Raw genomic sequence first — 71,421 nt, 5'->3', positions numbered from 1 at the left:
GTCTTGTCATCATTATTGCAGCACCATCTGATAAATGATCGTGATACTCTAATGCATGTGTGCGTTTCTATGCATATGGGATTTGGAATAGATCATACTAGAATAAGCTAAGTGATGCTGTTTGGCTCAACATATCCCATTCTTAATTTGAGAAACAAACCTGAATTTCTTTTGGAAGTTCTCCATAATGATTCAACTTGTTTCGCATGACACGCAATAAGTCTCGAACACTATCAAATTTGTACCGTCTATAATGGCCAATGTTCGTGATAAATGCAGGTTCCATCTTTTGATCCCATTTTGAGCCCAATGCTACTGACCCGATGCTTTCTAATGCTTTCAAGAATTCAGAATTAGTCTCCCTGTCTTCCAATTCGACCCGGTCACTAGTATCCCGAAGAAATGACAGTCTAGTCTCAGAACTCCAAAATAAAGGGTGGTGCAACACCTCTGATGCCCTAGGTCTGAGAGTAAATAAGCACTTTGTAAATGCAAATATTACTGGAAAAGAAGCATATAACATGGGAGTAGGAGAAAAGCTCATATGATGTGCTAATGATTGAATGATAAAATCAATCAATCATTGACTGTTTAATTCTGTCGTACACTGAACTCAAGACAATACTCTCTCTCAAGAAGCACCAAATCACTTTTTGGGGTTGGTAAATCCAATAATGAAGATAAATTATTAGAATTATTAGAATATCAGTATATTCGACATAAGTAATTAGTGGTTAGACCACCCTACAACCTGGTAAGAAAGTACAAAAAGCTATTGGAGGTCAAGACCAATCAAAATGTGTCGATCCTTCAACCCATAAAGTAAACTAGATATGGGTAGGTTAGTTACGCCTGGGAAACAAAATAAACTCTCTAATTTTAATGGAGCATCAAAATTCTACTTTACTCGATTCGTAGGTAGGTTTAGACAAATGTTTTTATTTGGAAATCAGTTAACATGCTAGAACTTTTTTTAAATTGATAAGCTAAACTAAAATAATTTAAAACGATTTGAGAAATAACATGCCGAACTTCCATAATCTGGTAGAGAATAGTATTGCATACTAAAAAACAAACATTTTCAACAGCATTAAGAGAAGTAATACTCACCTTAATTCAGGGTCAGGACTCAATAAATGAAAAATAAGATCCACACCTTCAGGGATATTCTCTACCAAAAAGAGGTCCATTTGGTTCTTCACAATGTTGATATCACGTTCAAGACGTTCACCAAATGGATGTCTACCTCCAGTTATGCAGAAAAAAAGGATACAGCCTAAACTAAACAGATCCACAGAACGTGTTTGCCGTCCATGCAGAAGTTGTTCCGGTGCTTGCCAACCAGAACTGCCAGAACCTATGGCATGTGATTACATAATTTGAATAATGAACAAGAAACGCATAACTAGCTAGCTAGGATAGAACAATTGAGAAAAATTGATCCAAGATTGCGAGTTCCACAACTTGAATTCTCATTACACCAGACAGAAAGGTAAACCAATCAAAATGGTCAAACCAAGCATACCTTTCAAAACTCATCACGCAATAGATAACATCAGCTATGCACGTACTAAATGATGTTGTATATAAATGGCAAAAACTACTGAAAAAAATAACTAGGTAAGAGTGCTTGCCAGTAACATGATGACTCAAGGAAGACATATCCCCAACAAGGCGCTTGCTAATGCCCATGTCAGAAAGTTTTGCACATAAAGATCTTTCCTTGATTATCAAGACATTTTGAGGCTTTAAGTCGCGATGAATTATTCCCAATTCATGCAAATGCACTAGCCCAGAAACCACATCCCTGTGTCAAATGCAAGATAGGGGGTTAAGAAGATGCTAACAAAAATCAAAATTATTTGATCCAAAAATGAAAACTGAACTTAAAAATCATACAGGAGCAGTTAGCCTACACTTGTGTTCATGTGGGGCTTGACAGGCACAAGGGTCACATTCAAAGCATTGAAATCAATATCAAATCAAATATGCATTTCACCAGCCTAATAACTAAACTTATGGATAGTACAGAAAACTTGGGGTATGAGCATGGCAATTCAAAACTTTTCAAGGTTGTATGATGATGTCTACCAAAGATGTATGTTTAAGTCCCACAAGTGTGGAGTTTTGCCTCATCTTTCTTATGCATTAATGACAACAATCCAACCTCTTGGATGGCTCTTTCATTATTGTACACCCCTGTTACAAATAACAGTAAATCATTGTGAAGATATTATATCCAAAATCCTCAAAACTGCTGGACACATAAATGAGGCTGAGTCATTTCAGATGCTATGCCAAATAAATGAATGAAATTCAAACACTAGACAACACAAGTGCAAACATACATGAGCCAAGCCTAATGAGTTATACTTAACCGTCAAGGGGCACTAATAACTGTTACCGGGTTTGCAACTAAGTGGGCAGACTTGCAAAACCACTAGAAAGATCTATAGTTGGTTATGCCAAATAGGAACAAAGAATAAGAAAACAAAGCTACACATAAATAGACGTTATGGCTATGATAATAGGAATTATCTGAGCTAAACATAAAGGCTACTTTCATCTTTCTTTCTTTCTTTCTCCTTTTGATAAACCAACAAATACTATCATGTGAAAATGATAAACAGACATACCAACCAACCTCATCATCTTTAACAATAGAGGTGACGGATGACCATTTGCTTTCCACAAATTGATGCCCGACATTCTATTCTTCATGGACTCTAGACGGGCTTTATAATCGATCATAGCTCTCGTAGCTTGTTTCTCATTGTATGCTGGGTATTGTGAATAATCTGAGTAAACCTGGATCAAATCATCCAAGCTGCAAGTACACAGCTCCAAAGAGAGATAGACAAAATCTTGATCATATTCCACTCCATACCATCGAACAATGTTTGGATGGTAGTCAGATGCTATAAGATTCTGAATTTCTTTAAAAGCCACATCATTATGAGCATGGACCAGACGTTTTACGGCAACTGGTCGACCCTCATATATTCCCTCGAGGATAATGGTACCATTACTTCCCTTAGCAATTTCAGTGTTTGATACAAATAGTTTACCTATCTTGCGTCCATTTGAGCCACCATCTAAAAGTTTATTGATGTGCAACAGTGTTTTGTTCTCACCATCAATGTGCGCATAATTATCCTTTTTCTCAACATCATCATTGTTTGCTGATTTGTTGTTTTTTTTCCTCTTCAAAGATGCAGCTTTTGAGCTAGAATTATAAGGCAGCTCATTCAACGAAACTTTTTCTTTAAGAAACAGAACACAACCTTTAACGACAAGGCCCACAACAAGAATGATCATGAACATGATGATGGAAAATGCTGATGACCACTCACGAAACATGATTAACATGTGACTAAGAGAAAATTTAGTGCCATGCACTTCAACAATCCCTGTATCATCAATCTCCCTAGGAGGCAATTGAAGCATTGTGTCACTATCATCTACAAGTCTATCAACCTTGGGTTTTATAGGAATTATCAAACCTGAAGGAGGCATTGGTAGCAGCATATCTCCAAGATGAGCCCCTGTGAGCGTTTCAATCTCAGAGGATTCTAGCAAAATATGACTACGATGGCAGAAAATAGGGCCTCTTGTGTGACATGACAGTGGCAAAGCAAAGTCAATTCCAATTTCTAAACCAAGCTTATCCAGAAAATTCAAAGAAGCCCCACTAGAAGGATCTAGACAAAGCAAAGAAGCCCCAATTTCAGCAATCGTCATATTCCACAAAGTTTTGTCCGAGTCTCGAGCAAATGACGTCAGTAGATAATCTGTCCTTGTGATGTGCAGTCGCAAATCAACAATATCTGGACTCTTAGATCCAGGCTTTACCAACTCCTTACTGGATATATCCTTATATAAAACACTCTGTTTTTCATCATCACTTCGCAATGTTGATTGAGAATTGAACCTGTAAGTGCGGATCAACTTTCCAGTCCTAAGATCAACCTCAAAAACAGTTGTTTTCTTAGATCCAAGCGTAACAGCCCCATCCTCAGATATGTAGGGTGTATTTTTGACAAATTCATCAATAGACATCGATAGTTTCTGCATTGGCAATAACAATCAGTAATAAGGCATATCACAACAAAGTGAAACAGTATTTATACACAACCAGAACTGGTATCATAATAGGTGAAGTCATAAGGGGACACTTTAGGTTGTGCAAGTAGCATTAAGTGATTAGAAGAAAAATAAAAACATGTGAATGTGATAGTCTCCAGTGATCATTGACATCAAGCAACTACAGAGGTTAAGCCACAATGGAGAGCCTAGAAATTCCTTCAATGCCAACAATCCATCGACAAATGCAACATCTTTTCTTTTTTTTTTTTATTGGCACCAGGTGTCCAGGAAGAGCATCCCAACTAATCCCAAGGGTGCACGGACCCTCGGCAAGGAATTTCCTACAAGTGCACCTCAGGTAATTTAAAGGAAAAATCTATTTGTCTGATGGCCCCTACAGATTATTTGCAGCCATTGGGATTCAAACCTTGGACCTTGGAGAGAGTATACCACCAAAACCAAGGTCTTTACCACTTAAGCCAACCCCTAGGGTTTAACAAATGCAACAGCTTAAAAATAGAACTCAGCTTCCTCATCATTTTTTTTTATTGACAAGGAACCCTGAAGACCGTGCAAACGCAACGTGTATTTTATATCCCTGCAGTGCCACCCCATTACATGGATTAGGTAAATCATTGGCTTTTCACTCATGGGACATGACTCTCAGAAATTATTTGCACCCAAGGGTTTAAACCATAGATCTGGACAAGCATATCCCCAAGAGCAATGTCCTTACAACTTGAGTCAATTCCCAAGGGGTTAGCTTCCTCACCAAATTTACTTTTACAAAATATATTTTTAATGATATGGAATCCCAACAAGGTAAGGCCCAACAAACCAACCTGAGGGTAGTAAACCCTGGGTTCCACACAATAAAAAAAAAAAAAAAATGTAAGAAACTAGTAACCAGTCAATAATCAACACTTTTCAATTTCAATTGAAGCTTTCGTTTTCTTTAGACAAGTGAGTGGGTCCAGAAGGAAGAAGAGAAAGGGGGGGGGGGGGGGGGGGGGGGGGGGGGGTTGGTGGTTGGTGTTCATAAAAGTGTTGATACAACATACCATTCTACCAAAGTGCTCAGTGTGCATATACAATTCCCAGTCATCTCCACAATCTATGAAAAATCTGCCACCCGCATTTTCTTTATCTTTATCTTGGCTGAATGGAGCCTGAAATGAAGTATAAATTGGTGCTCCTGATGCAAACGACCAGATAACTCTCTTAGAGTTACTCTCCACCAAATAGACTGTCCCGTCCAAGCCAGTAATTAGTGTCGTACTATGTTCACTGTTCCCAAGGAAAGGCAACATAACATAATTAGATACTCGTACCAAAAGAAAAGAATATAGATCTGTGCGTACAGTGCATGAGTATGTATAGTGTTACTCAAATGAAAGCTAATCTACAATTAACAGGTAACGATGCTTAACTTAGAGAGGGAGAGAGAATACGGTAAAGACTTTTTAATTAGTAACCAAAACTTTTATTGATGATATTGATAGGCATAGTCCAAGTACACGGGGCATATAAGTGACAAGAATACGGAAAAGAATTCAGAGGATTTAGTGGGGTACCTTGCCATCTCAAACTCCCTTACATGTCCCTCAAATGGAGGGGATTTTTTATGAACGAGATAGCGTTTTTATGAATTTCTCCATGCTTTAATCTTCAACCATAACAATTTCATAAAATTTGAACAACTTCTAACCACAATTTCGTCACTATTCTCAATCTACTCCAAATTTACATAAGATCTTATCATGTCCTCCGCTTTCAAGTTTCAACCATACCGCCAAATAAGTGGAGGGATTTCGAAGCTCACCACCCATTCATTTTAAACATCAAATTATAGGAAAGGCCGAAAAAAGTTTCACTGAACTATTCTTCCACTTCTTATCATCTCCTCTCCTCACCCCTCCCTCCAAACCTAGGGGTTAGAAATAAAACTATGCTTTGTCTGCGAGTCGGGCCCAACAACCATTAAAGACTCCATAAATTATCCAGCGTGAATGATACAGAGTTAGCACTTAGAATTGCTGAACATATTCGATTTCAAACTATGTTCCTTGAAAAATTTATTCAAGAAACTTGGAAAAACAAATAAATTCACAACAAGTGAGAAAAGAGACATAAGAACTCACGGTGAGATAGACAATAGAGACCGACTCGGGCTCCGAGATAACTCACCCCCATACGGACTCCGAAGCGATAACTCACCAAATGAGCTCGAAAACGCCGAGATTACGAATAACAAAAACAAGCATACGGTACAAATAAAATGGTGTTTCATCTCCGAAATGAGATAAATTGGAAGTTAATGTTGATAGGTTTGAGAAAAGAGAGGCTGTGAGTCGTGGGAATAAGGAGATGGTCAAGGGTTGGGAGAATAGCAACAGGCAGCATGGAAGATTCTAAGCTTCTTCCATCCCTGCAATTTTAGGATATCCGAACCCGTAACCTAGAGCACTCGCAATATCCTATCTATGAAGAAGTCGAAAATGCAGCGTCGTGCACAGCATCTCCCAAGGGTGACCGGTCCGGTTCCGTCCGTTTTAGAGAAAATTTAAGAACAAATCGGTAAGTATCGATTTTATATTTTTTAAAACTCATTACGTACCAGTTATTCTCTTAAATCGATATTTCGGTTTTATCAATTTTAATATATAATATTATATTTTATATAATATTTATATAATACTATAATAATAATATATTATAATATATTATAATTAAATTATAAACTATAATGATATATTATAATATTTAATATAATGATATATTATAATATATAGTGATATAGTATTAGTATAATTATTAATATGCACTATATAATATTAGTATAACTATTAATACAATAAACAAAATAATATAAGATTTTAAAATTTGATATTATATTAATTAGTAATTTATCATATAATACAAAACTATTTTATATATAATTATATATTATATATTATATATAAATATTATATACAATATAAAAAATTAAAATATATATAAATCGGTCCGGTCTAGTCCGGTTTTAGAAAAAGAAAAATTGGAACCGAACTGATTTTGATCGGTTTTAAAAAAAATAAAACCAGTACTGGACCGAACCAAACTCGGGACCAGACCGATCCCATCGGTTTGGTCCGGTCTGGTCCGATTTACCGGTTTATCGGTTTTTTTTACACCCCTAACATCTCCTACGTGGACTCGCAACGCACCGTTTGGATTAAATAAAACAGTGCATTTCTATGCTCCTTACAAGTTGAAGGGCATCCTCTCTATACGGTGCGTTTCGCATTTTTGTGTTCTTCTCCCAAAGGACCAAAGTGCTCTTTCCCACCCAGTTTGCCTCCTCCCATTTGACTTCTCCTTCGACTTCCCATTACAATACGAAACCCTAACTGAGGATTTCTTTGAAGAGGAGGTGTGTTTCTGCAAGAGGTTGAGGTAGCACTGGGATTTTCTGCAAGGCTTCGGTTCAATTTCGTTCTTGGTAACTCACTACTCCATCTCAGTCCATTTTTGCAAGGGTTTATTGTATCTGACGATTTTTTTCATGGATTTCCTTCTTCTATATTTTTCATTTTCCTTCCCTGTAAGGCATCGGTTCAATTTCATTCTTGGTAACCAAAGCTTTTTCAAAACTAACAGAGACGAAAGTGTAAAAGAAACAAAACCAAGAGAGAAATTATTATGATCATGTCGTAATGCGGCGTCGTTTGTTGGAGAATACCTTTGCCTGCAATGCAATGTTTCAACTTATGGCACGATGGAGCAGTGGAGCTAAGGGCGTCCTAATACGAAGTCATTTTATTGGCTGTGATGCTCTTTTCATTTGGAGTTGTATGTGATGTTTAGTTTAATTTCATAGAGGTCAGTTTAACAATCCTAGAAGTTGTTAGTTTGTTGTAGAGAGTGAATATAGTCGAAAGGAAGGAAGTGGAGATGGGAGAATCTGGAATCTGAAAAATTGTTTACGCTACACTTTTGTATGGAGGTTTGGAATCCCTCAAGGTATTCCATTATCGATACACTTGTGACTCTTTGAAGCCTTTTATCAAACACCTTCCCTATTTGCTCTATTTTCATTCTAATTCCTGAAGTATTTTATTACATCTCGTTGGGTTCCTTAATACACTACAGTAACTCATTCAACATTTTCTTGAAAATGTTGTTCGTAGTCAAGTTTGTGCACCCTTGCGCACGACAAATGACATGGAATTGATTAATGAAACGGTGCGGATCCCATTTGGTGGGGGACAAAATTGGAAATGAAATGGAAAATGTTAATGAAACAGTGCGGATTAGAGGGTGGGAGACGAAATTGAGAGAGACGTCAGTACTGGGTTATTCCCTTCTCCTTCTTCCCCATTCCCCCAGAACCTCCTCCTCCGTCAAAGACGCGAAGTTCCCCCTGTAGCTTCTGCAAGCTAGAGACTCAACCTAATGTGATTTTCTACAGCCTCACTCTGCAAGTCAGTTCAATTAACATTGGTATGTCTCTCTTACTGACTTTATTTTGATTGAAACCAATTGTTCTGGGGAGTTCATGCATTCGTTTTTCCATTTCTGGTTATTTGAGTCTTTAATGGGTAGGCTTCGGTTTGTTTAGGGCTTTTTAGGGCTTTAAGCTTTTGGAAGGTTTCTGGATTTGTTTTCTGTGATTAATTATTATGTATCTATGGAGGAGAAAGAGAGCTCTGGTGCAAATTGCATTAGGTTTTGTTGGGGTTGCTGTAAAACAAAGAAGTTTTCAACTTTTACTAGAATATTACAGTTCTTGCCTTTTTTGAGGAGCAGATAGCATAGGTGAGAAAATACTTTGCCTTTATGAACCATACTTCAAAGATTGGGTTATAATTCAACTGTAAATAATTAATATAATTTCTGGCCTAGTACTTATCAAAAGGAGAAATCAGTACTTTCTGAAATTAGCTTCTTGAAAGGGTTAATTCAAAGTACTAACTTGAGTTTAAACGTAAAACTGATTTGAAAGCCATAACTAATTGAAATGGAGACTACTATGTGTTTAATGACCACAAAATTAAGTGAACAATTTTAAACTTCTTATTAATCATGAGTTTAAATCTTGCACATGTTATCTGGACCAGATTTTTCTTACAAGCTATTATAATATCTTATTGGGTATTTCAACTGGGAACTAGAATTGATGGGACTCTAGGTAGAAAATCTTTGACAAATGATGGTCAATTTCAAAACCATTCTTATTTACCAAAATAAAAATATTCAAAATTTTTCTGTCATGAAGTATTAAAGTACCAATTATAGCCAGCTGAATGATTAGGAGAGAGAGAGGTAGGAAATATTAAATCTTTTTTATTTTATTTTTTCCTAGCTTATTTGTGGCTGGTCTTCTCATTTTCAATTTTTCATTGGATTAGTTTGTGAAACATTTCTCCAGGCTTCTTATATCTTATACTGTGTTTCGTTCATTAGTGTTTGAGCAAGCAATAGCAAAATTGCACAGAAGGTGCTTGACTAAAGGTTTCAACACCAGCAGCTTTTCATTGATTGTTTTCCATGCATAAATGATGCGTCTCTTACAGAACCTGCACCCGGACTCTAATGAATTCTTTTGATTTGGTTAATTCTTGAGAGATTTTGGGTGTTCTTTTCTTTTCCAGGAAGAATAGGTGGTTTGTCGTCTTTCCCAAAAGAGTATGGTGAAAAAACCGCAGCATATCACGCCAATATCCTCGCAGCTGCCATCTGATCTTGAGTCTCCATGTGAAACAAAGTCAAATGTAAATGAATTTGAAGACATTGAGTTACCAAACCTAAACATCAATATTGCAAATTCATCAAGCAGATGATTTGAGTTCTAACTTGCAGGCCTCTTCCTCTAAAGTCTTGGAATCTATACTTGTCATAAGGGGCCAAGTAAATGCTACTGATATTGTATCTTAATTTGTTCAGTTGGTTAATTTAGTTAAATTTTAAAATTGGGAAATTAACTTAATTCCCGTCTATTTATGTTATTAATTAATGGTCAAGCTTAATGTCAGATTATTGGGGAAATATTGTAACTCTCGAGTTCTGATGATCTTGTAGTAATGTTCGACTGATTAGAACCCTCCAGCATGGATGTCCATGCATATATATTACTCTACATGAATATTGTACATGGATGTATAATCTCTACACATTAATCCTTAATGTTGGGTTTCTCATATTGTTCATGAATGGGTTATCTCTCTAATTTGGACCCCAAAATGATAAAGCCATGGTTTTAGATGAAAATGGATCGATCAGTTAATTTCATGACTCTGGTTTTATAATTTTTTTAGAAAAAGATTAATATTGATCATATTATCTTTTTACAATTTAAAAAAAATGAAATATATAATTAGATGGAAAACTCGAACCTTGATTAAATGATATTAATATATTCCATATCATTATTCCATGACAAGATCTAGTTAACTCAAGATTTTAGAAATGCATATCATGGCATACATTAAAAGTACTCTAGAATACAAGATCAAATTTTTACTGATTTTAATTCATTTTTGAACATAAAAGGCAATACAACTCTATAATAATTTATAAAAAATAAAAAAATAGTTGGAGGGAGTGAACAACTCTATAGTGATTTAATTTTTCTTATTAACCATTTTTCTAATAAGTCACTAATTTCATTTTCACAAAATTATAATAGTTCATTATTCATTTTGATAGGCCTAGCCTTAGTTGTGATATTTTTTTAGTAAATTATTTATCATAAGGTAATTCAACTATTTGTTGTTTTCTACTCTAGAAAGTATTGAGCAAACTAGAGCATGCTTATTTTTCTATTATTGTTTTAAAATTATTAATTTTTGGCCTTTTAATTGTTCTTCAATCCTTTTGTATTTTAGCTCTTATTTTAGAAAATTTATTTAATTTCCTTTCATATTGATTTTATTTTTTATTAGAAAATTAATTTCTTTATATAATTAGTTGTCTTTTAAGGAATCTATTTCCTTTGAAAAATGAGGAAATAAAAATTTGAATTGAATTTCCTATTTTAATATATTTGTAGAGATTCCTTTATCTATTATAGAAAAATGATGTAATAAAGCAATGAATAGATTTTCTAATATTACTTTAGTATTAATATTTTTTACCAGAATAAAGATAGTTTTAAAACAAATTCCATTGTTACAGAGATGTACATTAGATAATTTATAATTTATAATTAGTTTTGTGCCATTGGCTTGAGATAAAATTTCTTTGATTTTTTCAAAAATATTTAGAATGTATTAATCGTTCTTGGATGCAGTTTAAATAAACTTCAGTATCTAATACTGCAATTATTGTAAAAGAAAATTATTAATTAATAGAAATTGTTACTTCAATAGACAATTTTTGAAAATTAATTTTATCTATTATCTTAAGGAACTTATCCATTTCATCTTGGAGAACCATTGATGATGAGGCTTCTCCTTTATCTTCGTTAGGGGTAGTGAGGTTTTTTTTTTTTTTTTTTTTTAATTATTATTATTATTATTTTTTTTTTATCTATCAATTTTTAATAATATAATTTTTATTTTATTTTTTGTAATAATTGTTCATTTGAGACTTCAAATTTAAAGTTTAATGTTTTTAAATTCTTAACCTCTTATTTTATTTTATTACTTTCTTGTTGTAGTCTTGTAACGTAATCTTTTATTTTTATTTTTTTTAAATATACTAACTATTTATGAAAAACTATATGTTTGTTGAGACTCATAAGTTGTATACGTAATTTTCGTATAAAAAGTATCTTTTAATTTAGCAAATAATCTTTTCTTTTTGTGGATTGCTAATCTTGTCTATTAATTCTAAGATAACATATTTGTGTTTTGAAATAACGTTAATAGTTTTATTACACATGCAATTATATTTATTTAAACAATAACATACATGATCTGCTTCTTCGATCATCATCTGATTTGTATCAAAAGATTGATATGATGTACTCGAATCTTTTAATTGAAAATTTTCTTCCGAAGAAGTGTCATCTTCGTCAATTAATGTTATTATAAAAAGGTTTAATAATTTTTCCTCTAATATTTCAGGTATATCTAATTCATTAATCTATGGTTTTACTATGCAATTTGATTTGTAATGGCCAACTTTTCCACATTTATAACAAATAATTTGTTTTTTTTTTATTATATTTTTTTATACTCTTTGTAGGTTTATCTTTAGTCTTTTTATAAGGTGTATTATATTTTCATTTTTTATTAGAATAACTTTTATAATTTCTATTTTATTTTTTGTTTCTTCGAGAAGGAGGCAATAATTGAGCATAACCAAATTGTTTATAGAAGGTGTTTAAGGTCTCATTTGATTATACAGATGAGATAAGAAATATGTGAATAATAGTCAAATAGTTTATTAATAGTAGTAATGTTAACGTCGTATTTCGTATATCTTTGGGCTAGGTTCTAGCAACTTGGGTCTCCAGTCTTTCACCTGCATACTTAGAGAAAACACATAGAGTTTGAGACCTGGGTAGAGGCCAGTGAGTCTCCAATGCTTAAGTTAGTATATTCTTAGTAGTTTGTAGAAGAGTATCGAGGAATCAGAGAGAGTTTTTCGTACATGGAAATTGACTTTTATACTATGTTTCTGAGGGGGGATAACCCATACTCTACGTCAGGGAGTATATATCCCATAAAATATTCGCTTAGTCAAAATCCTTTAATGCGACGTAGATTCCTAACCTCTTTATCCTGTGAGTGCACATTGTTAGGCCTCTCCATGCTTGCTGTCAGAAGATCAAGGGTTTTCAATATTTCCTGCCCACCTGCTTGCGCATATCCTCAGGTTCTAGGCGTCGTAGGGGAGTATTGGGATGACAAGCCCCTTCCATCTTTGCCCTCAAGTTATCCCGCGTGATTGTGGTCACGTGTTAGCTTCAACTTTTGGGCTGGGCAGCTTTAACAGGCAGAGGGGCCGTTCAGCCGAGTTGGGTTTTCCTTGTATGGGCTGATCTTCTAGACTTTTAGTAGGAAAAAATTCCTTTACAGTAATGAAATGGTTTGAATTAAGATGTTTTATGGGGTTTTGAGAAAGAACAAAAAAGATTTGAACAAAAATATTATAAAGTTAAAATATTGTTATGATATAATTTTTGCTTTGCAATTTGAAAAAGTAAAACTATATTTTATATTTTGTTTGAAAGTTTGAGAAATTTGTAATAATTAGGTAATCATCAGATGAAAAAGTTAAAAAGTTGAAAATTTAAAATTGAAAAATATTTGTGTTTGAATGATATTTAGATGTTGAGATGAGATATGATGAGATGAGTTAAGACCATTTGTGAAACCAAATACTAATTCTTTCTTGGCAAATTTATTTTTCTTTGTCAATTTACTTTTCGAATCGTAAATCATTAAAAAATTCTTTTTCATTTTTGTTATTTATTTTTTTCATTATTTTGTTTTTCTAATTTTCACATCTACACTTATTTATATAGGATGAAAAAGTTATAATATTTAATAAAAAATACTCATGATAAAAGCTTTTCAAAACATAAAAAAGATTAAAAGTTCACAAAACAAAATAGGATAATAAGTTTTTCACATTTTTATTAGACTATTGATGCCAATTAGCGGTACAGAGATCTTTTAATCACATTAATACATTAATATATGGCTTGTGTTAAAATAAAAGGAGTAGTCTAAAGTGCTCCGGCGATTCGGGGCGATTCAAGGTAACTGTCAGTAACCGTTTGGTGTTTGTTCGGGTAGTGCAATTTGTCTCTCTCTTGAGTTGATGAGAGTGTTTTCTTGCCTCTGGTGCAAGTCATTACTTCTTCCCCGTTGGTGGAATTTCTTTTACACCTTTTTTCTGCGGGCCTCTTTATGATCTGTTGTAATGTCGGATGATCTCACGGAACATTGGCGATCTCTTTCCTTATCGGAAACTGAGGAAACTCCTATCCGTTTAACGGATTCGCTGGAATTAAATAAGGCCTTCGATACTGCGAAATGCTTTCTTTTCAAACTGTTAACTGTTAAGTTTTATAACCAGGAAGCTTTCAAGCGCATGATGCATAAGTTATGGCATCCATCCGGGGGCTTCAAGATTTATGATATGGGGGATAATTTATTTCTGGCCGCTTGCTCTACGTATGGCGAAAAGGAACGGATTCTGTCTAATGGCCCCTGGACTTTTGGGAATCATCTGGTTATCTGTACTCCTTATGATGGTACTCTGCAGGTTTCTAAGGTGCCTATGATCTTTGCTTCGTTTTGGATGCGTATTTATGATTTGCCGTTAGACGGGATGCATGCACGGGCAGTTCGTAAAATTGCTGACACTTTGGGGGATGTTCTTGATGTTGATCTCGTTGAATCAAGGCCTGGATGGGGGGAATATGCTCGGGTACGGCTCTCCTTGGACATTCGACAACCGTTGCCTCGTGGGAAGCGGGTTGCTGTGGGTGATGCTGAGTTTGTTTGGGTCCGGTTTAAATTTGAACGTTTGCCGCAATTCTGTTATTTTTGTGGCGTTTTGGGACATGGAGACCGTGATTGTCTGCACTGGCTTTCTGTGAAGGAGTCTGCTAGTTCCTCTAAATTTCCCTATGGCCCATGGCTCAGGGTTGGGGGTGCTCCAGTGAGCATGCGGTTTCGCCCGGATTTGACTGCTACTGATGGCCCAGGGCAGTTTTCCTCTGCTGCTGTTGATCGGAACGAGGGGTCGGCGCCGATGACTGGGGTGGTTTCTGACTCTCCTCCACGTCCGTTGCTAGAGGTTACCAATGTTCCCTCGTGCCAACCTGCTCCTGCGGTGGGCTCTCCCATCTCTGTTGGGCTGTCTGCGGGGCCTGGTATGGGCTTTGGGCCCAACCTTGTGCCAACCCAATTGGGTTCGGCTTCTTTAGAGAAATTCCAGCCCCCCGCCCCTTTCTCCTCTTCCCGAAAGGAGAACCAGTACCTCTCCAGTGTGGGTTGCGCCCGTCGAGCTCGGCTTCCTCGCCCCCCACTGACTCCATCAAAGCGGCAATTGCAAGTGAAACTTGTTGGCGATTCGAGTAAGTTGATCCCTTTAAAAAAGCAGAGATCGGATGAAGATGCCTCTTTGGTGGAGGTTCCGGTCAGATCGGCAGAGGCTGAGATCCAGCCCCGCCGGAGCCCATGAAAATCATGAGCTGGAACTCCCGAGGGCTTGGGAACCCTCGGGGTGTTCGTACCCTCCGAGATTTCGTTCGGAGGGAAGCTCCCGACGTGGTGTTCATCATGGAAACCCGGTCTCCCACGGCTCGGATGGAATTCCTCAAAGTCCAGCTGGGCTTTTCGTGCTTCTTGCCGGTGGGTGGATTTGGTCGGCGCGGTGGCGTGTGTCTCTTCTGGCGTAGTGAGGTAAATCTCGTCTTACGCTCTTATTCTCCTTTTCATTTTGATGTGCTTGTTTCGGATTGCATTTCTGGAATTTCTTGGCGTTTGTCTGCGATTTATGGTCGTCCGGAGACATCTCTTCGACACAATACCTGGAATTTGTTACGTTTACTGAAGGACCAATTCTCTGGGCCGTGGTTATGTTGTGGGGATTTTAACGAGATTTTGGATATCTCTTAAAAGTCGGGTGGTCGGGTTCGACCTGCAACTCAGATGCGAGGCTTTCGTGAGGCTTTGGATTACTGTCAATTACGTAGCCTTCCTGCCGTAGGCCCTTTATATACTTGGTGTAATTTTCGGGAGGGGCCTGCTCTGATCCACGAACGGCTGGATCGTTTCCTCAGCAACATGGATTGGCTGGCTTTGTTTCCAAATTGCCAGGTTTCCAATCTCCCCACACCGGTCTCTGATCATTCTTGTTTGGTGTTGACTACGGATGTCTCACTGCAACCTACACCCCGGCGAACTCGTTTTTTTAAATTTGAATCTATGTGGGTGGGTGAACAGGGTTGTGAGGAATCCATTGCTCGGGCTTGGTTTGCTTCCTCTAACTCTTCCTTGGTGGATAAAATTGCACAATGTGGTCGATATCTGTCGGACTGGAGTAAAGCATGTTTTGGTAATGTTCGCCTTGGTTTGGCTAAAAAACAGAAGGAATTGGAAAGTTTACAATGTTCCTCCCTCTCCTCGTATCCTTTGCACGAAATAAGGAGGGTCAAGCATGACCTCAATTATTTGATGGAGAAGGAGGAATTGATGTGGCAACAACGATCCCGTGTGCTATGGTTGGCTAATGGGGATCAAAACACCAAGTTTTTTCATTTTAAGGCCACTCAACGGCAGCGTCGGAACTCTATTTCCCGGCTTAAGGATGATGATGGTGTCATGTATGAAGGGTCGGCAATGCTTCCTTTGGTCTATGATTATTTTCACACTTTGTTCTCTACGACATTCCCCCTTGCTATTGATGGGGTCCTTGAGCCTTTTCAGTCTTGTATATCTGATTCTATGAACCGAGACTTGCTGCGTGTGTTCACCGAAGCTGAGATCAAAACAGCCTTATTTCAGATGCAACCATTGACAGCTCCTGGTCCCGATGGTATGCCTCCATTATTTTTTCAGAAGTATTGGCATCTGGTTGGTCCTACTGTTGTTCGCTCAGTGTTACAGGTGCTGAATTCAGGTGTTATGCCCCCTGATTTAAATCTAACCCATATTGTTTTGATTCCGAAAAATAAACACCCTGAAGTTTTAAAAGACTATCGACCTATTAGTCTTTGTAATGTGGTATACAAAGTCATTGCTAAAGTTTTAGCAAATAGGCTGAAAGCAGTTTTACCGGGTGTGATTTCTGAAAACCAATCAGCTTTTGTGCCCGGGCGGCTGATTACTGATAACGTTCTGGTGGCTTTTGAAACTGTGGATGCTATTCGTCGACAAAAGAGGGGTAAGAAGGGTTGGATGTCAATCAAATTAGATATGAGCAAAGCCTATGACCGGGTGGAATGGATATTTCTGGAAAAACTGATGCAGCGCATGGGTTTTCACTCCAAGTTCATTCATTTAATTCTGATGTGCATCACTTCAGTTTCTTATAAGGTAATTGTGAATGGTCTCTCAACCCAACCGATTACGCCATCCCGTGGCCTCCGTCAAGGGTGTCCTCTTTCTCTCTACTTATTTGTTCTTTGTGCGGAGGCTCTCTCTTTGCTATTGAAACACGCTGATGAGCACAATTACATGAGAGGGGTTAGTGTGTGCCGTACTGCTCCCCGGGTTAGTCATCTCTTCTTCGCTGATGATAGTATCATATTTTGTCGAGCTTCTGTGGCTGAAAATGAATATATTAAACATTTGGTCTCTTGTTATGGGCTGGCATCGGGTTAGCAGTTAAATATGGGGAAAACTGAACTTCTTTTCAGTCGTAATATGGAGGCCTCTATTCAGTCCACTATCAAGGAAGTGTGGGGTGTCCAGAATATTCAGCATCATGATAAATATCTTGGTCTCCCCTCCTTTGTAGGCAAATCCCGTTTTCAGTCCTTTAAGGCTATTAAGGATAGAGTGTGGGCAAAGTTGCAAGGGTGGAAAGAGAAGTTGTTGTCCCAAGCGGGGCGCGAGGTGCTGATTAAAGCTGTTGTTCAGGCTATTCCGACGTACACTATGAGTTGCTTCCAACTCCCGAAAGGATTTTGCAAAGACTTAGAAGGGATGTTTGCACGGTTTTGGTGGGGTCAACGGGATCAAGAGAGAAGGCTGCACTGGCTGAAATGGAGTACTTTGTGTCAGTCAAAATTCAAGGGTGGCATGGGTTTTCGGGACCTCGAATCTTTTAATTTAGCTTTATTGGCTAAACAAGGATGGCGTTTACTGCACTCGCATGGGTCTCTTTTTACTGCTGTGTTTAAAGCTAAATATTTCCCCAACTCTGACTTTTTAAGCTCGGCTTTGGGTTCCAAACCTTCATATGTGTGGCGAAGCATATATGCAGCAAAGGCTGTGGTGCAAGCAGGTAGCTTATGGCGTATTGGTCAGGGCGACAAAATAAAGGTTCGCACAGATCACTAGCTTGCTGACCCCAGTCCACGGAAGGTCATTTCCTGCTGCCATTCCCTTGCTGAGGATGCTTGTGTCGCTGATCTGTTGGATAGGTGCTCTCCTATGGGTTGGAACATTGACTTGGTACGACAGGTTTTCCTTCCTTTTGAGGTTCCTTCTATCCTCAAAACTCCATTATTCCTTCATTGGGGAGCTGACCGTTTAGTGTGGAGTGGCACAAAAAATGGAATTTTTACTGTCAAGTCTGCGTATTATATTGCCCTTAATCTGAAAACTGCTTTGGAGTGTAGTTCGAGTGATCCAGGTTTGGCTTTCCCTTCCTTTTGGCGGGTCTTGTGGAATTTACAGCTTCCACCTAAAATTAAACATTTTATTTGGAGGGCTGGTAAGGACAGTTTACCTACTAAGCAGCTTTTATTCAGGAGGCGCGTTCTGCCCTCCCCTTCTTGTGATTTTTGCCATGATGCTTGTGAGGATGTTTTCCATATTTTATGTAAGTGTCCTTACTTTATTCGAGTATGGGAAATGTTTTTTGCCAGGGGTTTGGGGTTGTTACATGGCCATTACGGGTTTACTAATGTTGTACAAGCTGTTATGAGGTGTGATGACTCTTCTCTCCTTACTCGCTTTGTGATTATTACTTGGGGTGTGTGGAAATACCGTAATCTGAAGCTCTTTCAGCAGACCAACCTGGATGTGTGTGTTGTGGTTGGGAATTGTTTTGATTATGTTGCAAACTATCGGTTCATTCGTAAGCATGTAAAGGTTCATCCCACTATCTCCTCTTTGTGTTGGATTCCTCCTCCTAGTGGATCTTTTAAACTCAATGTCGATGGGGCTCTATTTAGCTCCCTGAATATCAGTGGGGTAGGTGCTGTCCTGCAGGATGATAGGGGTGGCATGGTTATGGCACTGACTCGGAAGGAGTTGGGCATACATGGGGTTGAAGATATTGAGGCCTTGGCTGCTTTACGGGGCTTACAGATGATTTCTCACTTAGGTATTCCTCATTTATTGTTGGAAGGGGACTCCCTATCTGTGGTGGAGGCTTTACGGTCAGGAGGGGGGACTGTGCATTCGTGTAGCATCTTAATATGTGAAATCCTCAAGCTGCTGGCCACCTTTCCTTCCTATGAAGTTCTGCATGTGGGACGTCAAGGAAATCTGGTTGCCCATGCTCTAGCACGTCATGCCCAGTTTGTGGACGACACCCTGCAGTGGTGGACTGACCCTCCTGCTTTCCTTTGTCCCAGACTTGAAGTGGATGCCGGAACTCCTTTTTCCTAACTGCTGTTTCTTGTTGTTATTGTAGTCCATTTGGTCTTACTCTGTATTTGACTATGAATTATCTGAATCTATGGTACTGTTTCTTCTCAAAAAAAAAAAATACATTAATATATGATAAATATTAAAATATCTAATAATATTACAAATTTAACACTAATGACAGACAATATTTGAAATGAATAAAGAAAAAAGAAGAATATTTTAAATGATACAGAGGAAAAAAAAAAGGATAAACACCTTATGGTGTATTGTAAAAATAGTTAAATAAAATAGAAAATATAGAAATTGATTAGTTATCTTAGATGAAACTTTAGATAAGCAATTGGGAATGCTCATATAGGCTTATTTTCAATTTTTGTTTCATTTAATCATTCGATTTCGAATTTTGTGATCAATATTTTTATAGTATGGTTAGGATTACGTTATCTGAGCAACAAGTTTATATGTGATGTATTTTTCTTTTATTTTTATTTTTATTTTTATTTTTATTAGATGTCCCTAATTAAAATTTGACTAATTTTGAAATGCACAAAGAGGTTTTCACAATTGCTCTTAAAGTATTTCAAAGAAAAACTTTGCCATTTTGAAGCCTCTATAAATCATTTGCATCCATTACACGATTCCTTCCTTTTTAGAGATACATTAAGCATCTTTATTTCAGCAGTATCTATCACAAAGCAAAAATCTAAATCGACTTAAAAGTTAAACTCTTAATTGTTTATTATTATTATTAGTAGTAGGAAAGATAAATGTTGTTTTTCATCTAATTTTTATCATTTATAATTTTATTAATTGAATAAAATTTCTAATCAGCAGCATTACACCACACATATACTTAGGAAAAAAATATAAACTCATGTAAACAAATATGTGATGTAAGATTGCTAAATAGAAGAGCTCTTAATTGATATGTCATATTTTAAATAGCATTTTTTATTTTAAAATGTACGAGCACATCACTTCTTGTGTTCGAAGATGATAAAACGAGCAACATTTTTTTTTTTTCTAATCAAGCTTGTATATATATAAAAAATGAAGTTTTTTTTTTTTTTTAAAAAAGCCGAGGTCACATGTCCAATAGTAGTCCATTCTCACTTTTATTAGAAAAATCCTCACTTATGATGGAGGAATACCAATAAACAAAGACCCTCAAATCTTAAAACCTCAAGAATTAAAAAAAAAAAAAAAAAAAAAAAAACCCAACAACCAATCCCTCAAAATCAAAATCAACATCTAAGAAAAGGAATACCAAGTTTATCCATACAAATAATACCCCGAATAGGGCCATGCATGAAAGTATCATCACCAAAATCTGAATTGACCCCGCACGTCCCCTGCTTAGCCAAAAAGTCCGCTACCATGTTTGCTTCTCTAAAAATATGGCGAAATCGAACATTAAGCTCCCCAACAATAGTTGTAATTTCCTCTAAAAAATTCTAAAGAAACCAATACTTACACACTCCTGAAGCCAACCACCCAACTATGACCATTGAATCTGATTCTACCAAAACATCTCTCAACCTCAATTTCCTACCCAACCGAAGCTCGTCAAGGAGAGCTCTACACTCCGCAATGGTATTAGTAGCATGACCATAAGAATGGGCAAAACCCGCCACTACTCCAACTTAAAAATTTCCAATAATACCAAATATTATAAGGCTGTACACCAATGTATCAGCGTCGGTTTCAGGGCAAAACTGAGACCCCACTGACATGGGAGAACGCTGCTTAGAACCAGCCGAAACCAGTTGATTGTGGGAGAGAAAACCTATCCCATCGATCTCGACCTGTGTCAACACGGCCTTCGGTCTGCTGATGGCATCTTTGTGATGAAGGAGTGTCATTTGCATCTACGATTTTTCCCAAGGTCTACGAAGAAATGCCGTAAGAAACCCTAAATTTTGACTGAGGAAGAAGAAGACATGGAAGAAAAAGGGGGGAGGGGGTTTGTTTAATCCCATTTTAGAACGATGCCTTTTAGCTTAACCCAAACAAGCTAAATGGTGACGTTCCATTAAATCTTTTTTCTCAGCAAGTCTTAAACGACGTTGTTTCACTCATTAAAGTGGAACGACATCATTTCAACATAGGTATACAAATTAAAATAAAAGGGTATAGATGATGGCGGCCAGTTAGCGATTTTTCACAAGGTCAAACAACAAACTGAACTAGCTGATGTCGATTTTACTTAGATCTTGCCGCTACCTGATCGGCTCTTCACCGATTATGTCTGTTTCCTGACCCCAACGGCTAGTTCCCTTTGGTGGCGAGTGGTTCGAGTGGTTCTTGTACACCTCTAATCAATTAGAACAATATTAGAAAGTAAAATAGCTACTGGAATGTGACCAATCACACAATTGGTTGCTACCCATTGCGTCACAGAATGCGCAAATCAATTTGGAGATTGTTTAATATTTTTAAAGCACCATCTTTTATGAGAAGATAGGATAAGGGCTATGTCATCAGAAATGGAAGAGAATTGCTAGTCTGAAGATGATCCTTGAATGGTTGAAATTACAAAGACAGAATCTCTTTCTAAAGTGACTTTCGAGAATTGTAGATGCTTTGCCCTATTAATAGCAAGTCTAGCTGCAAGCACTTCTACTACTATTGGGATTGTTGTGCCAATTTCCTCTATCCATATTTCTGTTGTGTTCCCTTCTGAATCAAAGCTTACTGCAGAAGCCCATGAAGATGAGGTCCTGACTGCCACATCGAAGAAGATATTTATGTGATTGGGATCAGGATTTTGCCATGGTAGTAGTTACTTGTGAGAACTCCTCATTTCCCAAGCCTTCAGGTTTCCGTGGTAAGAGAAATCCAGTTGCTCTTTTGCTTTTTGCATAGATAATATTCCTTGATTGTGAACTATATCATTTCTCACGCGCCAAGTAAAATCCAACATCAAAATAGCAAATAATTGGAAGGGATGTCTTCCTGTGAGCTTAGAACAAAGGAGGAGAGGTTTAAATGCCACTTACTTTGACTCCACAAGATTCTTGAAAAGGGGCATTCAATATATAAATTGAGCAGTGTTTCTTCTTGCTCATTGCGTAATGGGCAATTAAAATAAGGCAAAGATAGTAAGAAACTCTTTAGTCTTCCTTTGGTGGAGATTATATCCTAGAGAATTTTCTATACGATGATCTTGTGACGATCATGAATTTTTAATTTCCAAATCTTCTCAAACGCAATGTTTGGGATGTTTCCTTGGAGAATATTTCCTATTTTTGCTACTAGATGATAGGTTGTTTTAATTGTGAACTTCCCACTTTAATTTTTGATCCACATGCAACAATCATCTCTGAAGTTCGTACCATGCAATGGTATTTTCAGAATTTCTCTAATGCTTTAATGTTGGAAAAAAGTAGTCATTTTTTGCAGGTTCCAAGAGTGAGTTACCTGGTTGATGAAATCTGAGGTTTTGAGTGATGGAGATAAATCTGTGATATGACTGAGCAGTGTTGGTTGGAAATTTCCAATAAAAGGAATCCATGGGTCTACCCAAGCTCTCACTAATTGACCATTGTAGATTTGATAACACAAACCCTGTTCTAATAGTTTTCAAGTTTGTAGTAATTTTTTTTAGAAAATGGAGTCCGTGGCCTTTGAAATTACCTGCCAGAATGTGTTTGTCTTTAGATATTTTTTTGATAGAAGCCAGTGCCATATATTTGTACTTGGTTAGCTCATTTCCCATCTCATCTTGACTAGCAGAGTAGTATTCATATTTTCCATCAGTCTCAATCCCAACCCACTTTCTTTTTTTTGTTGTCAGATTGACTTCCAGGATTTCAAATAGAGCTTGTGCTTTTGATCTTTTATTGTTCCCCATCAAAAAATTTTAAAGCTACTATTCATCAACTTACACACAGATTTTGATAAAAGATGTGTCAACATTTGGTATGTGGGTATGGTGCTTGCTACTGTGCGAATTAGCATCATTTTACCTGCTATTGATAATGGTTTTGATTTCCACCCTTCTAGCTTGTTATTTATTTTTTCCAACAGCTCGTTGTAGCTTTCTTTCTTGGACCTTCCAAAGGAGGTTTGAATTCCTAAATATTTCATTTTGGAAGTCGTTTTTTAGTACTCTTAACTTTTCAAGTATAGCTCTTTTTGTCACTTGATTTGTATTGCTTGTGATGTAGATTGAGGATTTTTCCTTATTGATTCTTTGGCCTGATCATATCTAGTATTTGTCTAGATTTTCATTTATGGTCCTCGCTACAATTTTTTCAGCTTTACTAAAAATGATAAGATCATTTGCAAAAAATAGATGGGAGATCGGTGGACATCTTCTGCTCAGTTTGACACCTTTCATGTTGCCCATGGTCTTCGATCTAGCAATTAATCTTGATAGAACCTCCATGTAGAATACAAACATAAATGGTGAGATGGGATCACATTGTCTAATGCCTCTTTCTGCTTTGAAAAAACCTCTTGAAGAACCATTGATTAGAATAGAAAAGGATGTCGTTGTAATACATTCTTTGAGGAGATTGATCCACTGACTATTATAGCCTAAAGCTTTCATTACTGCAAACAGGAAGTCCCATTCTATAAAATCAAATGCCTTCAGCTTGATTGCCATATGACCATTTTTCTCTTTTAATTTCTTAAGATGGTGAAAAAGCTCATGGGCGATAATGGAGTTCTCCTTTATGTTGCGACCTGGAACAAATGCTGTTTGAAGAGAAGAGATTATGCTTGGGAGAGTTTTTGTTTCAAATGATTTGCCATGATTTTTGTGATGGTTTTATAGATGACATTGGTTAGACTGATTGACCAAAAGTTTTTTGGTGAGCTCGAGTTTGGTACTTTTGGAATCAGAGTAATGCTTGTATGGTTTAATTGTTTCAGTAGCTTCTCACTTCGAAAGAAATTTTGGACCGTCGCAATGATTTCTTTTTTAACAATATTCTAGTAATGCTTGTAGAAAAGTACTGTCATACCATCTGGACCTAGAACTTTGTGGTTTGGGAATTGCTTGATCGCTCCATAAATTTCTTCTTCTTCTGGGACTGTTGTTAAGCAATCATTATCATGAGCTGATATTTGCTTTTGAAATAAATTTTCAAGCTCTATTGGAATGATAGGCTTTGTAGAGGTGTACATGGCCCTGAAATGATCTATAAAAGTTAATTCAATAGTATCTTAATCCATAGTCTAGTTACCTAGGCCAATCTTGATAGATTCAATTCTATTGCGTCTTCTTCGAATTGTTGTTGACAGATGTTAGAACTTTGTATTTAGATCCAATATTGTTAGCCAATTGATTCTTGATTTCTATCGCCATAGTGTTTCTTCATGTTTCAATTGATCTTGGAGTTTTATTTGCTGCTCACGTTCTTTCTGAAGACCATTGGGACTTGGTTGGGCACATTGGAGGTGAGTGATATCTGATTCTATTTGCTAGATGTTCTCTTGGATTCTTCTGAAATGAACTTTGTTCCAATACTTGAGTGCTTCTTTTGTGACTTTAATTTTACTGCAAAGAATGAATGAGGGATTATCATTGACATGTTTGCACCACGTTTCTTGAATGATTATATGGCTAAGTGGCTCTTTGGTCCAGAATTCTTTTGGACTCTCACTTTGTTGAATAAGAGGGGATGATGGTTCGAAGCCCCTAAAATGAGATGTTGAATAGTGGCATCAAGAAATAATAATCTCTATTTTGCATTCGCTATTCCTCTATCAAGTCTTTTTCTAATAAGGGCTCTCTCGTGTCGATTATTAGTCCAGGTGAAAGTGGGTCTTGAGAACCCCTTATCAACTAGTCCATGAGTAGTTATCAAAATTTTCAAACCCCCTATTGAACTAGAAGTTATCGGACGGCCTCCTGTTTTTTCTGATTGGTTCACTAGATCATTGAAGTTCCCTATAATAAGCCAAGGACCCAGAAATGAGTTGTGGATGTTGTCCAAAGAATCCCAAAACTGAATTTTTTCTTGCCATCGTCCTTGAGCATAAACATAAGTGAATAACCAAGAATAGTGAGAAGGGTCAAAATAAACCAAAATAGAAATAGCATTAATATTTATATGCATCGGTTCTATATCGATACTTGCTCTCCACATCAACAAAAGACCTCCATTTTTACCCGAGGCAGGGTAATTAACAAAATGATGGAAACCTAAACTGATTACTATACTATGGTTGTGTATGTCGGCACCAATGTTTTCGACAAAAGGATAACATTCGGGTTAAACTTCTTAATATTGGCCTAAATACTTCTGATTACTTTGGGGCGGGCCAGGTCCCAACAATTCCATATTAGTGTTTTCATGGATCTGAAGAGGGCTTAGAAGCCCCCGCCTTTTCTGCAGATTTCTTTTTATCTGATGATGCCAATTTTGATGAAGCTCGAGTATATGGCTTATTTTTGGAGTAGTCCTTTTTCTTTTTTATTTTCCTAGTAGCCATCTCTTGCATTGAAAGGAGCAATTGAGCCAAGTCTTTATCCTCCTTACTGAAATTTATTCCCACAACTTGTTCAATCTGATGGTCCTTGGTAAGCTTCTGCATTTTGCTTTTTGTAATTTGCTCCTCTTCAATTGCTGTGAACATACTCCTTTTCAAAGGGCTAGGATCATTTATCTGGCTTTCAAGTGGGACAAGAGTGGGCTGTGACAGATTCATGGCTTTTTCAGTTTGAATTGTGGGCTTAGACCCTTCAAGAGATTTGGGCCTCCAATAATTGCTGAAGATTGGTGAAAGAAGTTGGTTTGTTTAAGTATGAGGAAGCACCGAATTATAATGGCCCAGTTCTGGAGCATCAAGGCTATGGGGTGCTTTAATGGGTTGAGTTTCATGGGACCCCAAAGAGGTTGGAGTCACTTGTGGGCCCAAAGAAAAAGACCCGCTCGTGTGGGCTGAAGTCTAAGAATTGGTTCTGCTTGGTAAGTGAGATGAAAATTTTGAGTTTAAGATGAAATATTAAAATATTATATTTTAATATTATTATTGTTTTGGGATTTGAAAAAGTTAAATTATTTATTATATTTTGTATTGGGATTTGGGAAAGTTGTAATGATGAGATGAGAATTTTGAGTTTGAGATGAAAATTTTTGTTTACCAAACCGAATTAAAGGGCCCAGCCCATTGGGAACGCTAAGCTTTATAGCTCTGACCGTAGCATGAATTTGCTTCTTGACTCAATGAATTGATTGATGCGAACATGTTTAGAGGGAAAGTATTAACTCCATGAGTAATGGGTTGCTGACTGGTTGTTGAGGAGACTTTATGTTCTACAGTGATCTAGGGCAGGACGGTGAACAGTGAGCTGGTGGAAGAGCTGCTTGCGAGTTTCATTCCCTTCCGATGTTTGTCGCCGTCGTGGACAGCTTGTTTTTCCAAGTGAATCTTCTAGGTGAAATGTTTCTTTTGTGACAACTTTCCTACATAATTTCCTCTATTGGGATTAGTTTTGTGCCCTTTCATTTCTATCTTTCGAATTGGGACTATGTTAGTCAGGAGATCTCCAGGAAATGAGACCCTTAAAGGTACTCGAGTGAAAATTGAGTTTTTTCTAGCTAAATTAGGGTTCCCTATAGTAATTGGGGATTCTTTTGCCTTTGTTTGAGGGGTTAAATAATTCACTTGGCTTGGATGCTTTATCTAACACCATATCCACGACCTTGTTAGGGTTTTTTGCACTGACATAGGCCATTGGCCCCTGAAAAACACTAGAGGGGGGAAAATCTTCCAAACTCTGTATTTCAGTGATTACTGAGCTATTCGGACTTGTAATGTAATTCTCCTCGTCTGGTATTTTTTTCCATATGACTGGATCTAGGATGTATAACTTGACCATGGTATAGGGGAAGAATGGATCCCAGATTTTGATATTCAGCTCTAAGCCATGGCCCATAGGGGAGTGGATCAGAGAGTTTTGAGAAATTGACAAAAGACTTGAGAATACCCCAATCGACCACAGGCATAACAAAAATCAGAGAGCCTCTCATGTTTAAATGATACCCAAATGTCAATGTTATGGTTCCTATGAAACCAGAAACCTTGTTTGAGGGGATTGCTGATATCTATATCAACTTTGATCCTAACAAACTTTTTGCAAGTGATTCTAAAGTTAGGATCAACGTCTATGTCCAATTGAGTTCCTAGTACTTATCCAATCTTTTTAGCATTTTTAATAATAGTGTGATCAAGAGTAAGACCATGAATTCGAATATAAAAAACTAAAGAGTTTAGGCTTTTCGAATATAAAAAACTAAAGAGTTTAGGCTTATCTATTGCCAAGTTGATCCTACTGGCCAATCTTTGAGGATCATAATGGCTCTTAAAATTTCAAGGGGCTTGCTTCAAGATCCTCTTTTATCTCGGGTAGATTGGAGAGTGAAGAGGAATTTATTGACCTCTAGATCTTCAATGTTAAACTTTTTGAGAAAACTCCATGCTGCTTTGAAAGTGGCATGAAGTGAGATTTTGTTTAAAAGCCTTGTTGCTACAATTCTTCCGATTAATACCAAGTCTGTTGTTTCTTTTGCAAAGTCATCTGCTGGGATAAGATCGAGTTCCTCCCAGGATAGAGATTCACTTTGCTGTATGAGACAGTCCATATCCATAACGCGAGTTGGAACATGACCAACAGATCTCCAAAGATGACTCTCATCTGTTCTACTTGCTTAGGCAAGAGAGGGTGGAAAGGATTTTTTTTCCAATGACATAAAAAAAAGAAAAAGAGAAAAAAAAAAGAGCAACATTGCTTAATGGTTGACATATGTGGTATTTTGACCCCCCCCCCAAAAAAAACAAAAAAGAGCAACATTGCTTAATGGTTGACATATGTGGTATTAATTATATGCTTTTGAGTCTTATTAGATGTTTTGCTATTCATTATTATACACATCACATATTATATTTATTATATGTTACTCATTATATGCCTTTAAAAAAAATTCTACCATCATCCTTACACAACATACCATACCTAAAAGAATGGTATTCCACACCACTATCAGTCTATTTAAAATTGAGTCGAAAAGTCTTCTCTCAACCGCTTTCCGTTTTTGGCAGGTGACTGAGGAGAAGTGTGAGTCTTCTTTTCTCGATTGAGGAGGGAAGATTTTTCTGTGCTTGCGATTGTAAGCAGAGGAGAGGATGGAGGAAATGGAGGAAGTATGGAAGCGTCTGAGATTGAATGATGAAGAAGAGCAGCCGATTGAGATCCAGCAAAATACGATTGGAGCATTGAGGTTGAAAGGTGAAAGAAGTCTGGTAGGGAAGATTATTTCAGATTGAAGGATAGGGAAAGAGGTGGTGAGGTCGATGATGGAAAATGTATGGAAAGTTAGTAAGCCACTGGAATTTTATGAGATCGGGAGTAACTGTTTTGTAATTACTTTTGTTACTCGAAGAGATAAAGTGAGAGTGTTAGAAGGCTGTCCATGGCTGTTTGACAGTTATCTGTTTGTGATTAAAGAGTTTGATGGTGAAACAAAACCTAGTAGAATAGACTTTGATCATGCATGTCTATGGATACAAATGCTGGATTTGCCATTAAGCTATATGAATCAGAAGATGGGGGAAGTTATAGGGAGGTAGATAGGGGAGGTGAAGGAGGTGGATGTTTAGGAGGATGGCTCTGCTTGGAGAAGGTGTCTAAGAGTCAAAGTGAAATGTGACCTAAGGAGATCTATAGCTCGAGGGAGAACTATTCTAGTAGATGGAAAGAAAAGCTGGATTCCTTTTCGATATGAGAAATTGCCTCGGATGTGCTTTGGTTGTAGCAGAATTGTACATGAAAAGGAAGGCTGTAAGGCTGAGGAAGGGATTTCTGGTCAGTATGGTGTGTGGCTTCGAGCTATGCCTCAAGCTAGAAAGAATGATGACAGGGGTGGAGGGAAGCAAACAAAGGTTAGGAGTGAGGAGAGCGAGGATCATTTGAGATCTAAATATGTTAATGGAGAGAATGAAGGGGGGAATAACAAACAGAATACTGGTGATGAGGAAGTGGAAGTGAGTGAGGAGAGCTCCAAGGTGATGATGCCTAATGAAGAACAGTTGATAGTAATGAAGCAAGAAGTGAATAAGGAACTCACAGAGTCCTATGTGAATGTGGAAGATGTGCAAACTATTGTGGAGGAAAGTAGGTTGATGGTTGAAAAGCTGAACTCTAATGAAGTTGACCAGGTTTCAGATAACAAAAAGGCTAGTAGATGGAGGAGAAGAACTAGAGCTAGACCTGAGTCAGGTAAGTATTCTAGTCCTCACTCTATGTTGAAAAGAAATCATGAGTCAGTTGAAGGTGCTAGTGAGGTGGTAAGTGAAGGAAAAAGAATGAAAGGAGATGTTGAGATGGTCTGCAATGATGACAGACTAGGGGTGGTTGCTGCTGAGCAGCACCACCTGGCATTATGAAAATCATGTGTTGGAACTGCCGAGGGCTTGGGAACCCTCGGACAGTTCAAGACCTTAGCCTGCTGGTTAAGGATAAGCAGCCCAATATAGTTTTTGTTTGTGAAACAAAGGCTAGATCATGTAAGATTTCTAGTTTGCAAAGGAGATTAGGCATGGAAGGGTGCCTAATTGTGGATCCAGTTGGAAGAAGAGGAGGTTTGGTGTTAATGTGGAAGTATGAGAAGGAAGTGGAGGTGATCAATTACTCAAACTGGCATGTCAATGTTCTGGTTAAAGGGGAGAAGCAAGGAAGTGATTGGCACTTTACTGGTTTCTATGGCCACCCTGAAACAGGAAAAAGAAGGCTATCATGGGAATTATTGAGGCAATTAAAACCTGCCAATGCTTCTGCTTGGTGTGTAGGGGGAGACTTCAACGAGATTTTATGGCAGAATGAGAAGGCAGGAGGTAGGAGCAGACTAGAGGGACAGCTTGAAATGTTTAGAGAAGCCTTGGAGGAATGTGGTTTAATTGATATTGGATGCAGAGGGAATGGTTTTACATGGTCAAATAAACAAGAGGATCTATCCTTTACAAAGGAAAGACTGGATAGGTTTGTGATAAATAATAGTTGTAGATCACTGTTTAAGGAACTGAGGGTGGAGATATTGATTGGGAGATGCTCAGACCACTTATCAATCTTGCTCACTGGTGGTGATGGTGACTATAACAGAAGAAGGTCGAAAGTCCTGTTCAGGTTTGAGGCTTGTTGGATCAAGCAGGAATGCTGTGAACAAGCAGTTAAGCAGGGATGAGAGAAGTGGATAGTTGACTTTGAACCTGTACAGAAAGTTCAAACTAAACTAAGTGTTTGCAGTGGCATACTGTCAACTTGCTTTAAGGAGAGTGATAAAGGCAGAACTAAGGAAATTGAAACAATTTCAAAGAGAATTAAAGAGCTACAAGGGGAACTGTCTCAGGAAGGGATGGCTGAATTAAAACAGCTGCAAGAAAGAGTTGGCACATTATTGGAGCAGGAGGATATAAAGTGGAAACAACGGGCCAAGAGGAATTGGTACATAATGGGAGATAAGAATACTAGATTCTTTCATGAATTTGCTAACCAAAGAAGGAAAAGAAATAAGATTGTGGCTATAATGGATGACCAGTCAGCTTTGAGGGATAGTGAGGAGAGTATTGAAGCTGCATTCAGAGAGCATTTTGCACAAGTTTATTCTAGTGCACATCCATCTAAAGAAAGTATTGATGAATGTATTGCTGAGTTGGAGCCCAGGGTGACTGAATCTATGAATGAATGGCTCGAGAAGGAGTTTACAAGAGAGGAAGTGGAGGTGGCTCTGAAAATGATGGGGCCTATGAAAGCACCAGGACCTGATGGGTATGGGGCTGTTTTCTTCCAATCCTTTTGGAATGTGGTTGGGAATGATGTTAGTGAAGCAGTGTTGAGATTTCTGAATGGAGGCAGGTTGAAGGAATCTATCAATCAGACCTTTATTGTATTGGTTCCTAAAATTAATGATCCAAAGTCTGTTAATGACTTCAGGCTGATAAGTCTTTGCACTATAAGATCATTGCAAAGACTCTTGCAAACAGACTCAAAAAGGTGATGGATAGAGTTATCTCAAGATGTCAGAGTGCATTCATACTTGGAAGGTTGATCACAGACAATGTTATTGCAGCTTATGAGATTCTTCATTCCATGAAATGTAGACAAAAAGGCAGAGTGGGGAGCATGGCTGTAAAACTTGATATCTCAAAGGCCTATGACAAAGTTGAGTGGCAATACTTAGAGGCAGTTATGAGGAAGCTTGGATTTGGGGCAAGATGGACAGATTTGATAATGAAGTGTATTTCAACAGTAACATATGCTACTCTTATTAATGGTAGACCAGGGAAGTTTTTTTCTCCTTCAAGAGGATTAAGACAAGGAGACCCTTTATCTCCTTATCTTTTTCTAATATGTGCTGAAGGTCTAAGCTCTATGCTTGAGCTAGCAAAGCAAAGAGATGAATTGAAAGGGGTGGCAGGGGCTCGTGGGGGTGTCAAGATGACTCATTTGTTGTTTGGAGATAATTGCTTAATCTTTGGAAAGGCTTTTTGGAATGAATGGAGGAAGATCAGTGGGATTCTAGAGGTATATGGAAATGCTTCTGGTCAGAATTTAAACAAGTATAAAACAACAGTCTTGTTCAGTCCAACAGTTGCTAGTGAAATGAGAAGGGCTATTATCAGGGATTATGGAGCTAGAGAGCAAAATAACTGTGAGAAATATCTAGGATTGCCAATCATGGTTGGTAGATCGTGATACAAGGCTTTCAGCATTGTGAAAGATAGGGTAGGGAAGAAGTTGAGTAATTGGAAGAATCAGTTTCTATCACTTTCAGGAAAAGAAGTATTAATTAAGACAGTTATTCAAGCAATTTCAACCTATTATATGAGTGTGTTCAAATTGCCAAAAAATCTGAGTGATGAGATAGCTTCTTTAATGGCAAAATTTTGGTGGGGATTTAAGCAAAGGGAGAACAGGGATTTAAGCAAAGGGAGAACAGACAGCTTCTTTAATGGCAAGATTTTGGTGGGGATTTAAGCAAAGGGAGAACAGAATCCAGTGGAGAAGTTGGGCAAAGATGGGATGGTCTAAAAATGATGGGGGACTGGGTTTTAGAGAGCTTGAAGCATTTAATCAAGCTCTTCTTGCAAAACAATGTTGGAGAGTAATGATGAAACCCCAATCTATGGCAGCTGTGATGCTTAAAGAGAAATATTTCAGACATACTGATTTGTTACATGCTCCCTTAGGATTCAGACCCTCAGTTATTTGGAGAAGCCTATGGAATGCAAGGGACTTGTTGAGGGAAGGATTGGTTTGGAGAGTGGGAGATGGAAGGAGTATTAAGATATGGAAGGATAAATGGGTTCCAAGGGCTGTTACATTTAAAATTCAATCCCCAATCAGTATTTTGCATGCTGAGGCAAAGGTTGAGCAACTAATTTCAGCTGAGAAAAAAGAATGGAATGTGGAGCTAATGAAAGAAGTGATGAATGAAGAGGAAGCAGAAATAATATGCAAATTACCTATTAGTCTCTTGGGGCTACCAGACAAGCAGATATGGGCATATTCAAAAAATGGCTTGTACACAATTAGAAGTGCATATCATGTAGAAATCAATAGAAGAAGAAGGGAGAGAGGGGAGATGTCTAACAAGTCAGGGGAGGTATGGAGGAAGGTGTGGTTGTTAAACATACCAGGGGTAGTCAAAGTTTTTGTTTGGAAGACTACGTTGAACTGTCTGCCAACAAAGATGAATCTAATGAAGAGGTCTATTGTGAAGGAAGCTACCTGTCCAGTTTGCTTGAACGAAAATGAAACTGTCTGTCATGCCTTATGGAGTTGCAGGGGGGCAAGTGATGTATGGGCTTGTGAGAGGAGTCCAGTGCATAAATGATCGAGTGGGGAGAGGGATATGTTTGAACTCTGGTCAGACTGGTTTCTAAAGCTGTCTCGAGAGCAATTGGAAATTATGGCTGTGGTGATGAGGAGGATATGGCTGAGAAAGAATGCCATGGTGTTTGATAATAAGCTTGTAGGGCCAAATGAAGTGTTTAACCAGGCTGTTCAATGTTTGACAGACTTTCAGTTGGCTCAAGTGAAGCAGACCAGTAAAGCAAATAGTAGTGGTCCTATAAGCAATAAGGCTACTCATTGGAAACCACCTATGGGTGAAATATTGAAGGTTAATTGGGATGCAGCATGGAAAACCAAGGAGGACAGAAGTGGAATTGGGGTGGTGATCCGAGATAGTAGTGAGGAAATAATTGCTTCTCTCTGCTGTCCTAGAACAAAGGTGCAAGATGCAATGGTAGCTGAGGTGTATGCACTATGGAGGGCCATGAAACTGCGTGCTGAACTGAATTTCAAAAAGGTTCAATTTGAAGGTGATGCTTTATCTGTTGTGAATGCTGTGAATAGCTCTGAGGAGTGTTGGGAGAGGCACGGACAGGTGGTTGAAGATCTTAAAGATGTTTTGAGGAAGAGGAGAGGCTGGTCTGTGGTGCATGTTAATAGATGTTGTAATAATGTGGCACATAGTCTTGCTAAAATTGCATTAAGTATACAAGAGGAGAGGGTGTGGATGGAAGATCATCCAAAAGAGATTCTGAAGTGTGTAAAGTTTGATATATTGTGTAACTCAGCAATTACATGAATACAATATACAAGTTTTTCCTTTAAAAAAAAAAACAGACCATACCTAATTTTTTTTTCCTTAAATAATTGATTCTTCTACTCATAATAATTAATTAGTTAAAAAAAATAAAAACAAAAATAAGTATGATGTTTAGCTAAAATTTAAGAGTAACGCTAGCTTAATTTTTTCGTTTCCGTTCCTTTAAGATGATGAATGAAAAAAATTATTTAAGGGGCAGCATGAGAAGGCACTATTCAAGGGCAGCATAGAGAAGGCAATCCCCACAACAGCCAGAGTACGGGTGAGGGTGATCGCGGCGGCAGCGAAGGCGAAGGCGAAGGCAGCAGCTGCCACAGGATTGGAATAAGAAAAGCTTCTAACATAGGCAAAGGGCGCTAAGAGAAGACGAGAGAGTGAGGCCGAAGTGGTTCCAAAAAGATGTTGCACAGCAAGACATTCGTCAAGAAAACTAGAGGCGGCAAAGTGAACAAGGTCTATTTCCACTTATTCATTCACCATTTCCAACTTTCGCTCCTCTTTCTTCGTATTGATCCATTTAATTTTTTTTTCTAATTTTATTGGGTTCTTTCTGGTTATTCTTCGTTTCAGCAAGTCAGAGAGCACTATCTCAGAGACGATATCTACTGTGGAGCTCCAATATGCAAAGTCTGTGATTCCTCCGCTGCTCGCTTGAGTCCTTCTGCTTCCACCATTCTCATTGTCGACACCAATGTGGTTCTCCATCAGGTAATTATCAGTTTCCACTTCCCATGGAGTTCTATCTGTTCTCTTTAACCACAAAGCCTTTTTGTTTGAGTTATTTTTCTAATTTTTTAATTGCAGATCGATTTGCTTGAGAATTCAGCAATTGATGATGTGGTCATGCTCTCAATCGTGCTGGAGGAGGTTAAGAACAAGAACATGTCGGTGTATAATAGAGTCAGAGCTCTCTGCAGCAATTCCATGAGACGATTCTTTGTGTTTGCCAATGAAAACCATAAGTATGGTTCTTTTACTTCATCATTTATTTTTTTAATTTTTTGGGTGACTATAGCTCATATTGTGTCAAGCTTGCAATGGGAGGGGTTTGAACTTTGAATCGAATGTCTCGATTGACGTTTTAGTTTGTAGTGATAGCATATTCACACAGGTCAGTAGCACCTTTTTCAGTGGATGTGTAAATGTCATCCTTTTGATTTTGGATTATAGAGGCCTAGTGGAGTGGAAATATATTGAAGTCCTTCTGAGTTGAACATTTTATTATTGTTTGCTTTTTTTCCTTTATGGTTACCTCGGTAGTTGCAATTCATTTATTAACTTCAATTTGATTTCTCTGCGGTTTCTTTCAGTTTATCTTGATATTTTATGGCAATGCTTTTGTCTTTACTTAATGATTTTTATGCATTATCTAATATTTGTTTGCATTTTTTTCTTTGTAGGGATACTTTTGTCAAGGAAATGAATAAAGAAAGTAAAAATGATCGTAATGACAGAGGTTTGTTATTTGCATGAATGCTGATTTCTGAGAATTTAAGATGTGCTCTGGGATTGTAGACATTGCTTTATATCAGTAAATTGCCTGTTTGTTTGTACTCTTAAGGGAAGAAGACCCTCATGTGGATTTCAATAATAAAAGTTTCCTTTTCCATTCAATTGAAGTCCTTCAAAGTCAAAACTTTAGTTCACAGGAACAAAATCTCCCTCTTCCAAATAGCTAGTAGTTTCAGCGAACTATCTTCCTACATCCCTCTCTACTTCCTCTCCAAAAATGATGAATCTTAGGCTTTATAGCCTTTATTCATGCGCACTTATCTACATGTCATAATCACTCATTGGTAAATAGGATGTTTGATTTGCTTCATGGAAGAATTTTTCAAATTTTCCAAAATTTGACATTTTAAAGTCTCGGTTCAGCTATCCGGGTGGCTGCTCAGTGGTATCAGAATCATCTTGGTGGTGCAGCTCGGGTTTTACTTATAACTAATGATAGAGAGAATAAGAGGAAGGCTATTGAAGAGGGCATTTCTGCAGAGACAAGTAAGATATCTTTTGCTATGGTTCTGGAATCTCATCAACAGCTCTGATGTCTAACTCGGGCATTGATTGAGAAGGAAAGGACGCTCTTTACATGAAGCACTGTCATCATAGTGATTATGGTTATTTATCAATACTTCATGGACAGAGCTTATTTATAAAATTTTGTTGTATTTTCAGTTGAGTCATATGTGAAATCATTGGATCAACCAAACTTGCTTGACCTGCTAGTCCAACCTGCATCAGAGGATCTCAACATGGAGGAAGTTGAAGATTTGAGACCTTCAAAGAGGAAAGTTATTTATGCAGAGGTTTGCTATTGAGTTTCCCTACCTTTGTAGTTTCTGGGTTTGGTTAGTTATGAAATCAATGAAGATGTGAATTTAATAAATTTCTTGCTCATTGTCCTCTGTTCAGCATAAGCCAATGTCTGAGATTACTTCTGGTTTGCACCGTGGAATATACCATCAAGGAAAACTTCGTGTTAATCGCTATAATCCCTTTGAAGCTTATGTGGGGAGTGAGAGCATTGGTGATGAAATAATTATTTATGGGCGTGCAAACATGAATAGGGCCTTTGATGGTGACATTGTAGCGGTAGAACTTCTACCTCAAGATCAGTGGTATGAAGAGAAGTCTCTATCCATAGCTGATGAAGGTATGTTAGCAATCATGCCTTTTGGCCTCCTAGAAGGTAGACACCTGTTGAACATATATGTTTTTGATCGGTAACACCTGTTGAAAATATATTATTACATATTTGGTGCGTGTCTGTGCTATACGTCTTTAAAAAAAGGTGATAAAGTGGCTTATTTGTGAATGATTTGGTGGATACATCTTGCTTCTGTTTGATCGATTTCCCTCCTTTCTAGCTTTAGTGATTACCATTTTTTTAGATTTCCAGTTTTTTAGAAGTTAAGGTTCATTTGCTCAATGAAATTTCTATTTAAATTGCACAGTGAGTGGAACCTTGTGTGGCTATTCTAGTGTTGAAATTATAAGATTGATGCTAATGAATCATATATTACTGGCATGAAATAACCATGCAGTTGCAAAATGAAAATATATGCAATTAGCTATTGCAAAGCTCTTGTTGGTTTGGGGTTTGAATCTGTGAAGTTGGGGAATCTCTTTTCAAAGATAAAGAGAATAAGAACGGTAAGAGCAACATCAAAAGGAAGAACAGGGGAAAATACGAAGGAGCCTATATTGGTTTTTGGTGTCAAAGCCCTCAGAGAGTCTGAGTTATCCTTGACATATGTGCCCATACATCTTGAAAGGTCCTCCACAAACATCTGGTATGATGGTTGGGCTGCCCAACCATTGGACCCTCTTGTTGAGGACATAAGAGGTTGCCTCTACAACTTCCCTTTTCAAACAATGGTTCTAGCTGAGACTAAATTAAATAGTCCCTCTCTTATGGATTCAGACTATCTGTCGTTTTTTTTAAGTAAGCTTCACTCTCCTTCTCTCTTCCCTATACACTTAAAATAGTTCTTTTACCTCCATGCAGAGGATGGTGAAGAATATGTTCATCTTGTGCCAAACAGTGCTGATGATGCTCCCAGAACTACAAATGTTGTGCAAGGTTCTGCAGGAGACACAAAGGTTGTGTCATCTCGTCCATCTGGCTTTGTTGTTGGTATTATAAAGCGGAACTGGCACTCGTAAGTTGACTTCTCATTCAGAGCCAATCCATGTCTACAAAATTATTGTTGATTATAGTACTGTATCACTAATTTTCTCGCTTTTGAGATCCTTCATTTAAAATTATGTGACAATTGTGGTGTGACCTTTCAGTGGCTTATGTGGTAGTATGCACTGTAGGTGAGGTTTGGCTTGCTGTGGTCCTATTGCATCCATATGTCTACAATTTATAATTTGGTTAAGTATGTATGGTCATGTTGTTCTGATCTGTTTTTAAATTCTTATTTTTTTGTAAGAATAAAGTGGGTATTTTTTTCCCTTAGCTTTCTGGTACTTTTTTTTAATATTCATTACTGGTGCTTTTTTTTAATATTCATTACTTCTGGAACTCCAAACCTGTGTTATTGTGTTTTGTCTCAATTTATCTTTGTCACGACTATTTTCTTTGGATGTGCCATCCTTCAATGCATGACATTCTACTATCACTGGTGTAGAGATTTGTCTGATTTAATATGTTCTTATATTCTCGTTAAATACATGTCAGAGATTAAGCACATGATGCTTATAGCTTATCTGTCTGTGTTATTTGTGGCTAGATGCATTTTGGTCTTGTGTTTCATGGTGCAAATTTCCCCAATTATTATGCTTGTGGGTCAATAAGTACTTATATTTCCTTTTAGTACAATGATGTTTAATACTCTGGCTAGTATCAGTTTTCTTTGACTTTTTCTGGAAATGGGTTCAGTTGTCTGATGTGTAATTAAATAATCATGTGCAGTTATTGTGGATCTTTGGAGCCAATGCCAATGCCTGCAGGTAGTGGAGGTACAGCCCATGCTTTATTTGTCTCCAAAGATCGCAGGATTCCTAAGATTCGAATCCAAACTCGACAGCTTGAAAATCTTCTCGACAAGCGAATTATTGTGGTAGTTGATTCTTGGGACCACCTATCTCGATATCCTTCTGGCCACTATGTACGGACCATTGGAGAAATAGGCGATAGAGATACTGAAAGTGAGGTATGTAATCTTGATATCCATCTGGCCAGGACCATAGGAGAAATAGTTCGTAGAGATACTGAAAGTGAGGTGTGTGACATAGCCATGAACTAACTGATGAGTTTAAGATGAAACCAATGTCAGTTTTGTGGATGCCACAGGTAGTCTTGATAGAGAATGACATAAACTCAAGACCATTTTCTTCTCAAGTTCTGGCATGCTTGCCATCATTGCCTTGGTCAGTGTCTTCTGAAGATTTGGCAAATCCTATCAGGCAGGATTTGCGACATTTGCGTGTCTTTAGTGTGGATCCTCCAGGTATGTGATCCATTGCTTAGTTCTTTCTATTTTGTTTCCTCGTATTCATGATCATCATCAATGTCATCATATTTTTCTTGTTCTTTGCCTTCTTCTCATTTTTGTATGTTATTTATTTATTTATGATATTTGTTGATGTTGAACAGATTTTGGTAGTTAATTAGATGTTAAATAATGCACTGCATCCATCTGGTTTGTGCAGGATGCAAGGATATTGATGATGCACTGCATTGTATAACTCTTCCAAATGGAAATTTTGAAGTTGGAGTTCGTATCCTTATAATCTGCTGATAATATCAACATAATTGGAATTTGTGGTTATTAAGTTTGGTTGTTCATTTAAAGGTATGCATGTTTTATGTTCCTATGAATAAATTCACGGGTTGCAAATGGGATATGTGAAAGCTTTTTATCTTTTTCTGATTTTATTGGCACCGAGTGTTTAGAACAAAGTCTCGACTAATCCCAGAGATGTGCAGGCCCTTGGTGAGGAGTTTCCCGCAAGTGCACCTTGGGTAATTCAAGTAGAAACTTTCCCAATCTGATTGTCCCTTAGAAATTGTTTGCACTCAAGGGTTCAAACCTTAGACCTGGAGGGAATCTGCCAACAAGACCAAGGCTCTTACCAATTTTTTTTTTTTTTTTTGGACAAGTAAAAGACTATATTAATAAGAATAGGCATAGCTCAAGTACACAGGGAATAATCAAGAGGTAACACCTAGTTAGGAGGAAGAAATGGAAAACCAAAGAATGATTAGACTCTTACCAATTCAGCAGGCAAGAAATAATAGGTGTTTTGAAGACTGAGAGTGTTCCTTGGATGAACTGAAGAGACTCTTTTTTAACACACTACTTTCCTGGGCTTCGGCCATTATTTGTAATGGGGACACGTTTCATAATTTGCTTGTATCCATCATTAGTTCTTAGTGGTGATTATGCGTATTCTGTGTATACTTCCTGTGTGTTTGGGCTAACCATTTTCTATTAATAAAGTTTTACTTTTACTTATAAGAAAAATTATGCCAACCCTTGGGGGTTGTTTAAAAGCTTTTTATCTAGATAGTTAGGTTTTAGTACTAGCCCCATTTGGACGTTGAGATGGTCTCAATCCATCTCATATCATCTCATCTTAATATCCAAATAGCACTTAAAACACATTTTTCAATTTCAAAATTTTCAACTTTTCAACCTTTACATCTAATCATTACCTAAATATTACAACTTTTTCAAACTTCCAAACAAAACACAAAAAACAATTCAATCTTTTCAAATCCCAAAACAAAAATAATATTAAAAAATTAGATTATAACAATATTTTAACTTTATAATTTTTTATTCAACTTTTTCTCTTCTTTCCCAAAACCCCATAAAACATCTTAATTCAAACTATTTCACTGCTATTCACATACTTTTTTTTGGATAAGTAATAAGATGTTTCATTGATATAAAGATAGGCATAGCCCAAGTACAGTAGTACTATTCACATATTATTTCACCACCATTCACAGATTTCTTATCTTATCTCATCTCATCTCAACATCCAAACGAGGCCTTAGTGTTTGATCCATCACCTGGAATGATACAAGAATTTGCATATGGTATTGTTCATCTTGATGTTGTGTCAGATCACAAATTATATGACCCTTCATATTTATCATGGTTATGGGTATTGGATCACATAGTATATTTATGTGAAGAGGCTTAGTGGTGTTATTACTACTGTTTTCCTTGCAAATCTTTGTATTTTAAGTGTAAAACTGTAGCTGCAATGTTCATCTTTAATGACATTCAATTAGATATTGCTGATGTTACGAATTTTGTGCTCCCTGGCACCCCACTTGATGATGAGGCTACCCAAAGGGGCACATCTGTCTACCTTGTTGAGCGACGGATTGACATGCTTCCAAAACCTTTGACAGAAGGTGAATTTTTTTCTTCCTATTCTTATTCCTCTCATCTTATGAGTGCATTATGCAGTATGAAGTATTTCTTGGTCCTATGGTTGATTGTGGTTTTGCAGTAACACTCATTCAGCTTAAGTTTTATCTTGCAGACATATGTTCACTTCGTGCAGATGTCGAAAGGCTAGCTTTCTCTGTTATTTGGGTATGTGCTATGCCATTATTAATCATAATAAGACATGTGGCCGTTCTGATTTTGTTTCTTTGCGAAGGAATTAGCACTTCCTTCGAGACCTTATCTCTGCACCACACGTCATGCCAAAATGTGACTTTGGATCTGTCTCCCACCTTGAAAATAATGGACCTTAAAAAAGTTCTCCCCATTGTCAACGAATGTTACCCCTACTTTGAAACTCATTGACTAGCTTAACACAGCATCTAACCCACATGCTCCCACACTTAATTTTCCCCCACTTAGTGCCATAGATCCTCCCTTGGCCATAACCATTTTAGTCCATCAATGTTTGATTAAACAATCCAAGTTTTAATCCCTTATCCACTTGAAGAGATTGGAGCACATATTCCTGGCCAAAAGACTAGCGAGACGACGTTTAGGTTCACCCCCTAGGGTACCCCTTAGAAAAGTAAGTAGGTAAATTAGAGAGTGCACTCGTGATCAATGTGATCAAGACCGCATTTATATGGGTTGAGAAAATTTAGAGACTATGCTCTCGATAAAGATACAGATGTTTCAATCCCACCAATCATATTTCCATTACAGGGCTTGGTTTGACAAGTTTAGTGCAGTGGTGTTGTCATATGGGTTTAGACTTTTTTAGAGATCCTGTCCCATATTAACTTTGCCTTGTATGATGCGCTGAAGCCCCACCACCCCGAACACCCCCCCACCACCCTTGGCGGGGGGTCTTCACATTACCAATCAGACTAATTCTAATTTGGCCAAGTTTACTGTCAGCCCTGAAACAGCCTCAAAATATAGAAATACGGATTGCAAATGGCAGAAATGTTCTGGATCACCCTCTTAGAATACAAACGTGTCATTTGTAAGGAGTAGGTGAGACACAAGCAGCTCATCCATGTTCCTTTGCCCACTGTAAAACCGGATAAAAGTCCCCTATCCACCATTGCACAAGCACGCATGCGCACGCGCGCGCACACACGCACGTGCACACACATACAGTCTTTGAATATAGTATTACACTTTTTAGGGGTAAGTGGTCCTCACCTCAAATACCATAATATGTATTTCTTTAGGAGTTTTGAGGAACTATTGATGGACATACCTAGCTCCTAGGGTTTGGCTCAAGTGGTAAGAGTCTTGTTATTGCTGGTATGCTCCTTTTAGATCTAAGGTTTGAGCCCTTGGGTGCAAAGAATTTCTGGGGCTATCATATTGGGGGAGTTCCCCCATGAATTATCTGATATAGACTTGTGGGAAACTCTTGCCGACATCACATACAACCTTGGGATTAGACGGAACTTTGTTCCCGGACACCTGGTATTAATTTTTTTGATAAGTAATAAGAAATTTTATTGACAAGTAAACAGACATAGCCTAAGTACACAGGAAGTATACAAGAGAAAACACTTAAATGCTAGAAACTAGAATAACCTAAAAGCTAATAATGAAGGTTATCTCCATTCAAAACAAGAACCTTAGCCCAAATACACAAAGTACTAAAGAAAAACTCTCTAAGTTCTCCCATTGAGCGTTCTCTATCTTGAAAGCATCACCCTTTCCTTTCCAACCATAAGCACCACATCAAACATGAAGAAATCATCTTCCATATCACAATAATGCGATGACTCCCCTTAAAACCTTGCCAACATGCTAAAAGATCCACCACTTGCTTAGGCATCATCCAAGCAATACCGGTCCTACAAAAAATCTCATGCTACAAAGTCTTAGTCACCACACAATGAAGAAATAAATGGTCAACAGATTCACCATCTTTCTTACACATGAAGCACCTATCCACAACAATAATCCACGCTTTCTCAAATTATCTGTAGTCAACATTTTTCGAAAGGGACGCCAACCAACAGAAAAATGCAACCGTACTAGGCACCTTAGATCTCCAAATGCTCTTCCAAGGGAATTTATTGGCACAACGACAAGTTAATGCCTTATAAAACGAGCTAACTGAAAACCTGGAATTTCCAGTGTGTATCCACTGCAAACTATCCTCCCTTCCCTGAACAATCTTCATGTTGTATAATCTTCCAATAAAATCAGAAATAATGTTCACTTCCCAGCCGTGCACATCTCTAATGAAATTCACATTCCATTTGGAGATTATTATTTAACAAAATAAAGGAATCAGCCACTTCAGCTTCTTGATCACTTACAATTCTGAATAGAGAAGGATAAACATTCTTAAGAGCCATATCCCCACACCAAATGTCATGCCAAGAACTAATCCTTGTCCCATCACCCACCTTGTATTTAAAATGATTGAAAAATTCCCTCCAACCAATCCGAATAGACTTCAACAAACCCACCCCATACACTCCTCTTAACTTCTTTAGAACACCAACTCCCCCACAACCTCCCGTATTTAACATCAATAATATTTCTCCAAAATGCATCCCTCTCAAGGTGATATCGCCAAAGCCATTTCCCAAGTAAAGCTTTGTTGAAAAGCCTCAAATTTCGAATCCCCAAACCGCCACAAGAAACCAGTGAGCAAACCTTGTTCCAACTTACCAAGTGAAACTTTCTTTCCTCCTCATAACCGCCCCACAGAAAATTCCTGAGATTTCATGGTTTATAATTTATATACCATCTAAAGAGCTGTTGGCTCCTAATTAATTTTTCTGTTGTTAACCCCTAGGGGTTGGCTCAAGTGGTAAAGGCCTTGGGCTTGGGGGTATACTCCCCTTAGGTCTAAGGTTCAAATCCCCTTGGGTGTAAACAATCTCTAGGGGCCATCAAACTGGGAGATTTTCTCCTTGAATTACTCAAGGTGCACTTGCGGGAAACTCCTTGCCGAGGGCTTGTGCACCCCCAGGATGCTGTTTCTGGACACCTGGTGCCAAAAAAAAAAAAAAAAAAAAAAAAAACTCTCTGTTAAGTGTAGCTTTTATGCTCTCATGTATAGATATCTTCCTCATATGACAATATGAAGACATGACATTCATTAGTAGAAATATCCATGCATATATCTTAATGCAAATGCATATGCGCACACACCTATTTTTTTTTTCTCTCTCTCCAAACTTTTTTCTCTCCGTACACCTGAGAAAATACAGATTCATTTCGATGGTGATTGTTTTTAGTGATGCTTAGATTAGTCTTGGAGTCTTTGTGAGTGTTATATTTTAGAGTTAGTGTGTTGAGATGGGGTGGATTAGGAACATTGTTATTGACCAGAAATGTTTTGAGTTTGAGAAGGTTAGCGAGAGGTGGTGGAGATGTACAGAGAGCAGTTGTAGAGCTGTACATCACATTTCTCTCGACCATGGATCCTTGGGGTGGTTGGCTGCAATGGTTAAGGAGGGGATAGCACACCGGGGGTCATCAGAGTTCATTAAGTCACGCAGAAGTGGGCCTCAAGTTCTGGTAATGCAGAGACAGCGTAATTCATATGGGAGTTTCTTCTCCTTATCAGAGTTTGGCCATGGGAAACGTCGTGGCGTGTTAATGATACCAGAAGGAGGAAAGGGGGTGGGATGGAGGTATCTTGATGAGTTGCTGCAGGAACTCACAGCTTCATACTCTGTTCCGAGAGTGCAAAACAGGGGTAGCTGCCTGTGGCGTCTTCCTTCATCATGGCAGGGAAACCATCCCCTGTCGTACAGTGAAGCCGTGTCTCGAGCGCCAAAATATGCAGAGGGAGCAGGTGAGATTTCCTCTTTGGTGAAAAGTCACACTCGTGTAGGGGATGGCACGGGGATGTCGGGGGTGAATATGGAATACGTGGTTCGTGCTTTGGCTGATATGGAGAAGCAAGTGGGTTATTTGAAGGAGTCCTTGGCTGTTCTGAAACGCAGCGTTGAAGGGGGGGAAAATGTGGGTCTGGGCCAGGTAGAGATAAGGCCCATGAAGGTGGGCTTTGAGAAGAATATTGAAGACTTGGGTTTAAGGGGGGATGAGGGAGTGATAGATGGGCTTCAGAAGGGTAAGGGGCCGGCCAACAGCCCACGGAAGATATGGGTACCCACGGGAGGCCGAAATGTTTCGGCTCTGGGTTCTCTGAAGGGACCCGATACTCATCCAGGGGGCCCGAGTCTTGGACTAGGTCTTGGACAGAAGGGGCCGATGGAGGGTGGCGAGTCGTTTGGCGGTGGTGCGACGCTGAGGCTGCCGCCGGTGGAGGAGACGGCGAGGGAGCCTTCTCTCGGTAAAGTCAGGGAGCCTAATGTACCATAGTTGCTTCTGTTTTCTGAGGCTGAGCAGGTACAGAAGGGATCGATGGAGGCCTGTAAACCTTCAGGGGAAAGCTTGTGCATAGAAGAGGGGGAAATCTTTGAGGGTGATAAGCTGTCTCCGAGAGTACGGGAACAACAAGGGGAAGGAGTGGTTTTTTCATTGTCACCCGAATTAATGCAGGCTAATTTCAGTTCTTGGAAGGATGTGTGTAAGATGGGAGAGGTACCGGAGGTAGTTGAAATGAATTCCTTAGCTATGGTGACTAAAGAGGTCACGGCAGATCAAGAGTTAATAGAGGGAGAGGGAAATTTGGTTTTGTTTGAGCCGTGTGACAGTGTCTTAGAGGGGGAGGAAGATGTTGAGGTAGACCCAACCCCTATCAGTGTGGTAACCCCTACTAGATCTTCAGATTGGATTTTGAAAAAAATAGAGGACCTTCAGAACTGTCTGGGAATCTCTTGCGCGGGTTATGAAGAACAGTTTAAAGCCCTGATTATAGCCATTGAGGCAGGTCAGAATGGGGCTGGGACTAAAAGAGAGAGAGAGTTGAGGAGATTGACCTGGTCCATTAACTATGATGGTAAGGAGGGGAGCGCAAGCCGTGGTAGAAACAAAGGGAGGGTCGGATCAGTTGTTAAATGAAGCCCAAAATAATTAGCTGGAATGTTAGGGGTCTTAACGAGATTAATAAACGTCTCCGGGTAAGATCCTTATTAAGGCAATGGAAGGGGGATATTATTTATCTTCAGGAAACTAAGTTGAAGCATATTGATAGAAATATTATTAGAAGTTTGTCCAGCTGTATGTATGTAGGCTGGATTTACTTACCGTCAAACGGGGCTTCCGGGGGGATCCTGGTAATGTGGGACAAGAGGGTGGTGGAGAGCATAGATGAGTTCGTGGGAGAACACTCGGTGGGATGTCTCTTTAAAAATACAAATGATGGTTTTTTGTGGGCCTTTGCTGGGGTTTATGGTCCTAATATAGATAGTGAGAGGCGGCTACTTTGGGAGGAGTTAGCTGGGTTATGCTCATGGTGGGAAGCTCCATGGTGTATCGGAGGGGATTTTAATGTGACAAGATTCTCTAGCGAGAGAGCAGGAGGGGGTCGTCAAAATCAAGCCATGGTGGATTTTTCAGACTTCATCTCCGAGATGGGTCTTATGGATATACCGTTAATGGGTGGGGAATTTACTTGGTCCAACAACCATGTGTGGTCAAGGTTGGACAGATTTATTATTTCCCCGTCGTGGGAATCACATTATCCCGGCTTAAGTCAGAAAAGATTCCCGAGACTATGTTCGGATCATTTTCCCATAATGCTAGATGGTGGTGGTATACAAAGGGGGAGAAGGCCTTTCAAGTTTGAAAATATGTGGCTAAAAGTGGAGGGGTTTGTGGACTTGATTAGGCAATGGTGGAGTTCATACTCCTTCGAAGGTAATCCGAGTAAGGTGTTGGCGGATAAGCTGAAAGCATTGAAGAAGGACTTGAAGATATGGAATGAACAGGTTTTTGGTGATGTAACCGCTCAGAAAAAGAATTTGTTTTTAGAGTTACAAACCTTGGAGGGAGTAGGGGAGGAGAATAACCGTAAAGTCCAAGTCAGTGCTGAATTAGAAAGATTGATTCTAATGGAGGAAATATTGTGGAGGCAAAAGTCAAGGGCTTTGTGGCTAAGAGAGGGGGATAAGTGTACACAATTTTTTCACAGGATGGCTAATGCGCATAGGAGATTCAATGCCGTTGAGTCCATGAACATTAATGGTGAAAATTTTTCAGATCAAGAGGTGATAAAGGAACATGTGGTTAGTCATTTTCAACATTTGCTAGCGGAACCGCACGATTGGCGGCCGACCCTAGATGGATTAGCTTTTGAGACCATAGACCAAACTAGCAGAGATTGGTTGGAGAGACCGTTTGAAGAGGAAGAAGTACACCAAGTTATTAAGAAAATGAATAAGGATAAAGCACCAGGGCCTGATGGTTTTACTTTGGCTTTTTTCCAATCTTGTTGGGAGGTGGTGAGAGAAGAGGTAATGCTGGTTTTTCAGGAATTCTTTACGCATGGAAAATTTGAAAAAAGCTTAAACGCTACTTTTATTGCCTTAGTCCCTAAGAAGGCGGGGGCTATGGAGGTTTCGGACTTCAGACCAATAAGTCTTGTGGGCAGCGTGTACAAGATACTTGCAAAGGTTCTTGCCAATAGGTTGAGTACGGTAATGGAAAAGATCATTTCTAAATCTCAAAATGCCTTTGTGAAGGGGAGGCAAATTTTAGACTCGGTTCTTATAGCAAATGAGTGTTTGGACAGCAGAATCAAGTCCGGAATCCTAGGTATTTTGTGTAAACTTGATATGGAGAAGGCGTACGACCACGTGAATTGGGATTTTTTGGTGTATATGTTGGTTAGAAGTGGGTTTGGGGCAAGATGGAGGCAGTGGATAAGACACTGTGTATCAACGGCGCGTTTCTCGGTCTTGGTTAACGGGGATCCAGTGGGATTCTTTAATAGCTCGCGGGGGTTACGGCAAGGAGATCCATTATCCCCTCTCTTATTTGTTCTGATTATGGAGGCACTAAGCAGAATGGTGTCAGCGGCGGTAGGGGGTGGATTTTGCTCAGGTTTTAATGTGGGGGGCAATCATGGTTCCATCATTATTTCTCATCTCTTGTTTGCAGATGATACCTTATTATTTTGTGAGGCAACGGCAGGTCATATAGAATCCCTGAAGGCTATTTTGCTATGCTTTGAAGCCGTGTCCGGGTTGAAGATCAATCTTGCTAAAACGGAGATGGTTGCAGTGGGAGAAGTAAATAATATCAGGGGGCTAGCTAACATCTTGGGTTGTGTGGTCTCTTCCTTGCCTTTGAAATATCTGGGCCTTCCGCTGGGGGCTTCTTTCAAAGCAAAATCTATTTGGGAAGGGGTGCTGGAAAAATTCGAACGTAGACTGGCTGGGTGGAAAAAGGTATACTTATCAAAAGGGGGACGAATAACCTTGATTAAAAGTACGCTATCTAACCTTCCTACATACTTTTTATCCTTATTCCCACTCCCTGCTAGCATTGCACAGAGATTGGAGAAACTTCAGAGAGATTTCCTATGGGGTGGGATAGGAGAAGAGTTCAAGTATCATTTGGTGGGATGGGATAAGATTTGTATTCCGTTGAGAGATGGTGGGTTGGGGATTAGGGATGTAAGGGCCTTTAATATGGCATTGTTGGGTAAATGGTTGTGGCGGTATAATTGTGAGAGGGAAGCTTTATGGAAAGGAGTGATTGACATAAAGTATGGTAGTGAATGTAGGGGTTGGTGTTCTAAAGAGGGAAGGGGGACTTATGGTGTGGGGCTTTGGAAGTATATAAGGAAGGGGTGGGAGTCCTTTTCTTGCAATACCCGGTTATGTTTAGGGGATGGTAGTAGGATCAGTTTTTGGATGGATAGGTGGGTGGGTGATCTGGTTCTAAAGGATGCCTATCCCACAATCTTTGCTATTGCACGGGAGAAAGCAGCTGTGGTGGCTGATTTGAGGGTGATCTTTCAAGACACACAGGAGTGGAATATTAGTCTTACCAGGGATGCAAATGATTGGGAAGTAAATGACTTGCTGGAGTTTATGAATTTACTGTACAGCTTGCCCATTGCTGCCACAACTGAAGATGTGATGGTTTGGAGGCCGAATAGAAAGGGGAAATTCTCGCACTAGGGAAGATCTTGACCACTGACAATCTTAGAAGACGTGGCCTTATTATTGTGGACTGGTGCTGTTTGTGTAGAAACAATGGAGAGACAGTGGACCACATACTCCTACACTGTAAGTTCGCAAGTGAGATATGGAACTACTTCTTCAACAGAATGGGAATAGCATGGGTAATGCCAGGTCGGGTGGTGGAGCTTTTAGCAAGCTGGCGAGGAATCTCCGGGACTCCGCAAATTGCATCTTTGTGGAGGATGGCTCCAATTTGTATTTTTTGGTGTATTTGGAATGAAAGAAATGAGAGACTTTTCGAGGATCATGAACGTTCCTCGGAAGAGTTTCGGAGTTTCTTATGGAAGACTTTATTTCTGTGGGCCATGGCTTTAGACTTTAATGGCCTAAGCTTCCATGATTTTCTTGCTTCTGTCTCTAGTTCCTAAATAGGTGTATGCTCATGTATACCTCCAGTGTACCTGGGCTATACCCATCTTTATCTTAATAAAGCTCTCTATTACCTATGAAAAAAAAAATATGCGCACACACCTGTGCTGCTGATTAGGCTAACCATGTCTGAGATATTGTTTTGTTTTTGGTTTCATATTTGCCTAAATTTCAGGAAATGACATCTGAAGCAGAGATTATTTCTACAAGATACACTAAAAGTGTGATAAAATCTTCTGCAGCAATGTCTTACATTGAAGCTCAGGCGAGGATGGATGACAGGTACTATTTTATTCCAATTTTGGCTGACTTCTGAAAAAGTCAAGTTAATTTTTGTTTGGAAAAGTGTACGATACTTTGTATCTATTCTTCTATAACAATGACGACGCATCTATTTATTTACAAAGCTAATTGAACCCCAAAAGCTCCTAATCCCTTCAAGTCTTTGTAATTGACTAAATTGCGCTTTGTTTATGATTCCGGTGTGGGCAACTCATTGCCTCATCATTTATAATTTTACTGAGCATTTATTTCATAATATTTACTTTTTTAAATTTGTTCAAAATACAAAGACACGAGTTGTGGTGGGTCCAAGCCATTGTTTTACATTATTTTCTCTTTTGCCTCTTGTTAGAGTGAAATTACCTTTTATTGTCTTCTGTTATTTTTTAATGAATATAACACTATCTTATCTGCATTTCTAAGATTTTTTTTTTTTCTTTCACTTTTAATATTGAAACTATTTGATTATTTTCATTTTATTTGCAGTCGATTAATGGATCCTCTAACAACAGAATTGAGAAGTATGAATACTTTAGCAAAGGTAATCATGCTTCGGGGATTGCTTTGCTCACTTATTTATAAGATAATAACATACACTTGGCTGTCTAAATTTCCCTCAAAAGTGTGCATATTACTTTCCTGCAGATAATGAGGTTAAAGCGTATTGAGAGAGGGGCTTTAACTCTTGCTTCCGCAGAAGTAAAATTTCAAATTGACACTGAGACTCATGACCCCCTTGATATTGGTAGGTTATTTATTGATGGCTTAGTCCAATGGCCCATTGATTCTTTAGAAGCATGCAATATTTTTTCTATTATTTTCATCTAGTCTTTACAATAAATTGAATGTGATTTCTACAGGTATGTACCAGATTAGGGAAGCAAACCAAATGGTTGAGGAGTTTATGCTTGCTGCTAATGTTTCAGTGGCAGAAAAAATCCTTAAACATTTTCCTGTTTTTTCACTTTTAAGGTAAATTGGTTTGTTTATATTGTCCTCTCTCTTTCCCTGCCCCCTCCCCCTCCCTTTTTTTCCTTCAGGAATGCTGAATGACTTCTTATGCTTGCTAGAGTACCATGAGGGTAAGTGCCTTCCCACTTTCCCTCTTACTCGCTGGGCATCTAGACCCCTGTTAGTTTTGACTATAAAGTTTATTGATATATTTTTTTTATTATTATCTAGTATATGCATAAAACAAGAAGGCATTCATATTTTTTTTCTATGTATATTGCTGAGACATTACTAATAAAATAGAGAAAAGGGTTGCAAGCTGGTAACATGATTTAAAAATTTTGGCTTGGAAACTGGTGGTGAACTTTTTTACAGATTTATATTTCTAGTAGGTAAACCTTGCTAGTTATTTCTATAAGAAGCATAAGCACTAATTTGATATAGCTGAGAAGTACTGCTTTCTGGAGTTTGTGAGGATTCACATCCGTCATCTTACCATTTCCTGGAATCACATGGGACGTATTCACCCTTACTAAAGCTGTACATATTTGATCTGAACGCTACCAGTAGACATCCTTTTGGCCAATTCTTGCGTTTATAGCAGGATAAAGTCATTACTGTTTACAAACTGTGCCAAACTTTTGTCTCTTCATGACAATTGGTTGTGTGTGCAGGCGACATCCTAGTCCAACCAGGGAGATGCTTGAACCTTTGCTGCGTACGGCTGCTGCTGTTGGTCTCAACTTGGATGTCTCTTCATCAAAAGCATTGGCTGATTCACTTGACCATGCTGTGGTTAGTTTGTGTTTGGGTTATTCAAACTATGCATTATTCGTATGGCTTTGGATTACAAAATTCGGTCATTGAATTATTGCTAAATGTACCACATTAAGCACAGAAGGATCATCATCCAAATTCTGAATTTCTGTGATCCGTTCAAACCCAAGAGTGCTAAATAACATTGCCATAAGCTCCTCGCCAACTCCCATTTAGCAAAAGATGATCACATTTTCTCCATTTTGCTTTCACATCTAACACCATTTTAATACAGCAATGTTCATTTTCTTCAAATATTAGATATTAAGGATTTTGCCCCTTATCTTCTTGGTAGTTGGCCCATCATTTTGTATACTTTCTGTGTGCTTGGTTTGCACCCCTCCGTGCTTTCAATAAAATTTGCAGTGCTTATGTTAAAGAAAAAAGGAAATAAAATAAAGCCTTATATTTTGCTTAAGTTTCATAAATTTCTCATTTATTGGCTGCTGTATGTTGTGTGATCTGCAATTTTTTAAATTTTGTTTTATACTATTTAAAAGCATTGGCATGTCTTTCTGACTATGTTTAAAGAGACATCACCAGATCTCTCTCTCTCTCTCTCTCTCACACACACACACACACACACACACACACACTCACATTTTCTGAGAAAATTAAATGCTGTCCAGGGTGATGATCCATACTTCAACAAGCTGATCAGGATATTGGCAACCAGATGCATGACACAGGTAACTCACCTGAATAGTTGAGTGGATTCAGAATTATTTTTTCACAGAAATTCATTAGATTTTTCTCTTTTGGGTTACAAATTTAGGCAGTTTATTTCTGTAGCGGGGATCTCAGCCCTCAAGAATATCATCATTATGGGCTTGCAGCACCTCTGTATACACATTTTACTTCACCTATAAGGAGATATGCAGGTTAGTGTCAATTTTTATCATGTGGTGATTACTAAGCGAACATTATACTCTAAATTGAGTTTGGAACTTACCTTTCTTTCAGATGTCATTGTACACCGATTGCTTGCTGCATCTTTAGAGATATACAAGCTTCCATCGATATTCCAAGACCGACCGCAACTTACTAGTATTGCTGACAGTATGGAACTCTTCCCTCTTAAAACTTTGTTGCCTCTTTTTTTTGGCTGAATTGTTGCCTTTCTATATGCCTGTTCAAACATTCTTTCTATTAGTTATGCTGCTGATGCTGGATAATTATGCATGATGGAAGAACAAATTGCTTGTTGTATATATTTATGCATACATTGTTTTTTATCTTTTTTTTTTGTTTGAATTAACTTAAAGTGCATGTACTCCCACTTCCTGTTCATTTGTGCTGTGGTGAGAAATTTTGATGTCGTTATTCCATCTACCATGTCTTCTATTTCAAAATGCGTAGATGTGTACTTGTAAGGAATGTATTTATCTTTTGAGGTTCACTCGGTTAGTTTTATCTCCTGATTTCCCCTTTTGTAGTTAGACTATAGAATACCTCCATATTGTTTGAACGAGGCCAATGCATTGGCTGATCTTTGAGAATGCTGCTTTTGTAATTTGTTTCCAGATTTAAATTATAGGCATAGAAATGCCCAGATGGCGGGTAGGGCCTCAGTAGAGCTACATACTCTCATCTACTTCAGAAAACGGTATATAGCATGGGCTCTCTCTCTCTCTCTCTCTCTCTCTCTCCCCCCCCCCCCCCCCTTCTTTTTCTCTCCCCCACCCCCCAAACATTATTCTAGAACACATGAAAATGTAATCTGTCTTTGCTCATGTAGGCCCACAGACACTGAGGCCAGAATAGTGAAGATAAGAGCCAATGGCTTTATTGTGTTTGTGCCCAAGTATGGTTCTAACTGCTCTCTACTTCTCTTTCTCTCTCTGGGCATTTACCATTATGTAAATTCTTGCTTCATGATGCTGCTTTTGCTTGGTCATATTCATTGAAAAGAGAAGGGGAGGAAGAGTCAAAAGGAAAGCATGAGAAAACAAAGGTTAAAAGCATTGGTGTAACTTGACTAGATAAATACTCCAAAATAACAGCTTTCTAGGTAATCCTGGAGTGCTATTAACTGTTCACCTATTCCCTGGGTATTAAGTTAACACGTTTCTTGGAAGAAAGGGGGGCAGAGGGTTGGGGGGAGGGATTTAAAATTCAAAGATTTTGTTTGGATGGCAGGATTAGGGGAGGATTTGAATTTGGGTCTTTATAATCCGATCAGATTTGAAATCGAGGTTGATTTGAAATGCAAATCCAAATCCAAATTCAAGTCTAAAACCAAATTCTTCTATCCAAACGGTACCTTTGGGTTTTTTTTCTAATGAACTTGATTTGTTTTAATTTGTACACTTGCTATTCAATCCATCATTCTTTTTATAGAATATATCTCCTGGGGAAAATCAGTTCCTATTCCATTACTTGGCCTTTGTTCCATTAGCAATAATAGCTTTGTGAAAGAGTTGAAAAGGACGCTGCTGAGATGTATTCTGTTCAATGGTTGTCAAATATAGGCATTAAGTGGGTGTGCTTTTTCCATCGCCAATTGATATTAATACCTGCTCCTGCTTATGGTTTTTTCTTCTTGTTCTTCTATATTCTTTTGGCTTTTTTTTTTTTGGTTGTGGTTTTGCCCAGGTATGGTATAGAAGGTCCTGTGTACTTGGCACCGAGAAGTGAGAAGGGTGGTGGAGAATGGTTTGTAGATGAGCAACAACAGAAGATTAAAAAGATGGATGGTAGCCTTTCTTTTAGTGTTCTGCAGACAATAAGAATTCACATGGAGGTTGTGGAGCCACAACCCAATCGTCCAAAACTCCAGCTCACCCTTATTTAGATGAGCCCGTGGAATGTTACATTGTATCTCCTTAGCAACGTTTTATGGAACTATAGTGATGTTTCATTTAAAACATTTGAGGGTGGAGCACAGTGGCATAGGGAGGAATGTAGTACGATTGTAATATAGCTCGACTTGATTTATTTGATTTTTGCGTCTTCCTGTTTTCTAGTGTGCATTTGATGAATATTCTGATTAAGCTAAAGTGTCGGTCAAGTGATATCATTGTGCTAAAGTACGGTAATAATACGAACATCTTGAAGCATATTACCATTCAATCTGTAGTACAGGGGACAATAACGACTGGTATTGGAGGATCTGTAGCAATTATGAAACCGAACGAAGACACTGTATATAGTATATACTACATCGGAGGTCTCATCAAACGACCGAGCAAAAAGGTGCGGATTTCTGTATAGGGCATCCATTCTCAAGCAAGCTCTGTGAGTATTATATATATTTCCATGGAGGGAGACTGCTACAGAGACGATGGTCAATCCAAGTAAACTCTGTAACAGAAAATAATTCACACACAGTCTAAAGGTCTGCCGACCTTTTGGTCTATTTAGCCAGTTGATCGAGAACATGAAAGCACGCAACTTTAAAGGGTGCACCTAAATCTACCTCAAAAAAGTTTTCACAAATACCTTACAAAATCAATAATTGAATTTAGAAGGGAGAAAATCACGCGATGTAGAAATGTACGTATATAATGGACCACTTATAATGGCTTTTCAACCCATATTGAGCTTTCCCATTATTTTTTCTTGTTTCAAGCGGTAGTAAACTTCATAGTTGATTCAGGCTTTCTCAAGACAAGATCCACATGTAGACTGTCGACCAAACTGTGAGAGCAACTGCTGCAACCACGTATGTCCATAGAAACAGAACTGAGCACTCTTCCTGACCCACATCAAATAACTGGGTCATAGTGCCTGCAAAATCGTTTATTTTATGTTAAGAAACAGCTATATCATCTATGAACACATGGATGAAGACATGACAAATACAGCGCTGAGATTGCGTACTGTATGGATTACTAACCAATATTCATGGCAGGAGGCAGGGTGAACTGAACCAGTAACACAAAGTGGTACAAAGGGTCTGAAGGGAGAAAGCCAAGATTGGCAGATGCTTTAACAACCCCAATGCCGATTACTGGAAGTAGAACATATCGGACGAAAAGCACTCCTGTGATGATTGATAATTTGACTTTTGACGAGCGTAAGCCTACATAACTCGAGATACAGCAAGTAACAAAGAGTAAGATTTTGTTCCCTTCTGAGGCTGTTTTAAACGTACAACAGGATGTATCAGATTTCTACTCACCTTGAGTGAGGTTGCCTCCTAGAATAAGAGTGATACAGGGAATAGTCCCGTCCCTACAGAGACCTTCTTCTGTTAGTTAGTTATATATATATATATATATAACGTAAATTGAAATTATCTGACGAAATTAATAAATTGTTGGCAGGCTAGGTGCTACTTGTGATAAATGAAAACTCAAAACATGAGTGCATAACATTCAGTTATTCAATTCAATCATTGGAAATACTTTGACCTAGTTATTGATATTTTCATTTGCCTAAATGAAAAATCAGTGTTTCATACCCGAGTAATTGGATGGAGTCTTGGATCACCCGCAGGGGGGCATTGTCACCAACCATTAAGTTTTTCAGCCATGAAATTGCTCCAAATACGAGTCCTAAGATCTGATTATGGGCAGAAAAATCTAAGTTACTAATCTTTTGTATAGACGAGACGTTGGTACCTTCTAAAAGCTTGTCAAGTATGTAGATGATGGTGAAATGTTGAGAAAACTAACGGCAGCCAGTGTTGGCGGTGCTAATAGCTCCTCCTGAATCTGCTGAAGAAATCCAATTAGTTTATTCCAGAATGACACATTTCTCTTCTCCAATCTGCTGGCCGATTCTTGGGCTACAATCTGCAGTTAGGTTGATTGAAATAGTCCAACCGATGATTTAGGGGGGTTAGCATGTGTCTGGACATATGTCACATGAGACAATATATAGGTAGGGACGTGGGGAGGACTTACAACTTCGTTCTCTGTGTCATCAACAGATTTGATTGAAGACACACTTATAGCAACTTGTTCTGGATCTTCTTCCTTGAGAAGGCGAGTTTGCCCATCACTATTGAAATCATTGTTAGGTACCTTTGAGACCTCCTCAGTTGCTTGAAGTGCTTTGAATTTCATGGATGAGGTTCTTATCAGCTGGTAAGTATAAGTCCAGATGAAGAAACCACCAATCTGCAATAGCCAATACGAACAGGAATGAGGTCTTAGATCCGGAAAAAAGGAGCACCTTCGAGGAAAGGACGTGCGGAAGAACAGTGAGCTCAGACAATGATTGTAAGTTAGGAATAGTAAGGTCACATTACCGCCATGGAGAAAGATGCGTATGAGAGTCCAACAGAGCTACAGATATTACGTTCTCCAAATGGTGTCCCATCCTCATTGCAGATTGCGGGGACGATGATAAGGAGGAGATTTCCCAGGTTTCCTGATTAAGAAGCTAATTATAAGGATTTACCCGACTTTTTACATGGATCCTCAGAAGAAGAAGAAAGGTGTAGGCACTGACAAAATACCTGACGAACATGTAGCAATGATCAGGCCTTCCAGATGAGGCTTTGGCTTCAATATTTTCACAACCACCCATCCAAGGATTCCTCCAAATAAAAAGGTAAGAGCGATGTTTACTGGCATAAACCACCTGAAGGGATAATAGCACAAGAAACGATTAAGGCTCGGAGACCTCAAGAAATCTAATGGTCCAACTAAATGCAATAAACCAATATACAAAAAAAAAAAAAAAAAAAAAAAAAAAAAAAAGCAAAACCAATATACAAAAAAAAAAAAAAAAAAAAAAAAAAAAAAAAGAGAGAGAAACTTGAGTCTGAGTGCGCTCAAATTAATGCCTAATGCAGTTTTCATCAGGGGCAGAGGCTCATCCTTGAACCTAGCTTCTTGTTTTGGTGAAAACTCTGAGAATTTCCAAAAACTCTGAGAATTTCCAAAGCTCTGAGAAAATCTCATTTGTCATTCTTTTCTCTTTTCTCTTTCTTCGTCTTTTCTCACTTCTTAGCAACTTTCTTTTACCGTCCCAACTCTGCTATATATATATATCATTGAAGAGAACCTTTTGAATTTGTTATTATCACTTCATAAATTCATCGAAAGGAAAAAAAATAAACATGTTCAGCAAAAAAACTGTGACTACGCACGCTTGGATTTTTCTCCGTCCCTAATTTTTATTTTCCCAAATAAAGAAATGAATATCAAACTTAAAAACTCTTTCTAGATTAATTACTGCTTCCCAAGGCATTTCATTTTGTTACAAAGAGGAAGAAAGATAAGTAGATGTCGAAAGGATGCCGAATGTAACAGGGGAAAAAGAGAAATTCACAGAGACTAGGACAAGAGTAACCTACCATGAAATGATGTCTTGGAGCGTAACAGTCTTGGACAGACTCGCAAATACAAGTGAAGGAGTGAAGACCATGAAGACGATCTGCATAAGGAACAAAAAATCCTCATAGATTCTAAAAGATTTAAGATTGAAAAAGAGGAATAGAAGAGCATTAACTTTTTTCCCTCGCCATGCCAAAAGTACAAGAAGCTTAGATTTTCTGAGGTGGTCTAATCATAACTATTAAGTGTGGATGCATGCATTACCTTGTTCAAGGATTTCCGGGCGTCCATAGGGAGAAGATTTAAGTACTCAGTTGCTAAGAACGCTCCCAATATACAGATCAAGAGGACTTGCAAGATTGGCATGGACGCCACCTCAAAAAGTGACCAGAAACCCATCTCTGGTTGAATTTCCTGTGTTAGGAAACAAGATGCGTTTTTGTTCCTTTTGCAGGTGGTGGCCGGGCTTCAGTTATGGTCTAATATATCTCAGCAACTTGGAACTCTACAATTAGACAGAGTACTATTACAGCTCTAATAGAAAAGAAGGAAAATCCTGCGAAAGACAGGACAGGAGAAAACAAGTCTGGTAATCATAATTCAATAAAACAGAAGTTGCAACAGACAAAAAGGAAACCCGCCAAAGCTAAAGTGGCTATTTGGTAATATGGATTATACATGGGAATGAACAACGGTCCATAACTCGGAGGCCAGGAAAGAACCATGAAGGAACACAGCACTTGTCAGCACTTGTGAGCAGTACGGTCTCTATGCGCGACGCATTAATGGTTAGATGTATATATAATGCCATTTCTCATTTGCTTGCTTTGCTTTGCTGTCATAATATACGACTATATAGTCAATAAGTCGAGCACTTTGGCCCGATCAAAGCCATCGATCTCTCTGATATTGGAATTTTTTGTTTTGTTTTTAATAATCCTAGCTAGTGTTTTGTGGAATGATGCAGAATCCCAGTCATGTACACATTGGATTCTAGAGACGTATAATAATTATAACAAATAGTTGAACTCCAAATTAGTAGTAGTAAACGAAATTACAAGTGAAGGAAGAAAAGGGTGGTTTTAGGGAGGTGGGAACAAGTACTTCAATTTGGGTTCAATATGGCCAAAAGTCATGCATTTATGTATACTTACAAGTGCTATATATATATATTTGTATGCTCTCATGGTGGCCGCAAACACGCAAAAAAACAGTTTTCTTGTAATGATGTACGGATCACATGGTCATGGTCGGACAAACACGAAGAAAAGCAGAAAATGGGCCGGAGAGGAGATCAGTAGTGTAATAAGTAAATGGAGAATGATACACTACCAACTACATTACAATTTAATTACTATTATATATTAAAATATTAATACTTTTTACTTTAATTTAAAATTTCTGTACTTGCAACAATTTAGAGTCTATAAAATAATAATTGTTTTATATCATTGTAGTAAACAAATTGTAATATAGTTGTTCTTATATCATTTTCCTAAGTAAATTAGGACATATTAAAAGCTTTCAGCTTCGGAGATGCCTTCCTTTGCTCTAAATAACTGCAAGCTGGCCAACAGCTGCTAATTAAGTGACCCTAGCTAGCTACTTTTTGCTGTCTTTTCGTTTTTAGTTGCTTCTTTACATACAAGAATAATAAACAATCATGGACTTGGTCGGTCTCATTTTATAAAACATCATGATGATGTTAATTGGTAGTTGAGACTGGCCACAAGGAAGCATTAAGAGTACTACTAAATTAACAATCATCAACTGTTTAATTAAAAGCATGCAGCATGCGTCATTAATTAATAACAATTAATTAATTAATAGATCTATTGGTACGATTTCGCAAAAGATCAATTTTAATTATTAATGTTGAAACAGTACTAGCTGCTTGATTTTGTGCTAACCTAGCTAGCTAATAATAAGTACTGATCTTACAATTTCTGAATCAAGTTCTATTATTTAAAATGGAGAGAGATAAATACATACAATCAGACAAATATTTCTACATTGATCAGAAATAGTTTATATTATCATTTATATATGTCTATTTTTTATGTCTTTCTAAATCCTAACAATTCGGATATATACAATGTATTATATAAACTACTGACCCAGATCCAAGCCAATATATATATGTATATATTTATAATATTCGTTCTGCAGTTAAGAGCAGATTATATACGTATTTGACTAATTAACCATCGGGAAATTGGAATGGTATAGAATTAATTATGATTTATGATGTATTCAGTATGATTAGAGTCTGGAGATGAAAGTCTTTGTCTGATTACGTAATGACTTGTTGACACAAACATGCAAATTAGAAGCGGCGAGAAACAGTCGAAGATATGTCGGTCGTAGATACATTCCTGCAGCAAGCAGCCTCAGGAAGACCGGCGAAGGCCGCAATTATTCCGAGAAATATTTCTGACCGATGACATCAATTAATAAAGAGTAAAAACTATATATATATATATATATATATAGCAAGCCCAGCAGCTAGCTAGGGAAGAAACTATAACATTAATTATTTAATGAGATACATGCAATAAGAAAAAAATTAAGTGGAATACTAAATGGTTTTTGAAGCATAACGGGAACGAGAGGCCGGAAGAAGTAAAAGGGAAGAATAGGGATCGATGGAGATAAAAGAGAGATGATGATCATCACTAACCTGCGCGCAATCAATTGATCTTGATCATCTGGGTTGGGTTGAGAAAGTAGTATCAGTCTCGGCGATCGATCGATGGAGGAGATAAACCCGGAGCAACAGATGATCATGAGTTGGAGACTCAATTTCAAAAGTGAATCAGAATCCTTGCATCATAATAATATTTATAGTGCTGCTGCTTGCTTTTTTAAAGCCTAATCATGAGATTTCTTGCTTCAGCCATGCATATATGTCGTACTTGATCAGCTTAATTAATTGCCCATCAGCCCCTCGATTATCAATATCCTGTGTGTATATCTATATGTTAATTATACTCTTGCAACAAATTAAAGATGAGAACAAATTATATAAATAGGTAACATTTGGTCTCGACTTTTACGCATCCAATAAGTACGAGCTGAGAGGATGAGACTCGATCGCGATCGGTTCTCGCCGGGAATACTTGGTCTTGATCATGTTGACTTGCTACTTGCTAAAGGGATAAGTATTAATTAATCATATATCAATGCATGCATCATGTATAATATTCCAGTTTAATTAATATTTTTACTATGATATATATCATGTGGGTAAGTGTTGGATGGGGGCTCACAACTAACGTAGACAGCTTGAAAACTACTTCAATAATTAGATAACCCTATCTAGCAAAACATTTTACACCAGAAGTTTGCATGTGGTTATGAATGGATACTAATCGAGTTTCGCATGCGTATATATTATAATTACGTCATTCGATTTTCTTCCGAATTCTTTGGCGCGTGAAGAAATAACTAGCATACACTTGGTTTATCTATAAAATGCTTGCTTAGAAAAAAAAAAAAAAAAAGTCTCCATCATTTTGCCTCCTCAAAATTATCATTAGTGCAATTGCATTTTTTTAAATAATTTTTAAACATATAAAATAAAATATACAAATTTTCTAGTAGTATTAATCACTTCATTAATTATTAAAATAATAATAAAAAATAAAATAGTGGTCAAAATGAGGGAGCAAAATGATGGAGTCATCATTTAGAATTTCTCATGTATATAGGACAATAGTACTAGAGGGATCGAGCTGAATGGTGCCCCTTGCACGAGAAGTGCATATGCACTTTTTTATTTTTTTTTCTTTCAATCATTTTTTAAACATTTTAAAAAAATAAGAAATATCAATCCACTAATAGTACTTATTTCCTTAACCATTAAATAAAAAAAAAAAAAAACACAGTACCGGTCAAAATGGGGAGTGGTACCATTCTGGATGCACCTATCATTTTCTGTGTATATATATATATATATATATTAACACCACGTACGCATAAACAAACTTAATGATAAATTAGTAATTAATAATCGATCTTTTGTTTATAAAGCTAGTAATTAATAATCTTCATGCACATGAGCTTGTTATATATGTACCAATATTTTACATTTATTTATGTTTTTATAGATATTATATATAATATCGATCATCGAAGGATGGATGTATAACGTACGTACGTACAACTTGATATTCATGAGCATTTCACCTACACTAGCTGGGCTCAAATTAAAGCCATTCAATTTTGATTCACAAGTTAGAGAGCGCACTAGCGCCTAGACGCGGGCGACGTCGACACATGCACTCTTATATATCCTATCTTTGTAAAAGCAGAATGCCAAGCATCCACTCATTCATTCCATCACATGCTATATATATTGCCACTCACATGCATAAATGATAACGTCGACTAGACCACCATGCAATTATTAACTGCAATGATCGAATTCCATTCCAAATGAAATTAGATCTAATTTATATATATATGCAGCATCATGATATATAAATTAAACATGCAGAATCTACAGATCATCAACTTTTGTTGGGAGTGCAAAAGTACTTAGCACTCCAATCAGTGGATCAAACATATATAATTGTCCATATTGTATAGCCGCGGGTAGACTAGTAGAACTAAATTATTAATTACATGATTGCCGGCTTGTTTGGCGGCAAGCGTACGCATGTCGTACGTAGTATGCAGTAACTCAAAGTCGACGAATCCAAATTTGTTTGTTCAATCGATGAAGAGTCGGATGGAAATATGATTAATGAGTCGTGTAGGTCGGATTAATAAACCGATCGACGCTAGCTAGCTGCCAATGGCGGCCGTCCATATGTCAAAATAATATATATATATGCATCAAATGTGGCATTACAATTATTGCCTGCCACGTACGTACATGAGACATACAGTGATGTATGCAGGACGGAAGGGATCATGCGTGGAAACGTGGTTGATAGGTGAGATGGAGATCGATCGATCGATCAGTACCTCAACATTTGAATAATAATGCGCGCAATAATATGCTGGAATGAATAATTTGGTTTAAGTACTCACCAATAATGTGGCATGCTTTTATTTTTATCATCACTATCTTATAAAAATAGTACTATTTAAAAGTTTTTATATTATATATTATCTATGTGACGATATAATTTAATTCTTAAGATTTAAATTTTAAGATTTATTTTTTAAATTAAATTATATAATAAAAAAATTTTCAAATAAAATTAGTATACGATAATAATGGCGGCGCATGTGATATAATTATCTGCTAGCTAGCTGTTTCTAATTTGGACTCTACTCCATGAATATATATATATATATATATATATACATATACATGATAACATGACAGCGTTAATATTTCTAAGAAGACACACTGATTGACCGACTGATATTTTCCAAACAAAAAATAATAATAATAATAATAATTGAATCTACCGCAGATAGATCTGGTGGTTTGATGGCGATGGTTTTCTTAGATCTGTACACTTCGAATTTTGGTTTTTTGTTTTTATAGATATACGCATGCATATATACATTTATTATAGATTTGATTTAGTTTGTATTATTTGGAATTGTACGACCGACCGAGGAGATTTTATGGTGTAAATGTAGACGCGGATTACAGATTATATATGGATGTATTTAATTAGTTTGATTTCATGTATAGTATAATATTAACGGTGTCATGTTATCATATGTATATATTCATGGAGAAGAGTCCAAATTAGAAACAGCTAGCTAGCAAATAATTATATATATATATCACGTGGCCGGGGCCGTTATTATTGAACGCTTGCCCCCACAGCCGCCATCATGTTATAAATAATTTAGTTCTGACTCAGTATCATGTTAATAATTTAGTAATAAAAAATAATTACAAAAATCACTAAATAAAAAAAAAAAAATCAAAAGAAATGCTCGAGATTGATCATTATCGAGATGCCGACCATTCCTCTTTAATTTAGTACCGCTGCTGCAGGTACGTGCATCATGCAGTATTGGTATATTATGTATGTAATTTCCACATGCATTAATTGTTTTTTTTTTTTTTTTTTTGTTTTTTTTTTATGTGATTCTTACAATTATAAGTTCCACAAAGTTTTTTATGTGACTCATGTTTCAATTATAATATGGACAATTATGTTAGGAATATTAACGCGATTTCATAAGCTGCAGCCGAAGCTGGGCGTGCGTGCAGTATGACATAAGCTCATACGTATATAGTTTTTTTTTTTTTGGTTGAAAATTGCAGTCAAGTGTGTCTTGTTAGGAATATTAACGCGTTAATATTAGCGCGGCGTACGTCCGTGGTGGGTTCCTTAATTAACGTCGATCAATATGAATTATGGAAAGGGAAAAATCTAGTGTACAAGGTGTTCTAATATATGCATTAATATAATATTATGATCAGTTAAAAAATTAATTTTATTAAAAATAATATCAATTTAAATTTTAAATATAAAAAAATTATTATTGATACATATATTATTAAGTAATTTTATTTTTCTTAAGAAAACTCGATGAAAGTTATCCCAGCCCCATAAGTCGCTCTTTGGGGTAAACTTTTGATATATATGAAGTCTAAATCAATTTTGAAATCCCTTCCGAAATAATTTCAAAAGACATTAATCCATCTACAAATTTCAGTATATATCATACTATATATTCTTGGCTATTCACACACACACACATATCAATATATATATATTATATATCACTGCCAAGCTGCAGAAACTGGCATGAAGTCTAGATCAATATAATTACTTCAGATTTATCGGCATCCATGCCCACGTGGAATATGATCTTGAGTAGTTGTCGTCATCCAGCTCTTTCTCGTTGCTTCTCGCCCAATTATTTAAGCAAAAACGTCCAATTAAAACCCATCAACTCCGATCATTTTCTTTCTTCATCATTTTAATGGGTCGAGTCCAGTACTGGTGATCGTAGATCGGTACGTACGTAGTAGCCGGTGTTACGGTGTAACACCCGGGCTGAGCATTAAGTCCAAGTCAAGTACGAGTTGTATAAATTTTTTTAGGTTAACACGTATGAGAAGTGCACTTGAGATCTAGTGAGTATTTCCGAATAGGATACATACGAGACTAGAATTTATTTTGACGGAATATAAATTTTTATTAGATTTGATATTTGGGTTAAAATGTTTTAATGGATCAAGTGGGATCTATTTATTTAGAAATTGGCCTGAAAATTTTAAGGGATGAGTGGGGCAATTTTAGCATTGACTCGAGGCTCATTATTATTTATTAAATATTGCTCGATCCATATAGATAAATCAAAGAGATTTTTTGGACTACTCCTGTCCAACCCATTTGTTTTTTGTTTTATTTTTTATTTTTTATTTTTGTTTTCAAAGGAATCATTCATTCATAAATCAAGTCACTGGAGACACATGCTTATTAAAAGCAAAACAGTCCATCATCTCTTCAATCCAGACAAACTCTTCATTATATTGTAACGCTAATTGTGCCAAAAGATGAGCCACTTGGTTGCCTTGACGACCCACGTGCTGAATCTTCCTGTGTAGAGCAGCTCCAAACGTTGGTTTGAGATCCTCCACTATTTGGCCATACCATGACCAGTTCTCCTCTGGACTAAAAATAGCATTAACCAAAATAAGTGAGTCGCCCTAAAAAACAACGTTCTGGAAACCCAACTTAGCACATAATTTAGTTGTTCTTTCCAAGGCTAAAGCTTCAGCATGTATTGCACTCGAGATAAAAGTCTGTGACCAACTAGCAGTAGGAAGCACCTCACCATAAGAATTTCGAAAGACAACCACCTCCCATCTTCCCAGTACTCTCGGTAAAGGCAGCATCCCAATTGGCTTTAATCTAGTCCTCCTCAGGTCTCTTCCAGCACACATTAGTCTTGATGGCACTATGAATTACATGCTGTATCTAAACTGGAACAATGGCCTGTTTGAATTCATCAAGCTCTAAACCTGCTCAATGCCACATATTAGTTGGAGCCTCAAAAGTATTTTCAAAAACCCAACTATTCCATCTTAGCCAGATCTTTCTAAAAATACAGGCAAACAATTCTAACTGAGATATAGAGAGAGCTTCTCCACCAGATCTTCCCAAATGGTAATGAAATCTACCTCTTGACATTTAGCTTTATGTAAAAAGCTTTTTGAATCTACCCAGACATCTCTGGCAGCTGCACAATTCCACAGGACATAATCATTAGTTTCCACATGCAGCTTGCAAACTGGACATAAATCCGTATCTGAGATATGTCGCTTAAACAGGTTACTTTTGGTTGCTAATGCTCCAGTCAGTGCTCTCCACATGAAGACTTTGACACCCGAAGGAACTGGTCAAGCCCAAAGGTTTTTCCAAGTATCCGAATTGATGTAAGATGCAGATGGACCACCCACCAGCGCATACTTCCTCTAACATTGAAGATAGTAAGCATATTTCATAGAAAATTGGCCATTTCTAGAAGGACTCCAAAATAACTTGTCCTCGGAACCCCTTCTACTCACTGGTAGACCTTTGATAATAGCTGCCTCTATGGAAAAAATCTCATCAACCAACTCTTCTTTCCATCTACCCTCAACTGTTAAGAGATTATCCACTGTGGCCTCATGATGCAAAAGCTTAATAGGTGACTGAACCTTATAAGAATGTGGTGTTGGTAACCATTTATCATACCATATCTTGATGTGCTTCCCATTCCCTACCCTCCACCTCATGCCATCCATGACCAATGCCTTTGCTGCAGTTAAGCTTTTCCATATGAAAGAAGCTGATCCCCCTGTTGTAGCATGCATTAAGTCCCCATCCTTGAAGTATTTATCATGCAAAATCTGTGCTACAAAAGAAGCAAGTCTCGTTACAATACGCCAGAATTGTTTAGCCAACAGAGCAAGATTAAAACTCTCCATGTCTCGAAATCCTAAACACCCTTGGTTCTTAGGAACAATCACCTTTTTCCATTGATACCATTGGACTCTCCTCTGATTTGCCATGCGATCCCACCAAAACCTAGAGAGTAGCTGGTATATGACTTTACAAAGTTTAGAAGGTAAAAGGAAAAGAGACATAGCATAGGTAGGCAGAGATTGCAGTACAGATTTGATTAAAACTTTTTTACCCGCCTGAGATAGGAACTTATTATGCCAAGTTTTGATTCTTTTCTCGATCCTCCCTTTTATGCTAGAGAATACTCTATATTTGGCCTTTCCTACCACAGAAGGAAGTCCTAAATAAGTCTTAGTATCTGTACAATGTCTAGCCCCAATACTCTGAGTCAGTAAATCCTGCACCTCTATCCTCGTATTAGAACTGAAAAAGAGAGAAGTCTTGTCCAGGTTTACTTTCTGACCCGATGCCACTTCATAGGACTGCAAAATACCTTTCAAAACCTGCCATTGGACCATCTCGGCACCACAAAAAATCAGGCAATCATCCGCTAACAATAAGTGATTGATTCTAGACCCTCCCTTAGTCATCACTACCCCTTTAATTAGCCCTTGGGACTCAACATTATTCAGCAAAGCAGAGAGACCTTCAGCACATAATAAAAACATATACGGGGACAAAGAATCCCCTTGTCTCAACCCCCTGGTTGGGTTAATCAATCCTCTACTTTGACCATTCACAAGAATAGAATATTTAACAGATAAATGTGATGGCATGGTATCCAGTATAGTAGATGGGCACCCCTGGCACAGGAAAGGAGACCCACATTGATAGGGAGTGTAAAAGCCTAACTCCCGGTCAAAAACATTTTGACGCACTCTGACATAGAAAATTGTCTTAATCTTCTACGAGACTGACTTAGGCATCATAGATATTTCATCACCCATCGAGCCCTTACATTACTTGCATGTATGACCATTGGGCCGATGTGCCAAACATGTCATAAAGATATAAGACAATGCTTTTTCAACAGTAACTCAGTTTTTGGGTATATTTTGGACTATATTTAGTGTAACGCTCCATTCCTGGAGATCCAAGGGATTAATTTTTATTAATTGATAATCAACTTCAACAATGCTAATATATTCTTCAAAATCCAAATATATACTTCCAAAGACTCCAAATCAAACATAAATTTCCCTGACTTGATTAACTACACATACTCATCTATTAGATCCTTAATACAATAAACCAGATAAAATAGATCAACTACTCCACACATCCCAAATAACATAATAAAATAAACTAGAGTTTACATAAATCCCCATAAACCATCTAAACATACTGAAAAACCATCTACTAAATAAAATGAATCCCCTAACAACAATACTACCCTGAGGTACTCAACTACTATCCTCAGCTAATCTTGCCCACACATTCTATTTTCGATCCTTATTTGAATCATCAAAGCCATCTGAAATATTGTGAAGATAAATGGATGAGTTATCAACAACTCAGTAAGTAAAGGACATATACTAGAATATAAATATGAGTATTTACAGAATTTAGAATGCACAACCAAAACATTTACTTTCAGAATGTAGAATCAAAACATGTTATCAAAATATTAGAGCGAAACTTTCAGAAAAAAAATATTCTTATTCAAAAATCATTTGGCATATTATAATTCGAGACATCATCTTCATATCATATTATATCATTAGATCGAGACAAATACCATGTTTAACCGTCGTGTTAGGGTTATAAACCACCATTATAATTGTGGCGGGGTCGTATATTACTATTATATCTATGGTAGAGCTGTATACCACTATTATACCGGTGACAGGGTCGTATAACACTATTATACTCGTGGTAGGGCCTTAAGCGAAATATGTCAAAAACTGAACAAAATCAGATACATATACAAAATCAGAAAGTCATTCCAAAGGTTTTTAGATGCCACATCATATCAAAACAAAGGTTTGAACAGATTTAGATCATTTCACATATTCAAAAAAAGATTCAAAACATTTTCACCTAATCAACATAAAACTTTTCAGATTTCATATTTGCTCTTTTTCATAGTTTAGATTCAAAATGCTAAAATAAGCTTCTGTCTACACTAGTCATGACAGAAAATAATTCATTCTTATACAAAGTTTCATGAGTAATGCAAAACACAACTGAGGTTGTTTTTATATTTATTTTCAAAACATATCATACACATTTTAATAAAATCAAATTTAGTCTTTTCTTTTATGCAAAGTCTAGTTTAAGAACCCCACTTACTTGACTTTCGTGTATTATCTACGTCTTGAGTCCGCACTCTAGCCGTATCATAGTAACCTAAATAAATATTTATTCACTTGTCAGTTAATCATTAATCCCCACACAAAACTTATCAATAAGATTTGAACAATCTTACACCAACATAGCACAAGCCTCTAACTAGTTTAGTTTATAAACCACCCAAACAACCATATCTCTCCATTAACCAACACATAACATTACATATCTCTCCCCACATTTCACAATCAATCCAACCAGCAAATACTTCAGTCCTGAGCATCCACACAACTTGCAATAGTTCAAAACACCAGCCCAACATGATCAACCCAATAATAGTCATATAGTAAACCTGGCCAGCCCCACGTCTCAACTTAAACCACCATGCTCATCAACCCCACAACCCTTTTTAACCCAACAAGTCGCATATCAGATCAAACAATCCAGTACCACTCAACTTCAATTGTATCTTATAGACTCGTAACAACCAATGCCAACTCAAACAATTACAACTCAAACCTGAAACCACAAAAAAAAATACGTAAGTACCTCGGACAACCACAAAACTTCACCCACATAGCCACATCATAATTCACATATAATTCCAATATAGCCAACCTATAATTCATAATAGCTGTATAACTATAATTCATAATGCCAAAAATGAGCCTAAAATGCTGAATATCTTACCTAAGCTTGTGTGTGTGACTTGTGCAAATAAACAGCGGAACAACCTTGTCGAGGCCTTAGCGATGTCCTGTGATATAAGGTAGTGAAGTTAAGTTAAACTCAAGCATTGGGTAACGTAAGACAACGGCTAATATTGAACAAGGCATAACCTTTCTGCACTTTGAAACGAGATCGTGTAATACCACTTTCTACTAGTCACGATGATGAATCTAAACTTTAGAGCAAGTGAGAATAAATGAGAGATGAAATGACAGGGGAAGCATAGAATACGTGAGGGAGATGGGGTTACCGTTGTTCAGTAAAGGAAATTTAGCCTGGACGCTTGACTGTGGCAAGGGTTTGAGAAAAGGGCCAATAAAGTAGCAGTAAACAACAATGCACAGCATAGAGGGGTAATCTACGAGTGAAAATCGAAGTGGGTGCGTAATCGAGAAGGAAAAATATAATTGCAAGCATAATTGTGTACTAATCAGTGCATTAATATGATGTGATTGGTCAAAAAGTAGATTTTATTAAAAATAGTGTTAATTTAAATCTTAAGTATGAATAAATCAGTATTGGTACACAGATTAGTGCGCAACTGTGCTTGTATGTAGCAAAACTCAATCGAGAATAGAGAGTGAGTGAGAGAAAATCTAGAAATTAAAAAGAAAGGGGAAACGCTTACCGGTGTGAAAAAGGGTCAACTGTGATGAAGTGTTAAAAATGTATAATAAAATTGTTTTAGTGAGTAATTTTTTATATTAAAAAAAGGTTGAACATTTAATTATGCATCAAATTTTAATAAAGAATTTATTGATGCTAATATTTTGCACATTAAAGTCTCATATTTGCTCTTGAAATAATTAAATTATAATATCATTTTATTTATATATTATAGGGCATTTATTGAAGGAAAGAAAGAGTGGGGATCTATGAGGAAATAGAAGAATTGATTATGGGTTTGGTAGAAACCAATCTAATTTAAGAGAAAAGAACAAAAATAGGTAGCACATAGTGGCCTTCAACTCTGGACAGCAGCACCAACTCACGCACAGCAGCTTGTCTCTCAAAGAGCAGAGCATTTCACGCCAAATGCAAAGGAAAACAGCACGGACAGAGAGGGAGCAACTTGCAGCATGCTAGCAATTTTTGGTTGGAGGATTTATTGGGATGGAAGTCGGTTTTGGAGGGGGTGTCTTTGATATTTTTCGTTTTGTCATTTGTGTAGTTGTTTTTTTCTTAGTGCTTTTTTTTTTTTTTGTTCCAGACCAGAGCAGCGTGGAACTTGTTTCTTTTCTTTACGTGTCAGTCCAGATTAGTTTTTTTCTTTACATTTTAGTCCAGACCTGAGCGGTTGGTCTTTTTATTACTTTTTGTTGTTTTTTTTTTTATTTTCATTTTAGGAGGGGAGTCAGCGGAAGCAGGGCTCTCTCCAAGTTTTCATTTTTATTTTGTTCGTTTTCTTTTTTCATTTGAGACCTGGGCGGCAGCTTTGGATGCAACTCCCTCTCGGTTGGATTTGTTCTTTTTTTTTTTCGTTCCTTTTCAGTATTGATTCGGTGGATTGTTTGATTTATTTTTTTTACAGTATTATCTTCTGCGTCGGCTCTGTTTTCTTTCTCTTAGACTCTTTTTTTGTTGTTTTCATTCTTAGTTTTTTTTTTGTACAGACTTGAGTCGGTGGCAACTCTCTTGGCTGGTTTGGATTTATTTTCATTACATTTCCCAGCTTTATTTTCTTAGTTGTTTCCTACCTATTTTATTTATTTTTCTGCATTTATTTTCATACAACAATTTTAAATGTCAGGATTTATCATTTTAAAGCATTTTACTAATTTAGAGATGATAGGCTAGATTTTTGGGTTTGGGATTCAATGAGTAACCTATGACTATTTTGGGGTGGATTTTCTTCAATGTTATGTGATTTCAATGATTAATTTGTTGGATGATATTTCAATTTACATCTAGAAAGGATTGAAGTTCTTTGTT

The 71,421-nt window shown here is 37.5% G+C and overlaps 4 protein-coding genes and 1 long non-coding RNA gene across 10 annotated transcripts in view; 3 read left to right on the top strand and 2 right to left on the bottom strand.

Moving 5' to 3' along the window:
• The window catches only part of LOC122314807 (serine/threonine-protein kinase/endoribonuclease IRE1a), a 7,653-nt gene extending 1,002 nt beyond the window's left edge, over nt 1–6,651 (bottom strand). The window contains exons 1-6 of one of the 2 annotated variants that reach the window (XM_043130414.1): nt 6,228–6,651; nt 5,148–5,373; nt 2,645–4,068; nt 1,635–1,807; nt 1,111–1,357; nt 161–464 (exon numbers count right to left, since the gene is read on the bottom strand). In XM_043130414.1, coding sequence (XP_042986348.1) covers nt 161–464; nt 1,111–1,357; nt 1,635–1,807; nt 2,645–4,068; nt 5,148–5,373; nt 6,228–6,376 — 2,523 coding nt within the window. In that variant the 5' untranslated portion in view covers nt 6,377–6,651. The remainder of the gene's footprint in view (nt 1–160; nt 465–1,110; nt 1,358–1,634; nt 1,808–2,644; nt 4,069–5,147; nt 5,374–6,227) is intronic. The other variant, XM_043130415.1, reaches the window with a different exon arrangement.
• A 696-nt stretch (nt 6,652–7,347) lies between these two features.
• Nucleotides 7,348–10,265, top strand: LOC122314866. Of its 3 annotated transcripts, XR_006243893.1 has the most exons (4): nt 7,348–7,567; nt 7,726–8,088; nt 8,256–8,568; nt 9,720–10,265. It is a non-coding gene; the product is annotated as an uncharacterized LOC122314866 (long non-coding RNA). The 3 variants fall into 3 exon arrangements; XR_006243891.1 differs by having other exon boundaries at nt 7,726–8,568; XR_006243892.1 differs by having other exon boundaries at nt 7,675–8,568.
• A 7,098-nt stretch (nt 10,266–17,363) lies between these two features.
• LOC122315350 (uncharacterized mitochondrial protein AtMg00310-like) lies at nt 17,364–18,035 on the top strand. The gene has a single exon (XM_043131218.1). The coding sequence runs from the start codon at nt 17,364–17,366 to the stop codon at nt 18,033–18,035; it is 672 nt and encodes a 223-aa protein (XP_042987152.1).
• A 16,081-nt stretch (nt 18,036–34,116) lies between these two features.
• LOC122317393 (exosome complex exonuclease RRP44 homolog A) lies at nt 34,117–54,326 on the top strand. The gene is made up of 24 exons (XM_043134467.1): nt 34,117–34,375; nt 34,493–34,630; nt 34,727–34,884; nt 35,323–35,378; nt 35,798–35,920; nt 36,098–36,228; nt 36,335–36,575; nt 37,431–37,584; nt 38,343–38,583; nt 38,724–38,880; nt 39,083–39,151; nt 40,677–40,802; nt 40,934–40,986; nt 49,492–49,598; nt 50,085–50,139; nt 50,244–50,343; nt 50,459–50,570; nt 51,224–51,344; nt 51,995–52,054; nt 52,141–52,246; nt 52,329–52,424; nt 52,890–52,971; nt 53,104–53,169; nt 53,961–54,326. The coding sequence occupies exons 1-24, from the start codon at nt 34,322–34,324 to the stop codon at nt 54,157–54,159; spliced, it is 2,805 nt and encodes a 934-aa protein (XP_042990401.1). The 5' UTR covers nt 34,117–34,321; the 3' UTR covers nt 54,160–54,326.
• Nucleotides 54,327–54,586: 260 nt separating this feature from the next.
• LOC122317394 (protein PIN-LIKES 7) lies at nt 54,587–60,594 on the bottom strand. Of its 3 annotated transcripts, none has more exons than XM_043134468.1 (11): nt 60,276–60,593; nt 57,860–58,100; nt 57,616–57,695; nt 56,773–56,897; nt 56,563–56,684; nt 56,216–56,431; nt 55,985–56,104; nt 55,771–55,871; nt 55,489–55,541; nt 55,204–55,389; nt 54,587–55,094 (listed from the first exon to the last, which is right to left on the bottom strand). In XM_043134468.1, the coding sequence occupies exons 2-11, from the start codon at nt 57,992–57,994 to the stop codon at nt 54,970–54,972; spliced, it is 1,263 nt and encodes a 420-aa protein (XP_042990402.1). In that variant the 5' UTR covers nt 57,995–58,100; nt 60,276–60,593; the 3' UTR covers nt 54,587–54,969. The 3 variants fall into 3 exon arrangements, with proteins under 3 accessions (XP_042990402.1, XP_042990403.1, XP_042990404.1); XM_043134469.1 differs by lacking the exon at nt 60,276–60,593 and adding an exon at nt 58,274–58,447; XM_043134470.1 differs by lacking the exons at nt 57,616–57,695; nt 57,860–58,100 and having other exon boundaries at nt 60,276–60,594.
• Nucleotides 60,595–71,421: the final 10,827 nt, after the last annotated feature.

Source organism: Carya illinoinensis, chromosome 7 (genome assembly GCF_018687715.1).
Source record: "Carya illinoinensis cultivar Pawnee chromosome 7, C.illinoinensisPawnee_v1, whole genome shotgun sequence".
NCBI lineage: Eukaryota > Viridiplantae > Streptophyta > Magnoliopsida > Fagales > Juglandaceae > Carya > Carya illinoinensis.
Note: the sequence above shows the minus strand (reverse complement) of the source record. Positions and strands in the feature narration are given on the sequence as shown.

What these genes read in the sequence shown, in the direction of transcription:
- LOC122315350 (XM_043131218.1), top strand. Translation starts at nt 17,364, where the DNA reads ATGGGGAAAACTGAACTTCTTTTCAGTCGTAATATGGAGGCCTCTATT.
- LOC122317393 (XM_043134467.1), top strand. Translation starts at nt 34,322, where the DNA reads ATGTTGCACAGCAAGACATTCGTCAAGAAAACTAGAGGCGGCAAAGTG. An exon ending in CCTGTTTTTTCACTTTTAAG is followed by an intron (nt 50,571 to 51,223) that starts GTAAATTGGTTT and finishes TTGTGTGTGCAG; the next exon opens with GCGACATCCTAGTCCAACCA. An exon ending in CTCATCTACTTCAGAAAACG is followed by an intron (nt 52,972 to 53,103) that starts GTATATAGCATG and finishes TTGCTCATGTAG; the next exon opens with GCCCACAGACACTGAGGCCA.
- LOC122317394 (XM_043134468.1), bottom strand. Translation starts at nt 57,994, where the DNA reads ATGGGTTTCTGGTCACTTTTTGAGGTGGCGTCCATGCCAATCTTGCAA. An exon ending in CCCGGAAATCCTTGAACAAG is followed by an intron (nt 57,696 to 57,859) that starts GTAATGCATGCA and finishes TTCCTTATGCAG; the next exon opens with ATCGTCTTCATGGTCTTCAC. An exon ending in CTCCAAGACATCATTTCATG is followed by an intron (nt 56,898 to 57,615) that starts GTAGGTTACTCT and finishes TTATCCCTTCAG; the next exon opens with GTGGTTTATGCCAGTAAACA.